Source organism: Hevea brasiliensis, chromosome 9, assembly GCF_030052815.1.
Source record: "Hevea brasiliensis isolate MT/VB/25A 57/8 chromosome 9, ASM3005281v1, whole genome shotgun sequence".
Lineage (NCBI taxonomy): Eukaryota > Viridiplantae > Streptophyta > Magnoliopsida > Malpighiales > Euphorbiaceae > Hevea > Hevea brasiliensis.
Genome location: NC_079501.1, coordinates 26,445,552 through 26,517,640, shown reverse-complemented (window position 1 = coordinate 26,517,640; position 72,089 = coordinate 26,445,552). Strand labels below are relative to the sequence as shown.

At 32.7% G+C, this 72,089-nt stretch overlaps 5 protein-coding genes, 1 non-coding gene and 1 pseudogene across 6 annotated transcripts; 3 read left to right on the top strand and 4 right to left on the bottom strand.

Moving 5' to 3' along the window:
- Nucleotides 1-1,657: 1,657 nt before the first annotated feature.
- On the top strand, nucleotides 1,658-1,764 carry LOC131183497 (small nucleolar RNA R71). Its single transcript, XR_009151550.1, has one exon. It is a non-coding gene; the product is annotated as a small nucleolar RNA R71 (small nucleolar RNA).
- A 3,433-nt stretch (nucleotides 1,765-5,197) lies between these two features.
- LOC110651032 (uncharacterized) lies at nucleotides 5,198-5,977 on the bottom strand. Its single transcript, XM_021806224.2, has 2 exons — nucleotides 5,747-5,977; nucleotides 5,198-5,641 (listed from the first exon to the last, which is right to left on the bottom strand). Exons 1-2 carry the CDS (start codon nucleotides 5,975-5,977, stop codon nucleotides 5,198-5,200), a joined length of 675 nt encoding a protein of 224 aa, XP_021661916.2.
- An 18,297-nt stretch (nucleotides 5,978-24,274) lies between these two features.
- Nucleotides 24,275-26,239, top strand: LOC110651031 (NAC domain-containing protein 7). Its single transcript, XM_021806223.2, has 3 exons — nucleotides 24,275-24,452; nucleotides 24,554-24,825; nucleotides 25,130-26,239. Exons 1-3 carry the CDS (start codon nucleotides 24,293-24,295, stop codon nucleotides 25,766-25,768), a joined length of 1,071 nt encoding a protein of 356 aa, XP_021661915.2. The 5' UTR covers nucleotides 24,275-24,292; the 3' UTR covers nucleotides 25,769-26,239.
- Nucleotides 26,240-31,243: 5,004 nt separating this feature from the next.
- LOC131182853 (uncharacterized) lies at nucleotides 31,244-33,139 on the bottom strand. Its single transcript, XM_058152198.1, has one exon. The coding sequence runs from the start codon at nucleotides 33,137-33,139 to the stop codon at nucleotides 31,244-31,246; it is 1,896 nt and encodes a 631-aa protein (XP_058008181.1).
- Nucleotides 33,140-33,724: 585 nt separating this feature from the next.
- On the bottom strand, nucleotides 33,725-38,916 carry LOC131182852 (uncharacterized). Its single transcript, XM_058152197.1, has 3 exons — nucleotides 38,421-38,916; nucleotides 34,132-34,707; nucleotides 33,725-34,035 (listed from the first exon to the last, which is right to left on the bottom strand). The coding sequence occupies exons 1-3, from the start codon at nucleotides 38,914-38,916 to the stop codon at nucleotides 33,725-33,727; spliced, it is 1,383 nt and encodes a 460-aa protein (XP_058008180.1).
- Nucleotides 38,917-57,131: 18,215 nt separating this feature from the next.
- On the top strand, nucleotides 57,132-59,423 carry LOC110654602 (uncharacterized). Its single transcript, XM_021810631.2, has 2 exons — nucleotides 57,132-57,367; nucleotides 58,096-59,423. The coding sequence occupies exon 2, from the start codon at nucleotides 58,133-58,135 to the stop codon at nucleotides 59,006-59,008; it is 876 nt and encodes a 291-aa protein (XP_021666323.2). The 5' UTR covers nucleotides 57,132-57,367; nucleotides 58,096-58,132; the 3' UTR covers nucleotides 59,009-59,423.
- On the bottom strand, nucleotides 59,081-61,620 carry LOC110654592 (thylakoid lumenal protein TL20.3, chloroplastic-like; annotated as a pseudogene).
- Nucleotides 61,621-72,089: the final 10,469 nt, after the last annotated feature.

The window sequence follows — 72,089 nt, the reverse complement described above, 5'->3', positions numbered from 1 at the left end:
TCTTTTTATCATTGCCAATGTTGAAGACTAACTGATCCTCTCTGACTCTAAGAGTAAGCTTTTAACCTTTCACATCAATTAAAGCACCAACTGTAGCCAGGAAAGGTCTCCCCAAAATGATTGGCATATGAGAATCCTCTTCCATGTCCAAAATGACAAAGTCAACAGGTATATAAAACTTCCCAACCTTCAGAGGCACATTTTCCAAAATCCCTTCCAGATACTTAATTGATCTATTAGCTAACTGAAGAGAAATGTGGGTTGGCTTAAGATTTCCCATATTAAGCTTCTCATAAATGGAGAGGGATATAAGGCTAACACTAACCCCTAGATCACATAAAGCTTTTGTAGAACATGACTCTCCAATATGGCATGGAATTGAAAAACTTCTGAGGTCTTTGAGCTTAGGAGGAAGTTTCCTCTGGAGTATGGCACTACATTCTTCTGTCAAAGCTACAATTTTGTGGTCTTCAAATCTCCTCTTGTTTGAGAGAATTTCTTTCAAGAATTTTGCATAGAGGGCATTTGTGAAAGAGCATCAATGAAAGGCACATTTATGTATAGCTTCTTTAAAACTTCTAAGAACTTCACAAATTTCTTATCAAGCTTGGCTTTTTAAAATCTTTGTGGAAAGGGAAGCTGTGGCTTATAAGGCTGTAGAGGTATATACTTCTCTTCCTTCTTTTCAACTTTCTCTTTACCTTTTTCTGCACTTTCTTTTTCACTTTCTTGTTTTTCACTCTCGTCAATTTCTTTCTCATTTTCTCTCTTCTCACTTTTTTCACTCTTCTCATTATGCACTATTTTAACACTTCTTAAAGTAATAGCTTGGCATTACTCTCTTGGATTTTCCGACTGACTTGGAAGTTTTCCAAAAGATTTAACACTTGAGGAAGATGCTTGTTGTGCAATATGATTTTCCAACATTCTATTATGTGTTTGCATCTGTTCTAGCCTTGCTTTCATCTCTCTCATCTCTTCATCATGCTTAGTTTGGTTAGCAAGAATCTGTTGTAACAAAGCTTCTGTGGTGGAACCTTACTCTTGCTATTTTGGTGGAGGATTCATGTTTCTCTGCTAAAAATTAGGCACTAAATGCCTATTTTGCTGATATGGAATTCCTTATTGCTGTTGTGGTTGAAAATTCTGATTTAGGACTTAGTTTTGCTGATTTCCCCATGAAAAGTTGGGGTGATTCCTCCAAGCTGAATTATATGTTTGAGAGTAAGGATTCTCCATCTGTTTGTTTCCATAATTATCAACATATGCAGCCTGCTCTCCATATTCTACTCCACAGTTGGTAGTTCCTTGTGCATAAGCAACTAGTTGTGAACTTCCAGATGATGATGATGATGAACTAACCAACATACTTAAATCTTCCATCTTCTTTGCCAAAACATTTGTAAGTGCATCAAATTTTGCATTAATCATGTTGAATGGATCAAATTCATACATTCCAGCGGCTTGCCTCTTTTGAGTTGGAGCAGGTCCTCTTGGACTACTCCAAAGATGAGTATTCTTTGCAATTTTCTCCAACAACTCATAAGCTTCATCTTCTTGCTTCATAATAAATTCTCCACCTGTTTTATCATCAATAATCCCTCTAATTGCAAGAGTAACATTGGTGTAAAAATTCTGGTTTATCATCCATTTTGAAATGGCATGATGTGGACATTATCTCTCTAACTCCTTCCATCTCATCCATGATTCATAGAGAGTTTCATCTTCTTTTGGTCTGAAAGCTGTCATTTGATTCCTCAATTCTTGAGTTTTTCTAGATGAAAAATATTGTGCAAAAAATGCATCAGTGAGTTGCTCCCAATTTGTAATAGAGTTGTGAGGTAAAGAATCAAGCCAATCCAATGCTCTATCTTTCAAAGAGAATGGGAATAGCTTCAATCTTGCTGCATCATCAGATATACTAAGTTGTTTTTGCATATCACAAATCATAGCAAACTTCTTAAGATATGTATGTGGATTTTTTTAAGGATGTCCCCTAAATTGAGAATTTTGAATCATTTGTAGTACTCCAAAATCCATTTTGTAGCTATTTGCATCAATTCTTAGTCTTGCCATACTCTCTCTCAAATCATCAAAATGAGGGAATGCATGATCCATCATACTTCCCCTAGGTACATTAGCATTTACAACTTCTTCACCATGAGTTGCATTTTCATTGTTTAGATCATTTCCAGCATTACTACCACTAATTCTAATTCTTTCATCAGCCATTTTTGCTTCAATTTTAGTTGCTCTCAAGGCTTCTTTCCTTTATCTGGTTTCTTTCTTATTGGCTCTACAAAACTTCTCAATTTCAGGATTAAACAATAAGGATGTGTCACTTATACTTCTAGCTCTTCTCATAAAAGATTAAGAGTACCTAAAAAGAACAAACAAACACAAAATGAAAAGATAACAAAGATAAAAACTATAAACAACTAAAATAATCAAGAATTCAATCTTAAACAAACAACTCCCCGGCAATGGTACCAAAAACTTGATGTGGCCCAATCACAAGTGCACGGGTCGTACAAGTAGTATAGAAGAGATATCATTCCCTTGAAGAATTGTATTAATGATTGAATTTTTTATATAAAAATTGATTAATTCAAGCTAATTTTGAAATTCAAGTGATAGATTGATAGAATTTGAGGTAAGAAATTTATATATGCAAAATTAACAATCTAATTATCAATATGAAGATTTAACTAAATTTGTGGTAAATTAAAATGAGCTAATTGAAATATGAAAAGAATTAAAATGACAAGCAAATAAACTCGATTAAAATTAATAATGGTAAAAGGGCGATTCCGGAGTTTGGAAATTCATATTCAAGCTATTTTGTAATTTTTAAATTGGTTATCAAATCTTATGGAAATTATGGGTTTTAAGGAGATTAATTCTTAAATCCTTTGAATACCCTTTCGAGTGAGATAAAGAGTGTCTTAATTAACTTAATCCTACTTTTGTGGAGTTAAAATTAATCAAGACCCATTATGTTCCTTAATTAATTTGTAAATCCTCTTAATCCTTAGTCTATTTCTATATCTAAGTTAATTAAGTTCAATTTCTTGATTATCTATCACAGGTTTTTCTCCTTTCGGTACTTCAACTATGGATTAAGAACAATACTTAATGGGATCTTACAGTAAGCATGTCATTAAGCACACAAGAAATTGATAAAACCTCATAAAAATCACAAAATATGGATTACCCAATTAAAATCTACAAGATATCTCAAATGTTACATCCCAACTCCAGAATCTATGAAAAACTACTCACTATCCATAATAATTACAAGAAATTCTGAGTAAATATAGAAATAAAACTTGAATCTATGCTAAGAACTAAGAAACCCAATACAAGAAAGGTAGAAAATAGGGAAAAAAAAGAAGGAAATTCCAAATCTGGTTCAGAAATGGAGAAGTGACACCTCTGCTCTGTTTTCTGACGTTTCCACTCTGCTGCTGCTCTTTCTTCCTTTCTCTCCTCCCTTTTCAAAATGAGATATCCTCCCTTTTCAAAATGAGATAAGGACATATTTATAATCTTCTGACAAGTAGCCCTAAAATGGTGTGTTTGAGGTAAAGTTCACGTGAGAGAATCTTTCAGCCAGTTCATTATGAAGAGTTGCATAAGTTGTGCAAGCTTCTTATGCAGGTTCCATGTAAAATTGGTGGTTCCAGGTACTTTCCATGATGTTGCATAAGCTATGCAGGTTAGTCATGTGGGTTTTTCAAGCTTTGGAGTCTTCTATGAAACTGCATAAGTGGACTGTATAAGTTATGCGGGCTCTTATGTAGATTTCGATAGGTTTGGGAGCTATTTTTGTAAAGCTGCATAAGTGGGGAATAGAACTGCATAAGTTATGCAGCAAGTCATGCAGGATTCCGTGAAGTTGCATAAGCAAGGAGTGAATCTGCATAAGTCATGCAGTAACTTATGCAAGTTTCAGCTAAAGTAATTGTCTCCCCCTTGAAGTTGCATAAGCAGGGCATGAACCTGCATAAGTCATGCAGATTTCGGCAGGTTTAAGAATTTGCTTCTTCTTCCTTTGCAGAACTACACATGTTGTGCATCAGGTTATACACATTTCGGCCATTTTGTATTCTTTAACTTTCAAGCTTTGTTTTTGATATCTTTGGCTATAGGAATCACTTCTTGTTGGCATAATTTCTTTTTAGTTCCTCAAAAATACCATTTTACCTACAAAACAAAGTAAAATTATAAATTAATCCAAAAATTGATAAGTATAGAAAACTATCTAAATAACTAATAAAATTAGCTAAAAGTGACTAACAAGTAAATGAAATAGCCATAAAATCTAACCTAAATGACTATGCAAATTGCATATATCACACATGTTCTTCAAGTCTCTCACTCTCTATCCCTTTTTGTTTCACATTTACACCAGATGACTTGAGCTTCAGTCTTTGCTGCTCCTGACACATTGCCACTTTGTTAATTATTTGTTGAAAATATTAATGCTACCAGATTAATAATTAATTATATAGAGATGTTCAAACCAAGAAATTAATCAATAACACCTAATTGAAAGAAAGAAGTGGATTGATCACCTTCTTGAGAGTTAATTAATTTGAGTTGTAATTTGGCTTGCATTTTAGATTAATTACATTGCATAATTATGGGTCTCAATTTTTTTTTGATCGACAAAGTTATTATTAATAAAGTTTAGAAAAAATAGTCAGCAATTACAATTCTAGCTAATCCTAGTCCATAGATCATTCCGATACAGCAACTTAGAAATTGAGATGCTAAGTAAAAAATTCTGGAGCAAAATCAGCTTGCCAAACAAACAAAAAAACATTGATTCATGAGACAAATACAAAGAAACAACAATCGACACAAATTGATAGAACAATTGCGAGAATTTCCAAACACTAACCTAACAATACAAACCTTCCATACTCCATTCTAATAAAAATAAACTTTAAAAAATGCAATAAAATTTGAATATCTATCAACCCCTTGCTTTGCAAGGGCGTCAACTACTAAATTCGCCTCATGTGAGGTGTAGACAAATACTACCCGATTCAATTGTTGCACAAAAACCAACAAAGAGTTGATAATGGATGAGAATTTCCATGAAGCTGAACTCGAATTAGATGCCCAAGAGGTTGCAGATTTAGGGTTCGACTCAATTATAAAATCACTCATTTCGCAATCGGTCGAAAAACTAAATGCTAAGCTTAAGTGCGTTAACTATAGCTAATAACTCTGCTCTATTAGACTCCATAACCCCCAAAGCACAAGAGAACACACAAAGAAAAGATCCATCAACATTTCTAACCACACCCCCCATACCACTCTCACCTGGTTTCCCCCTAGAAGACCCATCCACATTCCATTCCAAAGAGGAACCCAAGGGTGCAGACCAAAGTGCCAACGGTCTTTGCTTAGACACATTAGTCCAGCTCTTAATATACTCGGATGAAACCAACAAATCCAAACCAGAAAATGGAAAATCCACATTATTCGCTTTCATCCAAATCGACAAACGATGCAAAATTAAAGAGCATAAAGCAACTATAGAACTCTCATTACTATTGAATACTCTACCATTTCTCTTTAACCGCAAAGACCAAGTGATAGCAAAAAAAGGGTTCATCCAAAAAACCGTCTGAAAATTACCCAAATCAGTAGAAGAACACTGATAAAAAAATTTCCACATAGTTCCTGGGATATAAAAACTGCACTCCCTCCATTTAAGGAACCAACTCCAAACCTTCCAGGAAAATTCATATTGCAAGAATAGATGCGGAATTGTTTCCTCATATCGTAGATGAAACGGGCAAACATTTTGAGATTGGGGAATAATTCCAATATTGCTTAACCAATCCCTACAGCACAATCTATTTCTACAAACAAACCAGAGTAAAATCTCTGCTTTTGGCGGAGTAAAACCCATCCAAATTGAAGGTATATCATATGCATATAGGTCAGAAGTAGAAATCATAGATCTATACAAAGATGAGACAGAAAAAAAATACCATTTGCAGCCGGCTTCCACACAAATCTGTCCACCTTCTTATTACAAAACTTTATGCCATTCAAGATTATAAGTAACCTATCCAATAAGCTTTGTTCCCAACTGAAAAGATCCCTCCTCCATGACAAATGCCAAGACCACAGATCTCATTTCCCATATCAGCAATAAAAATATCCGGATTGGAAGATAACACAAGCAATCTGGGAAACTCAATCTTAAAGGGTCGATTAAGCGCCCATATGACATGCTAGAACGAGACCTTTTTTCCATCCCCAATAACAAAGCAAATGTTACCCTAGATTGTGAAATTATTAACTCTAAAATTTAATGACCTCTGAATGTCCTTCCAGACCGAAGATTTCTTGCCCTTTCTCATGATTGGAAGACCACCATCAACTTGAAACTCTTATTTATCTCTTAGAATTGAAGCCCTTGATGTGTCCCTACCGCAAGTGCACGGATCGTTCAAGTAGTATATAAAAAGATATCGTTCCCACGAGGAGTTGTGTTAATGATTGAATTTTTGATGTAAAATAAAATATGTTAAAATTGTATTTTAATCAAATTAATAAAAGAAATTTAGGAAATTGAAGCATAAGGTATGAAAATGCAAAACTAAATTCAAACAATGACTAATTTAATAATTCGCAAAATAAAGAAATTGATAATAATGAAAATTAATAAAATGAGATTAAACTAAACACTCAAAAGTAAAATTCCAAGCAATAATTGATGAAAGACGATTCTGGAGTTAAGGGTTCATATTTAAGTCATTTTGAGATTTTCCCTAGCTAGCCCAATCCATGAAATTTATGGGTTTAAAGGAGATTAATTCTAAAATCCTTTGAAAACTCTTTCGAGTGAGACAAAGAGTGCCTTAATTAACTTAATCCTACTTTCGTGGAGTTAAAATTAACCAAGACCCATTAGGTTCTTTAATCAATCTATTAAAACCCTCTTAACCCTTAGTCTATTTCTAGATCTAAGTTAATTAAGTCCAATTTCTTGATTAACTATCACTTGGTTTTCTCCTTTCGGTGCTTCAACCAAGGATTAAGAACATAACTCAATGGGGCCCTTCATTAAGCATGTGAATAAGCACACAAGAAATGGATTAAACCTCATAAATTCATTAAATTGGGACTAACCCAGTTCAAATCCACAAAAATAACTAAATATTACATCCCTTACTCCAGAATCAAAGTGAAACTACTCACTACCCATAATGTCTACAAGATATTCTGAATTTAAATGGAAATAAAGCTCTAATCTAAGCTAAGAAATAAAAAACTCAACACTAGAAATGTAGGAAAAGGTAAGAAGAGAAAGAAATCCCAAATCTAGTTGGAAATGGTGTGGAAAACTAAATGTGACTCTTCAGCTGCCCTTGCTCCTGCTCCTTTCCTTCCTTTCTTTCTTTCTTTTTTTAAAATGGGAAAATGAGACTATTTATAGCATTTTTCTGACATGGAGCCCTAAAATGGTTTGTTCTAGGAGGAATTATCTGAGGGAATCTTCTGCCAGCTCATTAATGAACTCTTTATGGGACTGCATAAGTGGACTGCATAAGTTATGCAGTCCCTTATGCGACCGATTCTGGTTCACTTATGCGAAACTGCATGACTTGGTGCATAGGCTATGCACAATTCCGTGAAGGTGCATAAGGGAGGCGAGAATGTGCATAAGCTATGCACTCTCCTTATGCACATTTCGGTTAATTCTGGAACAGTGATTTTTCTCCTTATGCAGATCTGCATAGCTTATGCGGCAAGTTATGCACAATTTGATCAATGCATATTTCAGCTTGAAAACTTGTTTTTGACATCTTTGGCTGTAGAAGTCACTCCTCAATGGCAAAATTTCTCTTCAGTCCTTCAAAAACACCATTTTTCCTACAAAACAAAGTAAAAGATACAAATTAATCCAAAATCGACAATTATGGAAAACTAACTAATTAACTAATGAAATTAGCTAAAAAATGGCTAATAATCAAATAAAAATGGTTATAAAATTAGACCTAAATGACTATGCAAAATGTATGCATCAGCCCACATCGTATAGTCTCCAAATCCATTTAAACAGGAGCGCTTAATTGTTAACCAAAATATTTGAAAACCTCTGTGCCTCGGCTGAAGCAAATCGTTCCACTTCACCAAGTGAAGCTTCTTCCCACTCACACCACTCGACCAAAAGAAACTTCTAATAATGGCCTTGATTCTCTTAGCCAACTTCTGGGGAATTTTAAAAACCGATAAAAAAAATAAATTGGCATACTTGAGAGGCAAGACTTTATAACCATTAATCTCCCTGCCATGGATAGCACCTTACCTTTCCAAAAAGCTTGCCTTTTCCCTATTTTCTGTATTACAGGATGCCAAATAACTGAATTTCTTGCATTGCTACCTAAAGAAAAACTCAGATATCTCAACATAGGACACCAACCTTGCAACCAACTGAATCAGTAGGCAAGCTCCCAATTGAAATGGAAATAAAATTGATATAATACTACCTTATTAAAAATACTAAAAAAAAAAAGGCGAATCAATTAACTTGTAATGATGTCATGTCAAATTAATACATTTACAATTATTACAGATAGTTAACTAATTGACATCTATAGAGGTATAAATTTTTCATTCACTGTTGAATATCCTACTCAATGCTTGTGAAGCTTTTATGTATATTTATATTATCAAATAAATGAGAATAATGATACTAGCTTCTCCATATTATTACTTATGTAGGAAAAGGGAGTCCAAATCAGGTTCAACATATAAACAGTTATCATTGGACTATGCTAACCATTTAGAGAAATATGATACTGGGCAAAGGATGAAATATTGGCTTTTAGACCCAAATGCACAATGTATTCGATCAGGTGATCATAGGGAAGACTAGGAAATTGTAGCAATATACAGCCACAAAGCATCCTGCTGGAGATCAAGAACGGAGATAGATGGTAAACTGTCCACACACCGATAGAAAATAGTTGTCTACTTATAATTTTTTATATATATTTTGGTTCCAAAACCAATCGTCAACTTGCATTTGCCCAAGCTTTACTCCATATACTTTTTCTAGTTGTATGCACATTCTAGCTAGGAAAGCCTTCGACCATACATATGCCCAAAAAAAAAAATTACAAAGCAAAATACATAATTGGATTATTCTTTTCAATATTAGTTAGTAAAATTAAAGTTATATTAGAGTAAATTGTAATATATAGCAGAAATAAAATGTTATTTAATTATTTTCATATAAATTGTTTTATTACAATTAATGATATACCTATTATTTAAGGATACATTTGAAAGTTTGTAAAAGTAATTTATCCAGTTTGTGACTCTGTGAGCTTTTAAAATGATTGTTATTGATAATGCGTGAAATGTTTATAGAAGCTTTTTTTAAAATATATAAGATAACGAATGGGAACTCAGTAAGGTGAGCAAAGTGAGTGCGTAACAAATTAGAGATTGCAGAAACCTTTTCCAGATTTTTATTATGGCAAAGAGCAGGGAGACAGGAGAAGGAGAAGGTGAAAGAGAAGTTTTTCTAAATTTAATTAAGCACTTTTTGGAGGGCTGCCCATCCCTATTTGAACGTGGGAAGCCAAAACAATAATGGATCTATTTCAGCAATCATTATGAGATGCTCCGCTATCGGTTGCGTTTCAGCTCACCACTTCTTCTAACTTTTTCTAATCTCAATACTAATATTCCCTTTTTTTTGCCAACAAAACACATAACAATTATGTTTTTTAGCGTCAAATGACTTCCGAAATTTCCTAATTTTGTAAATTTTCACTTTACTTTCAGAAATTTTAATCTTTTTTTCACCACCCAATTGAAAAAAAAAAAAAAAAATCCTATACCAACGTCTTCCTCTTGATGGTTGACTTGTGTGTGTGTTTATATTTATATATTAGTTGTGATATCGCATACAATAAGGTAGAGTATCATATGTATCTTCTTCTATTTTTGCCACATTCATATGAGCTAACAAAAGTGGGGCTTTGTTCATATCAACAAAGAAAAAGAAAATAAGTTGGGTGAGTGAAGCAAGAGGAAAATAAAAAAAGAAAATTTTAAGATTTTTAGTATGAAATTAATAAAAGGTAATTATTACCTCTTAATTATTAATATTAGTTAAATATTAAAAAGATTAAGTTAACTTTTTAAAATTAAAATTTCAACTTTAGATAAACTAAGCTAATAATTACCTTTTTAAAAATTATAAAACTTATTAGAATAATATTTAACTATCAATTTTTTAACTTTTTACCAAACATATCTTTAGGCTAATGGTCTTTAGAGACATTAATTCTTCGTATATTAAAACTATCTTATTTTAATTATTTTAATTGAATTGAGATGGTATGAAAATAAATCTCTCATTCAAAATTAAATTAAATTTCTACCATAGATACGATTGGTAAAGGTAAGAAATTTGACATCTACATTTAAAAATACATGTATTATAATTAATTATTGTATTATTATTATTACTGTCGAGGAGATAAAAATAGCCAAAATTTTGGTCCTGTTTTGGTTTCATTTTTCAATATTTCATTTTCAATTTGATTTATTTTAGGCATCTTGATTCTGACTCAGTTCAATTTTGATTTGAATTCTAACTCTTGAAAAATTTTATATAATTATTATCATGAAAATCATACCTAAATTACTATTTAAATTTTAAAGTTGGTTAATATACATTATATTATATAATATATTTCTAGCTATTTTTTAATTATATAATTTTTAATTATAAAAAATAAATATATAATTAAGGATTAACCTCTTATATAATATACTCATATATTTATAGTAAAAAATTTTGAAGTAATTTAATGTATTTATAAATAAAATTATTTAGAAAAAATATAAAAACGAAATGAGTCGGTTTTTAATGAAAAATTAGAATTAAATTAAAATAGTAAAATAAATTTAGCTTGATATGATTTTAATCAATTTAATGTGACGCCCCTTACCCATCTATTGTATAGCCGAGCAAGAAGTGCCACATTCGGTGCCGGAGCACCCTATCTTGTCTTGTCATGTCTATTGTAAATTTTAATGTCCTTTAAATCAGGTAATTTAAGTGTAGAAATTTTTTTTTATATCTTATTTTTGTGGAGACCCGAACAGATCCTCCTCTGTTTTATTAGCATCTGGCGGGTTCCACTATCACCTGTTAACATATTCATAGTCATCTCACATATTTCCATATCATATTCTCTTTTATTATATCATTCACAACTATTTATGAGATCTCAAAATGAAGTGTCATCTATTGCATTCATATGGAAATTCATAGATAATAAATTATAAGTTTTCATTTCAAGTCCAAAATAAAATACATCATAAACTAGTAATTACATCATGACTAGACATAATGAACCAAAATACTAGTCTACACATGGGCCCTACCAAAATATAAAAGACTGGTGAGGTGACTCTGATCGGTGGCAGATCTGGTTGGAACTCTGTCCAAATACTACTGTGGCGCCTGCTGATCTTCAGTACCTATGCGATGGAAAACCAATGCGCTAAGCATAACGCTTAGTGGTGCATAATTTATAATAACAATAATTAAACAATTGAATTAATATTTACAAATCATAAATTCTAGGTCTTTTACATTTTTTTTATTACACTTTGGAAACAATTAAAATTATTGGGATCTTTCCTGTTTACTTATTGTATATTCAGTATTAATTAATTATTATCAATGCCCAAGAAACCTATAACAAATTATAAAAGCTGGATAAACGGGAGTATACGGGTTAGAACGACCATATGTCTACCACATATACATCTGTCAGGCACGAGGCCAGCTGTCGGGCACGAGATCCGCTGTCAGGCTTGTAAAGCCAGAAATAAAGTAGGCACAATGGCCAATAAGTAGGCATATAGCCTGTAGAACAATCATACCAGACATATATTTTCAGTTCATGATTTTCTCGGTAGGCAGTACTGCTATCTATAGTCCCTAATTGGTATACCAATTTATCCAAACTAAATAAATAAGTCTAGGTATACTATGGGCAATTAAACATTTTTAATTAATTTAGCACTATTCACTGTTACTATTTTCTAGTACTGTTCATTAGTACCATTAATTTCATATTAACAGGACATTAGTCCCAATTTACATATTCATATCATTTTTAATATTTAATTTTCCTTATGAGTATTTTAATTATCATATATAGCATTTTTCCCATGAACCTTTCTTTAGGTTCATGTTGATGTGTTATTTTTATCTAGGAATTTGACTAGGTAGGATGTCTATTTAGTCACACTTTCTTCATAACAATTGCTCCTCTATGTTTAAACTTGAATTTCAGTTTTTGAATCACTGAATTTAGAGTTATAGAACTCAAGTTATGGTCAAAATACCATAACTGGTCCCTTTGCCTCTAAGCTGTCCAGAATTTATAATTCCTGGTCAATAAATTTTGACCAGTCATTTGATCATTTTATGGTCATTTTTAGACTTAGGTTCCTTCACAAGATATGTTCCTCTATGTCTTAGGGACTCCGAGGTACAATTTCATAATTTTTCAAGCTTGGTATAGTGAGTTATAGTCAGTGTATTAACCTGGACTCTCAGTCCTATAAGGGCAATAACCAACTTCAGGGCAGTATGTTTGACCATCTTTTTAGGGTCTTTACACTTAGAATTTGGGAAAGGTGTCTAAATCAATATTGTAGCCCTAAGTATCATGTTTCCAGATCATATTGGACATCTCAAATGGAATTTCCTAGTAGGAGTTATGGCCAAATGAACACACAGGTATCAAATGGCATTCTGGGTTCAACTTAACATTTTCTAGATTTTAATTCCTAACTTTGGCTAATATTTTTCCTAGGATGCAATGGTTTCTAGAGCTTGGTCAAAATATAAAAATTGTTGTGTTATGTCTTATAAAACTTTTGGCACTAGTTTCACTCAATTTGCAGCTTTGGAGACCAAGTTATGGCATTTTTGCCAAAACTGGTCAAGCATACCAAAGGAACAGTATTTTGGACAATTTCCGGGTTGGCAGTTTTAGTGACTCAACTTATGCTAACAATTTAAATTGGTTAAAGGCAAAACTGGGTTAAGTGGTCTTCATGAAAAGTGTATCCCTATGTCTAAACTTTCCATGGGTAAAATTTTGGGTCATTTGGACCAGTATAGAGAGAGTTATGACCAAATGAACACGTACTGTTCATTTGGTCATTTTCTGGGTTGGCAGTTTCAGTGACCTAACTTGTGATAACAATTTAAATTTGTTAAATGCAAAACTGGGTTAAGTGGTCTTCATGAAAAGTGTAGCCCTATGTCTAAACTTTCCATGGGTAAAATTTTAGGTCATTTGGACCAGTATAGAGAGAGTTATGACCAAATGAACATGTACTGTTCATTTGGTCATATTCTGGGTTGGCAGTTTCAGTGACCCAACTTGTACTAACAATTTGAATTCGTTAAAGGCAAAACAGGGTTAAGTGGTCTTCATGAAAAGTGTAGCCCTATGTCTAAACTTTCTATGGGTAAAATTTTAGGTCATTTGGACCAGTATAGAGAGAGTTATGACCAAATGAACACGTACTGTTCATTTGGTCATTTTCTTGGTTGGCAGTTTCAGTGATCCAACTTGTGATAACAATTTAAATTTGTTAAAGGCAAAACTGGGTTAAGTGGTCTTCATGAAAAGTATATCCCTATGTCTAAAATTTCTGTGGGTAAAATTTTAGGTCATTTGGACCAGTATAGAGAGAGTTATGACCAAATGAATACGTACTGTTCATTTGGTCATTTTCTGGGTTGGGTTGCAGGGAAATCAGAATTCGGGCAGTATTTAGCTCAAGTTTTGGATAGAATTTGGGCATAGTTTCTTCATGGAAAATGGGCTATTTTGGGTCTAGTTTCACCTCCAATTGGCCTCATACCAATTGGGGTCACACAATTTTATTTATGGCCTAAAATGTACACTGCGCTCAACAAACACAACCTGCAGAAAATTGACACTTCCAAAACTCAATCTCCTCCAACTTTCTTACTTCAATTTGCATGCAATACACTTCTATAAGCAACAATCTCATCCCAATTAGGTCAAATTTCAAGCATTTACACAAAATCTCCAAGTTACATACACAAACCCTAATTTCCAAGTTTCAAACTCAATCAATTCAATCCCTTTTCACTTCTCATACATATAATCATATCAATCATTATCTCTAAACTCATTTACATTATTTGAAATAAAGCCCAATACATTTCATGGCTGCCAAAATTTAGGGACATCATGGGTTCATGAATTTTTTGTTAATTTCTTGAAATTTTCACTTATCTCAAGTCACTTTCAAGTATTAAAAGAAGAAGGAAGGGAGAAAAGCACTAACCTCTTGTGACCCAACTTGGAAATTTTCCCAAAACTTCAACTTTTCTTCTTCCTATGGGTACCTAGAGCTTCCTTATGATGTGGGCTAAATTTTTAATGAAGGGGACCATGGGTTTTGGTGGATAAATGAAGAGAAACTCAAGCTCAAAGCTTGAGCAAAAATGGTGGAGGGGAGAGAACATCGAGACGGCAAAGAGAGAGAGAAGAGGAAATGAAGAAGACTTGTGGTTGGTGAATTTTTGTCTCTTGTGTCTTATATATATATATATATATAATTATTGTTTTTAAATTTCATAACTCTATTTCCTTTCTTTTCTTTTCTTTCATTTTCTTTTCTTTTCTTTTTTTCTTCTTTCTCTTCTCATTTTTCAAATTCAAATTCATAAAATTAATTTATGTTAATTATTCTATTTCCAAATTTTAATTTGACATTTAAGTCAAAATTCACCTCTAGGGGTGAAATGACCAAAATGCCTTTTATGGTGCTCATCGGATTATTTTTATTTTTTTTATACCAATTAATAAATTCTCTAAATTTTATTTTATTTCTCAAAATTTTTCCTATATTTTTTTTAATATTTATTTCATTAATTTATGCCTCCTCACTATAGTTTAAGTGTAGTTCCAGACATCTTGACTGTCTGAACAGACATTAGTTATCGGAACAGTAAAATGTACGGACTACCTACGGTGAGGTCGTTACATTTAATATGACTTTTTATTTTGATTTAGGACCCTTAAGAATTGTGCACACTAGAAGCACCACCTAATTATGAATAATATCATCAACAATGCCATCACAATGACTATTACCACTACTCAACGATCATCATCACGATAACTTAATTACCACCATCACTCAGCCACTACCTAGCACCATCGACTTTACCACCACCACTGTCACGACCCAAATTATAGGCTGGACCTGCACTAGGACTTGGGTCAGCATAAGGCTCCTAAAACCAATAGTAACTCTAACTATTCCAAGCTCAAACCGAAGGTCCATTATTGTCGTCCAATTTCAAGAAGACAAACAGATAGAGTTCGGCCATAAATTAGACTATCTAATTGAGAGTTAGCTCATCTGACCTGTAATCACAAGATATATCAATTTGGGGAGCTCAGCTCACCCTTACAATTATCAACATAATAATTTAATCAAATTGGAGCTCAGCTCTCTCAGCCAAGATAAATACCTATCACATATATCCACACATACATAAATAATAGATTTATGATTTCAAAATAAATAAATTATTACAATTCCAAGCTAAATAAATTACTTCTAGCACATGTGGAGTCCTAGATTTTGAATTAATACTATAAAATTCTGATATTATTGCTAAGAGACCTGCGATGAAGAAAATAGGTTAATCACAAGAGGAGATCCTTCTGTAACCTAGAAAAATAAGGTGAAGAAGAGTGAGTATTCGACTCTTCGAGTAAGATATTGATTTTAAATGCAATTTCTATAACTATATAGGGCTAATGTATCCCTAAGGATGAAATGCAACATATACCAACATATTCAACCAAATTCAAATAATATTTGCATAAAAAATAATTTGGAGCACTCACACACACATCTGTCACATCAATATATGTATCTATGTGGGAGATGATCTCCTATACAGCCCTCTTAATCTAATGCCTTCCAGAGAGATCAATTCGAGCCGAACTTTTTCTTAATAATCCAAATGTGGGGATCAGCGAGATCAACTCAAAGCCATACTCACTCCGACTTATCACAAAAAGGACCAGCCCCAAACGAGACTAGCTCAAGCCGATCTGCCCATCCTACCTATATTCAGTACCACATCTCACACATGCCGACACATGCACACAGCTCCAAATTACTCTAAGGTAACACCCATATTAATTTCATCAAATGATAATACAACACAAAGCATGCCTATATATATATATATATATATATATATATATATATATATATATATATATATATATATATAATTATAAGTAAATGCATGAGTATACTTTATATGTATAATAATATTAAAATTATAAATAAAATCAATATCTACTCACAGTATACCGGGAATCATTGTGGCGGCTGAGTGAAGGAGGATGATTGACCTTGATCACCTAAATAAATATATTATAAAGTTATCAGAATTAACTCAAAATAAGACTTTAAAGAGTCAAAAGATATACTGAAAATCCGGTAGAGTTTTTCCTGTACCTAAAGTCTACCCAACCTATAAAGTAGCTCAAATCATACTTCTAAAATCACAAGTCTTAAATTCACATCTCAACAACATCATCTGACCCTTCCTGGGCCCTCCAAACTAGTCAAAACTCACATACTCAGAAAATTCAATTATAGTCTCTAAAACTGATATTCTGCAAAAATCATTCAGATGAACTCTAAAAATTCTAAAATTTTGAGCCGCCATCCTTAATAATGTTATAAGGCTATTACAAAAAAAATTATAATTTTCTAGTCACCCATGAATATTTTATGGATTTTATTCTAAATTCAGTATTAGGCAAAAATGAACAACTCGAAATTCGGGTTTACCTATGCCAATTCTGGTGCCTGAAATGCGTTTGAAGCATTTGAAAATGGTGGCGGGGACTATAATTTTGAGAAGTGGCTTTGACAACTCACCTGTGTGACTTGAAAATGCAGATCCAGGCATCAATGAAATTCTATGAAATGAAGGTACCTACGCGAAGCTCACAATATTATGAGTTACAATATAATTTTTATAAAATTAAATATGCTCATTTAAAGCTCAAAAAAATATTGTGATGTCCGTGGGACCTATTGGATTTTTGGTGTCGATAAATTTTAAAATTTATATCTCCGCGAAGGTCTTGCCGAGTGGAGTACTATGGGGTTCCCTGTTTGAGAAGAATTTAGCTTAAAATTCAAAATGGGCTAAAACTTTTCAGACTTAAATCGGATAAACCGCTCTATGAAAATACATATTCTTGGTGTCTTTGAAAACACTCAAAGTGTAGAAAGTGATTGAGACTAGACTCGGTCTAATTGGTGACCTGATCAACTAGATTTTGGCGAGAAAGTTGAAGAGTCGTGAGCGCACATGAAGAGAGGTTTGGGCACATTTTTTCGGAGAACCAAGCAGCCGTCGGCTTTGGGGAGGCTCCCTAGTGGTGCGCTGGTGAGCTAGGGAGGAGGGGGAGGTGGTGGCCGGCAGTGTGGAGGAGAGAGGAGAGAGAAAATGGAAAGGAAGGGTGAGGTGGTCGGAGACGCAGGAGAAGGAAAAAGAAAAAGAAGAAGAGTCGATTTGATTCGGCTAGTATGATCTGGTCTAGTTCGATTTAAAGTATCCGGAATTGAATTTTTACTCTATTTTGGGACACAAAACGATATTAAAAAATTTCAAAAAAAATTACAAAAAAAAAAATTGTAGAGCAAAAAATATTTTTAGATTTGCCATGTGATCTTTAAGTAAATTTTTAAAATTCAATAAAATTTATTGCTTTAAGAAAATTAAACTCGATTTTAAAAATTCAGAAAATTTCAAATAAATTTTCATAATATTTAATACAATAAAATATTAAAATTTTCATATAAAATAATTATTTAAAAATTTTACATATTACAACCACCGTCATCACACCATCATTATTAGTATAGTTATTACACAGCCATCATCACCACTAAGCCACTATTATCGACCACAATTATTATAGTTATAATCACTTTCTTATTATTTCTATTCATAAATAAATTAACTATTAAAATAAAATTATCATTATATTATTTAAATTTATATTAATTATTTTACATTCAATTAAATATAGTCTAACTACCTCTATATAATATTATTCCTTACAAGTAATTATCATTAAAAAAATTATGGAGCATTCTTAGAGATAGCACATAAATGATTTAATTCATAATTATATATTGCGAATTAGGTTGATTAATATATAAATATTTTGTGAGCAAATAAGACTATAATACCCCTCAAAAAGTCAACTGCCACACAAGCAATTGGTAGGGACAAAATGACACTTGGATAACGTTGGAACCTTTTGCTTCACTTCTTCGCTTGTTACAAAGAAACATACAGCCAAGCACTACCACATATTTCTTTGCTACATATAATATTATTTGTCCTCAGCCCCTTAACCTTAGGCGACAAACCGGAAAAGCAACACGGTTTGTAGCTTAACTTCTCGGTATCCACTAACTCTTGAATTTGTTTCCTTTACTTTCTGCAAGATATATAAAAAATACATATCCACGTGGCATTTCAGGAAGGCATCAGCTTCTCTGAAAAAGTGCACAAGTGGGTCCCCCTATAAGATGGAAAGTGGGGCCCAAATGGTATAACGGATGGGGACCACAAACACAACCAGCCTGCAGCCCAGTTTGTGAGCTTAATGATCGTGGGCTAGCCCACGCCGGACCATTGGCCGCCACGTCCTCAATCCGAAACATCATTCCGTTTTGTGGACCCCACGATCCACCACCATAAGGCTTGCACAAGCTCCAACCCTCAAATTAAAAAATGAAAAGAAAATATTTTAGAAAGAGGAGAGTTCCGGTTCCAGTTTCAATGGCTCGGCTGAGCGGAGCTGTGTATGATATTTATTTTCCCGAATATTTAAATGGCATTTGGAGAAGTGTCGTTATCGCGATACATAGTGTCGGTAAGTGGGGTCCGAAAATAGAAAGCTTTTGGGAAACCAAATAAAAAGAAAAATATAAAATTGGTGACCAACCAAACAGAGGCCGCGTGTCATTTGCTGGTTACTACTTGGATTCCACCAAACCTTAAACTGTCACCAAACCAAACCTTAAAATCCCTTTTTTTAAATATTATTTTTTATTAATTTTAAATTTGCACTTTTTGGACCCAATTAGTTAAATTATATTTAAGCATGTTAGGACCAAATTTGCACTTGTTCGAATAAGAAATTCTCCGACTAGAACAAATGGCATTGTCGAGTCATAGATTTGGTGAACATATCAGCGATTTGTAGCAACATGTGGAAGAGAATTACTTTGAATGGCACTTGTGTTGTCCGGCCGCATGGAGAGGAGTATAAGCAGACTGGGGAAGTCCAATTTCGGGCAGTAGTCCATGAAGCCAACCAAACTCTAAGCGAGTATTAGAATAAACGAACCAACAAGAAGAATAAGCCACAATTAGAAGAACTCAAAAGATATCAACGATGCCGTGAACAATCACCAAATGTAGATGATGTGGGGACTGTATAAATTGGTTGACTTGTTTAACAGCAAAAGAAATTCTCCCTCCTCACAATCATACTTAACATTCATTTTCAGAGAAATATCAAGGAAGAGGAATCTTGACGATCGCCCGAAGCAATCGAATCCTTAGTATATTTGTGTTAATGCAAGAACACATCGAACGAAGCATAATTATCATCCAATCCAGTCCTAAGAATTAGCCTATGTATTTTAGTAGATGATTTACATGGTAAATGATGAACACTATTATTATTATTATTATTATTATTATTATTATTATTATTGAAATGGAAATCTTCTATGTAAATAAGAAAATAAATGTAAACTAATAAATTTTAACTGTCTTAAAATTGTGAAATTATAAATTTAAATAATAAAAAAAGTTAAAAAAAATTTAAGATAATATATTAGTAAACTTTTTTTTAATATAATGGACTAAATTTTAATTTAAGAATTCATAGGTTTAAAAACGATTTTAATGTATTAAACTAAAATATATTGGTTAAACTTTAACTTCTATCTTTAACTAGAAAAATTATATAATATCACAATAATTTCATGTCAATATTTAATATGTAATGGCAACAATAGTATTTAGATAAATACACAAATGTTAGAAAAACTGCAAAGAGTTATTAAATTATAGAACTCACTCATACATATATATTTATTATTAAAACCTACACATATTTATATGTGCACTCATTATTAAATTATTATTTCATATCAAATATTCTATTTAGAATTGCTCTTTCACAGTGTAATTTTTCTTTAATTAAGGTTACTGGATATTAATTTCGAATCCGAATAGAAGCACAACCAAAAAAGTGCAATGTACATTTAAAAAAAAAAAAAAAAATGGAAGGATTTCGGTGAAGTCGAGATGCAAAGGGCTACCCGTATGTCCCCTCCAACAGAGAACATGGAGATAGGTATTATTATTATTATTATTATATATAAATTGATGTATGCACCCTATGATCATGATTAGTCTGATCGTGTACACCACGCGGATTGAAGTGGACACAATTCAGAAATAAAGTCTAAGCCTGTTAAATTACAACACAAAACACATAGAGGGAAGGGTGTGGGGGGTGTTGTGCCTTAGGCTTAGCTAGGTCACCACTACCACCCAAAAATATCATCCCTTAATCGATTACATTGTATTTATCAATATGCATCAATGTCAATATATGTCCTTTTATTTCTTTTTTTCTTTTATTTATTATTCTTTTTATAAAAAAATTAAGAGAATAAAGAATTAAATCTAACACTGTGATATGCCTTATCCCTGCTAAATTAACTATTTTTCTTCTCTTTAATACACACTTTGTTCTCTGATAACTCCAATCAGCTTTCCTCACCGTCTGATCTTCGCTTCTCCTCCTCCTTTCCTCTCCCTCAACTCAATACTTGAACATTCTCTTCTAGTCTCTTTCAGTTGCTGGTGGAGGCGTCCGCCCCTCTCTCTCTCTGAAACTCTTATTTTCTCTCTAAAAGCATATAGCTTGAGCCATTATCCGCCTCCCTTTTTACGCGCAAAGCTTTTCCAGCAATCAAGCTTCCACTTAAAAGATAAAGCAGAGAGAGATAGACAGAAACAGAAGGAATACTCTGAGAAAGAGAGAGAGAGAGATAAAGATATATTATTAGGGCATGTGTGTGTTTCTACACATTCTCGTTTCCTTGCTTCTTGTTTAACCCTATCTTCTCTCTCTTTCCCATTCCCCAGCCTTTCTTTTTCTTTTCAATCTCTCTCTCTCTCTCTCTCTCTCTAATTATTTCTCTTTTCTTGCCTTTTCCATTCCTCGGGATCTGATCTCTCTCTTCTGTTCTCCCCACACAATAACAATTTCGTCCAGTGGGATTACAAACACTTGGCCTTCACTTCATTTCCCGAGAAACACTTTGTTGTTGCTTTGTTTGTTTCTGTTCACTTTCTTTCTATCTTTCTGTGTTTTTTTGTCTGGTTCAGTGCTCTTGTACAAAAGGTGAATGAGAGTGAGTGATAAAATCTCTACCCTAAATTGTCTCTTACCTTTAAGCTGATTGGCTAGTTCATTGTTCCATCAACGAGGGTGAACCAGATCTAAGCAGGAGTTTTCACTCGCCTAGCAGGGTCTACTCCAGAAGATTATCAAGGTTGGTTACTATATCATCAGTTTCTACTTCTTCTTCTTCTCCTTCTCCTCTTCTGGTGTGATTTCTTATTCTTCTTTTTCTCCTACTTCTTGGATGCAAAATCTTTTTGGATTCAAACGCTTTCATTTGATGATTTTTCTTTCTCTCTTTTTCAATGATAATCATTGATGTCTTAATTTCAAGCAAAGAAAAGATACAAAAAGATTCCCCAAATCACAAATTATTAAAGCAATGGCATAAAACATCGTATCTCACTTTTGATGAGATTTGAATTTAATCGGACTTCAGCGGCCCCCTTGTTTTGGTTTCATGGACATTTCATGCATAATATTCAATATGCAAGACTAATCTTTTATAAATTATAAGTTATTCGATTTTGATCTGTTCTGACAAGAATTTGCAATTAATGGAGGCAGTAAGTTTCTGTATTATATGATGTTTTCTTCTTCGTTTTTGATGCTTGTTGCTCAGATCCTACTTTACATAGTCATGATCATGAGTTTCATAGTGTACTCTGCTACAACTAATATTTTAGGAGAAATTACAAATCATTTGAAAATTCTTGCATTTTTAATTTGTAATTTCCTCCGCCTTGGTGGTGAATATTATTTGCTAGCTGTTGTTGATTGATATTATTGAATGAGTTATAAAAAAGATCTATATATGTCAAAAAACAATGAACATCATGTTAAGATATGTGTAAGTGCAAGGTGCTATCTTGTGCCTGATATTTTATAATAATTTTGTCATTTCATCATATAATTCCTCCTACTATATTTTTACAAAGTAAAGCTATTGAATTTTGATTCCCATATATATCCTACCTAGCATTCACTTTTCTGAGTGAAAATATATATATATATATATGCACGCACTAAAATTCATTCATGTGATATCTTAAGTAAAAGGATATTTAAGTTATATTTCTGATTGATGTGTTAAATCTAATGAAAGGTTTATTGAAATAATTTCATAGAAATTCCCTGGTCTAATACTTCTTGGATGTATTAATATGTTTCTCCTACTTGCCTTATAGTGTTGTTGTTATTATTATTATTATTATTATTATTATTATTATTATTATTATTATTATTATTATTAATTTATTTATTTTAACTCTTGATTCTTAACATATAACACCTCAGAGATGCTTGAAACTCAAATTTAAGGGTTTAAATCTCAAAGTGCTTTATTTTAGTTATAGAAAAATTCAAGTGTAAATTCTTCTTGATATATCAGAAAATGAATTGCCTTATATAATTAACATAGAGCTTTTAAAAGAAGAAGAATGTGCCCATCGCATACATTTTTTGGATGATTATAAATATTTATTGCATTTAGGTTTTTGGTTGGGTGGGGGGGGGGGGGGAGGGTGTTGTGTGGTTTGTGGGGTTCTCTTGTATTCAGGTTTTAGCAACAGTAGATCTTTGATTGTTGCAGTGATTAATAAATAGCCTATCAAGAAACTGTTCAATCTAAAAATTCAAGTTTGTAAATAAGAGTTCCAAGAATTGTTTTATATCTCTAAAAGTTCTATAAGAATTCAAAGAATAGTTTTATATCTCTAAAAATCCTCACCTTTCACGTGTAAGTGAAGACATAGATTTGATTTCGAAGCATTTATATTTTTCAATGGTTGGATTTAACAAGAGGTTTTTTTTTTTTTAAATATTCTTTGGTAAATTTTATTAGTTTTTTAATATGCTTATATTGTTTTAATTTCTCCAATATGTGAAATTATAACACGAATGCTTACTGAAAGACCATGTTCCCGTTTTCAGGAGGGAGTTCGGGACTGCATATGTAGTATTTTATCTTCAGAAGATTCATTACATGCTGTTCTTCCTTTGCATAAACTGAGACAAATCTTTTCTTTGTTTACTCTTCTATATATTAGAATAAGCAACAGAACTCGAACATACAGTTGCTGCCCCTATTGCTTATATCTACACCTTGTGCGCCATGAATGGTGTCTAAGTTCTAAGACACGACATGGTGCATGCATAATATGCAGGGTGCAGAGGCAAAGAATTTCAGCAATCCTATTTTGTGGCAATGCTAATTAATTAAACTGGAGATTCTTTATTGATGATGTGATTGTTTGCTTTTTATTATGAGGAATCACTATTTGCATCCAGTGTATTGCGCTAGATGCGTGTCCAAATTAAAAGTAATGAGCTAAATTATTATTTACTTGCTTTGAATGTTAAGAAATTGAATATCACTTTTAGTTGGCAAAGCGCCACAGAATTATGTCTGAGCAATCACTGTTATTGGCATTACTTTGCTGGTCAGCATGACGTTTCCATCAGAATAAACACTAATTATAAAAGCCGACAAGAATGCAGTAAACTTTTGAAACATAAACATAATTACATCTTGTTTAATTGGATATAAATCTTGGATAAGGTTTCTAGCTCATGGAAATGGAGACAACGCATGTTACATATTTATATATATATATCCTTAAATTTTTGCCTGGAGGTTGATCGATCCTGTGGCATTTTACTGCAGGGTTTTTAGTTCTTGGAAGAGTATGAATACCTTTTCGCATGTTCCCCCAGGCTTTAGATTCCATCCTACAGATGAGGAACTTGTCGATTACTATCTCAGAAAAAAGGTTGCTTCAAAAAGGATTGATCTCGATGTCATCAAGGATGTTGATCTTTATAAAATTGAGCCATGGGATCTTCAAGGTAGATATATTATATATATAGTTTGCTATTGATATTTGGGAAATAAAATTTAATTAAATTTCTCGCTTCGTATATTGATTAATTGTTGCTTGTTTTGATAGAATTGTGCAGAATAGGAACTGAAGAGCAGAATGACTGGTATTTCTTTAGCCATAAGGATAAGAAGTATCCTACCGGAACTCGCACTAATAGAGCAACAAAAGCTGGGTTCTGGAAAGCTACAGGAAGAGACAAGGCTATATATTCTAGACATAGCTTGATTGGCATGAGAAAAACCTTAGTGTTTTACAAAGGAAGAGCTCCAAATGGACAAAAGTCAGATTGGATCATGCATGAATATCGACTAGAAACTAATGAAAATGGAACTCCGCAGGCAAGTCTTCAATTTTTTTTTTTTTTCAGTAGAAGTTTTTTTTTTGAACAGTAAAATTAATTAGGAGTTGTTTTGGAAGAGTTAATTTTTAGAAAATTCTCGCATAAATCTATTCCATCATTTTAGAATATAAACCTTGATTAATTTCAAGAACAACATGATTCCTGCACTTCCTGCAAAAATGTTCTCAATTTTTTTTTTTTTTAAAATGCACTTAATTGAATTCCACATGTGCGCAAGCATTTACTAGATGGAGTCAAATATGGTGTGCCCAATATGAAATTATATATTGTGATTGCACCAGGAAGAAGGATGGGTTGTATGCAGGGTGTTCAAGAAGCGAATGCCAACACTGAGGAAAGTTGGAGAGTATGACTCGCCTTGTTGGTACGATGAACAGGTATCCTTCATGCCAGAATTGGATTCTCCAAGGCGAATTACTCAACCTTACACATCATACCTGCACCATTATCCTTGCAAGCAAGAGTTTGAGTTGCAATACAATATGCCTCATGACCCTTTATTCCTCCAACTTCCTCAACTGGAAAGCCCCAAAGTTCCACAGTCAGCTGCAAGCGCCAATTGCAACTCCGTACTCCCATATGGTGGTTATGATAGGAACAATGGAAGTACCCTGCAGTCCTCAACTCTTACACAAGAAGAACAAGTGCAACAAAGCCATCATCAAAATTTTAACTCAATTTACCATAACAATGGTGAGCAGGCTGTGGATCCAGTAACCGATTGGCGAGTCCTCGATAAATTTGTTGCATCTCAGCTCAGCCACGATGATGCTTCCAAGGAAGCCAACTACTCCAATGCCGCGGCCTTTCATGTGGCTGAACAGATGAACATGCTTGCCAGTGAATCCAAAAGGCCAGAAATTGTTCAGGAATATGCCTCAACGTCAACATCTAGTTGCCAAATTGATCTATGGAAGTGATCGAAAACATATATATTACATATAGTTAATTACTTGAGGATGCATACTAATTAATTATAGGTACTACAGTTTATATGAAAAGAAATCTTGAAGATCCAAGTGGCGCCTGTACATAATAAAACTAAAAATTGTATTGCTTTAGCTATTGGACTGATTGTGTCCATCGATCATAATATTATGAGTACTATGGGCTACTAAATAGAGTGCATATACCAAATGCAAATAAGTTGGTACTCTCTGTGGCTGAGCTTTGTGCGTGGGAACTGACTCAGCTGTTGAATGTATCTTGCCTTCAATTTACATACGAAGTTTTTTTTTTTAAATTATTATATTGTAACCTTTTCTATTTAGATTATATGTATGTTCAATTAAAGATAGCATCAAAGCAAGGCTTTTTTCAATTAGATTATATGTTTGTTCAATTAATCTCTTACAGGATTTGTAATTGTAATTTTAATATATGTCAAATTTATTGATATTCTCTTTTTCCAAAGACAAAATTCTTTGTTTTCATTACCCATATGTTAATTGGAAACTGCATCATCTTGTGAGTATATATAAATAAGCAGCCATGTTTACAAGAGATTATGACCAACTTATTTATAACACAGTTATTGATTAATTTGGATTTTTCTTTTTCATTCAATTGGTATAGAATTACAGAAGCCTTCGATAAATTAATTCAGATGGCAATATGAAGCCAGTTATCCTGGACAGAAAATAAAAAGCCTAACCTAACTGGCTAGTAGCTGAAAGCTTCATAGCTCTAAATTAAAATGGGAGAAAGCTAGCTAGGATATATCTCAACTTGGCCGAGGCATTAATGCTAACAGTGTGGCATTCCATGGGTGTATTTTCCACTTGCAACTTTCATCCTCAATAACAGTTATAATTAAATTGAAGTAACTTGATTCAATTTGTGACTATTTCATCGGTTCTTCACATATAAGTTTCCATATAAGCCCCCCAATCATTTTGCATTTGGTTTTAGCTTTAGTTAGCTAGCTATAGTTCCACTGACCTTTTGAACACAAAAAAATTTCAATTAGTTTCAGCTAATAACGAAGTTCAAAAGTTTTTCTATGTATAATTCCTTAAAAACATTATTCAAATGAAACCTAGCTAGGGATATAGAATAGAGTTGATTAGTAATTATGAGCTACTTTGCAAATAAGAATGCGTGTAGAACAAAGGCCTCAAAGAGTGAAGGAAACTTTCATCCGCTTAATTTTAGTTTGTTTACCTTCTTTAGCATGCACAAAACTTCAGATTCTCAAACACCTTTCCCACCTTATTCTCAAGTCTCAACACATACCTGTGCAAGAAGATGAACTAAAATGGTTGCAGTGTTGCAGCATCAGGTGGTTTTTCCTCTTACTCTTGCTTCCTTTGCTTATCAAACAAAGATGAACTAAAATGGACCCAGAAGCTCCTTCTTCAGAAATATGTGTTAACTCTTCATATATCTCTAAGATCGATAATAACCAAAGCTGCGAAGCACAAACAAACAACAGCTTTCCAAGACTAGAAATATGATAGCATGCAAGGAACAAAAATAAACAAAATTGGATAATGACCCACCTCAGCTTAATTCTAAGGTTCAACTAGCTGCGAGAACCAGACATATATAGATTTAGATGATTGAAGAAGAGGAAGAAGGAAGAAGCATAGACATTGACGTCGTCAAAGTAGAATTTGAAAAATTACCTGGGGTTTAAATATTCGGTAGGCAGGAAGCAATTAAAGTACAGGCGTCTCATAATGGGTAACAAGACTGACTAGGAAGAAAAGTATGTTTGTTTGGGTGTTATTGATCTGGAGGACACAAACTCTTACTTGGATTGAAGTCAAGCATTAAAATCCCTTTAAAGCAATGAAATTTTTTCCAGGAGACATAATGAGTGGGCGTGCTCTCATGGACTCATCAACATCACAAACAAAGAGAGGGGAAAAAAGGTAAAAATTTAACCCATATAAAAAGTGAGTGCTTCTTGCTGACCAAATTTGACATGCAGAATTTGTCCTTTCTCGTTAGGGTTTTGTGCAAGAATTTCAACATCGATTGATTCTTGTCTTTTCTTTTTCTGTCTTTCTTTCATCTATCACTTGTGATTAAAAGACATTAATCAAGAATTTGTCTTTCATCATCTGTCATTTCAATTGAGAAAAAAGAAAGAAGCTCAGTTAAGCACTTCCCCCACTAGCCGCTATATTGTCCCTGCAAAGCCCAAAATAAGCATGTCAAGCGCATTAATTCAATTTGTGCGAGTGTGAGTGAATAATTAGGGTTTACATTTAAAAACGTTGTTTGCATATTAAGTAAGATAACATCATTGACCATGTGAGGCAAACAACCCTCCATGTGAGACACTATTATTACTGTTCTTACTTCATCTTTTTTTAATCTGAATATTACTTTGCTTACTTAGTCACCCAGATCCCAGACCTCCACAGTTCCCGGAGCCAGACCTTGTCCTACATGTTCCGACATATATAGTTAATTAACTCTGATATCCATTATCTCGGGAGATTAAACAATAGATATTTTTAATTAGCTTATCAATTTTCTCTTCAATTATTATGAATTCTTAGTGTGATTTATTATCTACTTACGAATTATAATGTCATTGAATTAATTAACTAATGACTTAAGTGCGTATATCATTTATATATAGGTTTCAGGATTCTAATATCCTTAAAACATTCAAACGTAGACACTCACCGCATGTCCTTGATTTCATATTCTCTGGGATTTAGGTGGGTACTGCGTGGCATCATTAAGTGACAGTAAGCTAAAATCCCACAGATGATTTGCATCTGAAAATAGACAAAAGGGTGCCCATTCCATTTGGCCATTTCCTGCAAGAACAAGAGTTCGGGTTTGATATATTTATCAAAATTAAATCCTACCAAACCAACTATTTCAAAATGCATGCATGATCAGTTTCCAAGCTTCTAGCTTATTCACAGTTTGAAAAGAAAAAAATATATAACGAGCAATTTTCAAACGATATTGGAATTATAATTTCTAATATTATGAAGTTGCTAGATGACAAAATGAATATACGTACAGACACGATGTAGAAAATTTTTTTCCTGGGTTTGATATATAAATATAAATAATAAAATATTATTAAAAAATTTTAAATTAATATATTATAATTAGACTCAAAAACATATAATACCCTAAAAACTATTTTAAAAAAATACATTATTTTTAATGCAATCAAAGACATATCACTAAGTCATTCACTATTTTATCTTGATAAAGTTCATTATTGAAAAGTTACAACTAAATTTTAAAAGTAAATAAACTTTTAAATGGCTAAAATGTTTTTTTCTTTTTTCAATTAATACATTTAGCAAAAAATAGGTCAAGTGACCGCATTTATTCCTTTAGATCTGCCGCCGCAGACGCTGTTGTATCTCGGAAGCTCTATATATATACGTGTCAATATATATTATGATTAATTAATTTGTATTTGTTGTCTCAAAGAAAGTGACCAAGAGGGGGGTGAATTGGACACTTTAGACAATTTTTCAGCCCTTGCTCTAGACTTAATGAAAAATTGAGGCTTTGCACTTCTATGTATGTGTATAACTCTGTTCCTAGGGTGTAATTTAAGTAATCAATCAAGTTATGCACAAATACTAGTTCATACACAAAATAATTACTTGATATCAAGTGTATTTTCTCACATAAAATTCAGAGTTTGCAATATTAGCTCAATAAACAAATTCTCAACACATTCAATATATATAATCAGAAAATCAAAGTGCTGAAAATTAAAGAGTTAAGGGAAGAAGAGAATCAAACACAATGTTTATAGTGGTTCGGCTCTCTTAGCCTACATCCACTCTTCCCAAAGTCCCACTTTGAGAGTCACTCCACTATTTGATCTTTTCAACAGGCAAGATTCAAAGCCTTTACAATATCAACAAGCTTCCCAGGTGCTTGAGGACCTTTACAACGTCTTTGCTTCCCACAAAAGACCACAAGCTTCACAAGGTGCTTGAAAACCTCCCACAAGCTTCACAAGGTGCTTGAAAACCTTCCACAAGTGTGTCCTCACACTTACACAACCTTAAATAGGTTTTGATGTAGAAGAAATCACTCTCAATAACTCTCAAATACAGAATTTAATGCTAGAAGATTGAGAGAGAAGATTTGCCACTTAAGCTCAAGATTAATTGAATGAAAGCTTCAAAAATACCACAATAAATTCACTATGAATAAGAACACTTTCATTAGTTAGAATTGTAGTAAATGATGCCTTTTATAGGTGCTTTTCATTGCCAAAAACGTCACTGAGAGTGTGTCTAACTCTTTAATTTTCAAAAAACTAGCCGTTATTGCTTAGAAAGTCGTGCAGCAGAGTTGAGTCAGGTCAGGTCATAAAAATAGTTAACTAAAATTTTCACCGGTTAACTAGTTTTGTAAGATAGAGAATTTTAGACATCAAAACTAGTTAACTAATTTTCGCAACGTTAACTAATTTCGCCATCGCTGACTTAAAAATTGAAATTTTGAGTTTTTGAAGAAAGGTTGTAAAAATTTTTTGACCATTCAAAACCTTAGGAATGATATAAAAACACTTTCTAAACCCTTGAATCTAAAAACAAAATTGATTTTAGGTCTCAAATGGCATAAATTCTCTAATCTTGTACAATGGACCTAAGAGCTTAATTTCTATCATATTTCTTCATGGACTTTGATTCGTCTTGTGTTATACAAGATGATAAACTCCTTTTATATCAGCCATGTCAATAGAATAGTCCTTCCATCAGTGTCTTTGCATATCATGACCTATAAAATCACTTCAAATACTTATGCACAAAAGGTTAATGTATATTTCATTAAGTTTTGTTATCATCAAAATCAAGCTCATTTTAGCTTACAGGGCCTACAATCTCCCCCTTTTTGATGATGTCAAAACTTAATGAATCTATGAAGATCATAAAAATTCAATTGTATAACTATCTACATATGTCATGTATGCAAGAACTTGCTTTTAGACAAGCTCCCCCTATATGTATGCACATAATCATTAAGAATGTTGAGAAGCTATAAAATAGCTCCCCCTAAATCTGATATTCAAAGCATCTTGAAGGTAATAACATGTTAAGCAATTTCCAAGATTAATTCATCCAAGATCAATTCAATCATCATACATAAGATATATCAACCATAAGTCAATCATAAAGGATCATCAACACATCTTTAATAACTTTCCAAAATAAGTCCAAAATATCTACATCAGAATGTGAACCATATAACCACTGATCAAAATTAGTTAACTAAAAATGTACCCAGTTAACTAAAAACATTCTGTCAGTTAAAAAATTTCCTTATCTTCTCCAGATTTCTCCCCCTTTTTGACATCAACAAAAGGATAGGCTTTCTCCTATTTTCTTCTTTGTTTAAAAAACAAAAAGACACAACTTTGAAAGTCATAAAGCATATTTCAAAAAATCTCAAGATTTTTCTTTATTGCTAAGAATTCTGCCACTTCTCCTAAGGTGAGTGGGATCAACAAGTTTGGCTTGTGTCTTCTTCTTTGGGGGTTCTTTTTCAGTTATGGGTACTTGGATTTTTGGAGGAATAGGTAGAACTGATTTTCTGGCTTGTGTTTTGGTTCTTCTAGGTCCGTATTGCATGGGTAAAGAGATGGTTGATTCAGGTACTGGTTGAGAGGCAGTAGGAACAATGTTTGGTTGTTCAGAGGATGGGTCTTGTGACTGCTCTTCCTTCTCCTCTTCTTGTCTTGAACCATTTCTACCTTCACTTTTGCCATTGTCACTGCTGCTGTTGCTTGTAGTATGAGATGAGGAGGATTCTCTTGATGTTTCGTTGGCAGGTTCTTGTTCTGTTTCTGATGCCTCTTCTGCAGATTTTTCCTTCTCATGATTTTTCTCTACTTCTTCAACCTCAGCTAGCTTACTTTCTTCTTGTACCTTTTCAGCAGCTTCTACATGCTCCTCTGCTTCTTCTTCCACTTCAGAAATTTTTACTCCACTTGGTCCAACAGCCTTTGCATTGCTAGGACCAGCAGTACCCTGTGGGTAACTTCCAAAATCTCCAAATTTGCCAAAAGATTCACCAAACAACATTTGAGCCATCTTCTTCATGAACCACTCTTGTCTATCCAATCTATTAATCAACATATCCATCTTTGCATTGTGTTCAGCCATAATTCCCTTCTGCAACTCATGAGATTTTTCTAAAATATTCAAGGTCAGTCCACTCATTTCTTTTATTTCCTTCATCATGTCCAGATTTGCTTTACTGATTTTCACAAAATCTGACATTTTCAGCTTCATTTTCTCTTTCTTCTTAGAGCTTTCCCCTTCATCTATCTTAGAACTCTTTTCTTTCAACTTGCTTAGTGGGATGTCCGATTCTGTTTGTAATTTGATTCGATTCGATTCAATCTCAAACTCAGTCTCTTCTTTCTTACTCCTTTTTCTACCATCATCAGCCTTGAATATCTCCTTAATGGGGATAGGATTGCTAAACTTCTTTTCTTTACTCAAATCAACTCCCATAGCTTGAAATATAAGAGTCAAAGGCATAGCATATGGCAACCTTCTATGCTTACTAGACTTAGCAATCACTTTAAAAATCAAAAATGGCAAATTAAATCTGATTTTGTTAACCAAGTGCCACATAATGCATAAGTCAAGGCTATTTGCATATGAGTGACTACCACTCCTAGGATTGAGCAAATATCGAATGAAGGATTGTAGAATCCTAAAATTTTGAGGCACTAAACTGATATTGGTCATTTCATTTTCAAGTGTAGCCTCCGGAAAAATTGATAATTGAAATGCCTTCTCATCATATCCATCAAGCTTCCTAGAATCTTTGAAGGTTCCAATCTTATTTCCATCATTTGGTAGGTTTAAAACAGAGGCTAAGAAATCAACATCAATAATCTGACTTTTCTTCTTAACTCTCACACTGAAACTTTCTCCTTTAACAACTTCTTTCATACTTCCATAAAATTCTTGAATCAAATAAGGATAATAATATTCATTCAACAAAGAAAATTCCATCCAGCTTTGAAAAGTAAATAATTCTTCAAATTCATAAGGCAAGTCAGAAAATGAATCCCATTTAATGTACCTTGGCTCAAAAATATTTTGTTGCACAAAAGGTTTCGAAGCAGGGCCTTTTTCCATTTTCTTCTTTTTCGCAGAGGGCTCACCCAAAGAATACCCTTTCCTTTCTTTTTCTTGCCTGCTCGCCATCTCTGCTTTGTCACATCGTTTCTCAACTTCGCCTTCTTCTCTCTCCTTTCGAACCGCAGCTTTCATGGCATCACCCATGAATTTTCGAGGTTTGGTAGTCACTTGTTTTACCCTTGCCATCGATCCTTGAAAAATTTCAGTGAGAAGTAGTGGCTTAAGGAAGAACGGGATTTTACCGTTTAGGGATTTGAGAAAGAAAATTGGGGATTTATGGTTTTGAGAGAAATTTGAGGTTTCTAAGAGAGTGGAGAATCAACTTGCAGCAGAGAAATGAGGGAGTTTTAGATTGATTGAAGTGATATGCAGCAGTTACACAAAAAAAAAAAATTTTCAAATTTTGAAATTGTGTACAATTTTTCATGGAGAACTGGGAATCCCTTTTTGCCAAAACCCAATTTTACCCTTTGAAGCCATAAAAAGAGCATAACTATGGTCAGGGGTATATTTGTCAAAATGGATTACAAAGAGAGGGAAAATACCAGTTAGGAATAAAGTAATTTTAAATCAGGCGCGTTTTGTCACATGTACACAGAGGCAAAATTAGTTAACTAATTTTGAAACCCAGTTGGCTAAATATTATACAGGTATAAAATTAGACAACTGCAGTGAGAAAGTAGTTAACTAAAAACACATGGACGCAGAATATAGTACTAACAACATATTTACCCAATTTTTGCACCAAATTCATATCAAATGCAATAAATATCATTCAATAGCTTCACTCATGCCAAGTTCTCTTCTAATCCTACAAAAGTTTTCCTCATTTAGTGGTTTTGTAAAAATATCTGCAAGTTGTTGTTCTGTAGGAACAAACTCTAACTTAATGTCACCGTTTTGAACATGATCTCTAATAAAGTGATGTCTAATTTCTATGTGCTTTGATCTAGAGTGTTGGATTGGATTTTTAGTTAGGTTGATGGCACTAGTATTATCACACCTTATAGGAACATGATCAACCTTTATACCAAAATCTTCTAATTGTTGCTTCATCCATAGAATTTGAGCAACACAACTTCCTGCAAAGAATGTATTCGCTCACAGAGAAAGAGCTACAGAAGTTTGTTTCTTACTATGCCAAGAAACTAAGGCATGACCTAGGAATTGACAAGTACCCGAAGTACTCTTTCTATCCAATCTACTTCCAGCAAAGTCAGAATCACTATATCCAACTAGATCAAATGTGTCGCATTTAGGATACCATAAACCAATTGAGTGTGTGCCAATGAGGTATTTGAAAATCCTTTTGACAGCAATTAGATGAGATTCCTTAGGACATGATTGAAACCAAGCACACAAACACACACTAAAATGAATGTCAGGTCTAGATGCAGTTAAATATAAAAGTGAGCCAATCATGCCTCTAAATAGCTTTTGATCAACATCTTTACCTTTTTCATCCTTTTCTAACTTGATGGTGGAGCTCATAGGAGTTCCAATACTCTTCAAATCATCCTTATGTGCAAGAAAATATGTCCATGTATACCTAGTGTAATCATCTACTATGACCAAGGTATACGCTTTACCACCAAGACTAATAGGTGTAATAGGACCAAACAAATCAAGATGTAACAACTCAAGAGGTCTAAATGTTGAAATAACATTCTTTGATTTGAAAGAAACTTTGGTTTGTTTCCCAAGAGAACAAGGCTTGCAAACATGGTCTTTTTCAAAGTTAATTTTTGGCAAACCTTTAACAAGGTCATATCTTAAAAGTTTTGAAATCACATGCATACTAGCATGACCAAGTCTTCTATGCCACAACCAACTATCTTCTTCAAGAGATACAAGGCATCTTTCATTTCCATTTTCAATAATATTCAAATCAAGCAAATATACATTTTCACTTCTAGGTGCAATGAATAATGTATGATCATTATGCAAACTTCTAATCTCACAATGTGTAGAATTAAAAGTAACTTTGTAACCTTTATCACATAATTGACTTACACTAAGGAGATTGAATTTCAAACCTTCAACTAATGCGACATCCTTTATGCTTGGATTTTTCCCAATAGAGCCACTTCCAATGATGTAAGCTTTGCCTTTGTCCCCAAATCTCACATGTCCACCACTTTTCAAGGTGAGGTTTGAAAATTTTTCTTTGTCTCCAGTCATGTAGGGGTGGGGCGTGAGGCGAAATATCATCCATTAGATTTATACAAAATGCACCAGGTAATGCCCAGGAAAGATGGTGGAGTCACAATGGTCTCACTTAAGTACCACCTCCTTAGACAGCATTTCCTAGACATGCACTTCATACAATCCTAATAGAATCAAACCACTGGTAAGTACCGTCTTCCCATAACACTACCACGGTATTAAGGATTTATGCCACGAAGGCATAGATAGACAGGAGTCGCCACCCGGGTAATAACCGGGACATATTCAGTGTTTCTTCCGAGGGTCATGGATGGCAACTTACTCCTTGCAGAGTTTCCACAACCGTCATTACCATAGCCCAATGTCTAGGTTCGGGATAGTGGGTACGTAAGGGGAAGGTGTTAGGCACCCCTTACGCCTGGTCTAACCTCGTTAATTCGAGTGCCAGTCCTCTACTAATGTTTCTAGAAGTCTTGTTTATTATTCCTTTATTAAACTTTATCCTAAAAATGCAATTCTAATCCTACACACGCAAGTAATTCACAAAAGGGTTGTTGTTTACACACAATTTTCATGCACAAGTAATTCCTATCTATGGGGTTGCTAATTATTTAAATGATATTTACCAGATGACTAAAATTAATTTATTATTGAGAATTTAATTTACAAACAAATTCAATTTCAAATAACCCTATGTTTCTATTTAACCTAATTAATTAATTTTCACCAAGTTACCCTAAGGATAATTGAACTAAGTTAATTATGTACATGTATAATTTATTCTAATATCACATAAGGCCCAAACAATCACAACCTAATAAAGATTTCTAACATGCAAATTTATTTTACAATTATCAAGTATTAAATTAAATTTATTTACATGCCAATGTTAGTTTAATTTACAAACAAGATTAATTTTAATTTACAAAGTATTTGTTTAAATTAATTACATGCAAAAGTCAGTTAAATTAAAAACATTGTTAATTTTAATTTACCAAATAAAAGTTCTATTATTACTATAATTTCATGCCAATGGTTATTCAAGAAATTTAGAGCTACTTACCTGTTGGTAAATGCAGTTGCCATTGGGGCAAGCTACCCTTAAAAAAGGGTCTTCTCTTCTAGTATGGCAATGATATCCCTGGCTTACTCCCGTTTAGCTCCATATAAGCTCCACGCAAATGCCCTCTTTGGTACTTACCTTAGGGCTACTTACCAATTTTGTTTGTAATAAAAAATAAAGAAACTAAAGAAAATAAAAGAAATAAAGAAAATATTAACAACAATTTACATTGGATTCTAACTCTAGTCTCCTAAAGGGTTAAGATTCCTAATTAGTTACAACTACCTAATGGTCTAAGTCTTCTAACATGATCCAACCACTTTATAACACTTCTTGAATTAAAAGAATACAGAAAATAGATCAAATATCAATTAAAACCTAAGAAAATACAAGAACATGCATAAATATACAATTTTTAAATTCTGGCAGATTAACAGTAGCAAGAAATTCGATTTTTTAAAAATAGTTAAACATGCCTAAAAATCATAAAAAAATTACAGAAGATAGCTTACATATCATACAATAACATAAAATTTATAAATAAAAAAAAAACCCTAGCCGAATGATCTACATAAATCGTAACTCTTCTAAGTGACAGAATCGTACTACTTTTTTGTAAAATTCATAACTCATTAACCACAAAAGATATGAATGCAAAACCAATTGGAAAAGATTCATAAGATTTTGAAGTTAATTTTAGACACTAGATTTGCACAAAAATATTAAGGAACAAGGGAAATATGGGCTCCACAAGTTGGATATCCTGCAAATCAGATTTTACAGGAACCCTAACTTCAAACAGCCATAACTTACAAAATATTAAAACTTTTTTAGTGATTCTTGAGCCTAAAATTAATGGAATTTCGTGTAGAATATGAATATAATTTTTACAAATTTTTTACAGATTTAGAAAATAAAGAAAAATAATAAAAATACGAGAGACAGAAACTAAACATGTGCAGAGTTGTGTATCCCCTCAAATTAAACATGATTACATGATCTATATGAACATATAAAATAAATTGAAGACAAATAGCATAGAATTAAAATATTGTGTGGTATAGATCTTGAAAAGAAAACAATAAAAACTGACCTTCCAGAAATCTTGTATGAAAATCTTCTTGAAGAAAAAAAATAATAAGGAAGAACTCAAAGAGTCTTAAATATCTCTAAATTTCTTATAACTCTGAATTTTCTCTATCTCTCTCCTCCCATCCTCTTTCTTCTCTTCTCTAGTAGGGTATTTATAGGGTTTTGGGAGAGAGGTGTGATAGGGTTTGGAGTCTTAGGATGATAAAGTTTAGATGACTTAAACAACTACAATTGCAGAATTCGAATAAGACTGGGATATGGGTGAGGTGTTTCAACCAATAGGAAGACAGGAAAAAATGGAAGGCACCAATAGGGAATGAGGAAGAGGTGTGGTAGGATTTGGAGTCTTAGGGTGATAAAGTTTAGATGACTTAAACAACTGCGATTGCAGAATTCGAATAAGACTGGGATATGGGTGAGGTGTTTCAACCAATAGGAAGACAGGAAAAAATGGAAGGCACCAATAGGGAGTGAGGAAGAGAGTGGGGTCAAGGAGGAAAGAGATATTTTGTTATTTTAATTTTTAGAAAATAATTAAATGGATCCCATTTAAAATTCCTAACTAGGCTTTCTTAGGCCCATAGAGCCCAATTAAACTTAATTAGATCCATTTAAGAACTACCCATATTAAATTTAAACAAAATAAAATTTTATTTAAATTTAATTAATTTAATTTCCCCAAGATTTTATTATTATTTTTATTTTTTTCAAGATCATGCCACGGAATTAATAATTCAGCTCCATGCCTCCAATTACATCTTAAAGTCATATAATTTTTCATCATCGGGTTTCCCACGGCCTCAATGCACATACTCATCACAAAATAAGGGTCTACAGTGTCTTGAACAAGCACTATCAACATACCATTGTTCACACTCTTGCTTGCTTCTAAGACATACCTGAAATTTATTGACTATTTCTTAGGTACCCAAGCAAGTTTGGGTCCTTGAGAGTTAGAGACATTAGGAATTGTTCCTTTAGGCACCCATATCCTTTTTACTTTTGAGGAACCTTTCCTTATGGGACAATGACTAACCATATGACCATTTTGGTTGCAGTAAAAGCAAATGACATTTGATAATGAATGAGATGAAGCTTTTACAAAGAAATTTTTGTATTTTCCATAGTGCATGAATCCATCATAACCAAGACCAGATTTTTGATTTGATAATCTTTGAGAACCAAGTATCGTATCAAGAATTTGTGTGCCATTTGTGAATTTAGCTAAATCATTGGTCAAAGATTCCACCTTAGTTTCTAAAATCCTGTTTTTCTCAATGAGTTTTTCACAAGCAATTTTTGAATCTTCTAACTCCTTATTCAGCTCATCATACAAGAGCATTTGATTTTTATAAAATTTATTTTCTTGTACAACAATGCTCATAGAATCATTTTCAGCTCTTAAGGAAGCAATTTCTTTATTTAAAGCAGAACATTTTTTCTTATAAACTTTGTATTCTTCATATAATTTGGCAAATGCTTCTTCATAATCTTCAATACTAAGAGAGTCAGAATTATTTACCTCAGTGTTGATTTCTCTTTGTTGGGAACTTTCTGGTTTATCCTCTCCTAGAGCCATGAGACAAATGTGTGCAACCTCCTTGTCACTAGAGTTATCACTTGAGGAATCATCACTATCCATTCAACCAAAGAACCAAGGCTTTCTTGCTCTTGTCCTTTGAATTCTTCTTTTTCAGTTTAGGACAATTTGGCTTGATGTGACCAGGTTTGTTGCATTCAAAGCATTTAATCTCACTTTGATCTTTGCTTGTTTCACCTTTGGGAGAATATTTCTTCAGGAATTTCTTATATTTTGAACCTCCCTTTTTGAATGCTTTCTTGAATCTTCTTGTAATCATGGCAAGATCATCTTCATCACTTGAACAATTGAGTGTCACTTGAGGCAGCCTTTAAAAGCTTTAGTTTTCCTTAATTCATCCTCTTGGCTTGACTTTAAGGCAATTCCTCTCTTTTTCTTTTCATCATCTACATTGCTCTTGCTCTTGTCATAAAGCATTTCATGAGCAATAAGAGACCCAATCAGCTCATCATAAGTGAATTTGGAGAAATCTTTGGTGTCAAAGATCACCGTAACTTTTGTTTCCCATGATTTAGGTAGTGACCTCAAGACTTTCTTGACTAACTCTTCTTCAGTGAATTCTTTTTCAAGAGCTTTGAGAACATTCACCAGATCAGTAAATCTTGTGCTCATTTCTGAAATGGTTTCTCCAGGTTTCATCTCAAATAGTTCATATTCCCGAACAAGCCTATTTGCTTTTGATTCCTTCACTTGATTAGTCCCTTCATATGTGACTTCAAGTTTATCCCACACTTCTTTTGCAGATGCACAACCTGAAATACGATTATACTCAGTTGCATCAAGTGCACAATGAAGAATGTTTAAAGCTTTAGCATTTGAAGAAACTTTCTTCCAATCAAGTTCATTATATTCATCTTCTAGTTTTTCTCTATAACCATCAGCATGCAATTCTAATGGAATTTCAGGACCTTTAACAATTCTTTGCCATGCCTCAATATCAACAGATTGAATAAAATTTCTCATCCTCACTTTCCAAAAAGAATAATTAGAACCATTAAACAAAGGTGGTCTAGTGATAGAGTGTCCTTCAGCTAAAGGTGCAGGGATACCAGCTGTGTTAGATGTGCTAGCCATTGTAGGATCTCTCTAAGGTGTTTAAACCTCAAGCAAGAGAGACAAGCTCTGATACCAATTTGTTGTCCCAAAGAAAGTGACCAAGAGGGGGGTGAATTGGACACTTTAGACAATTTTTCAGCCCTTGCTCTAGACTTAATGAAAAATTGAGGCTTTGCACTTCTATGTATGTGTATAACTCTGTTCCTAGGGTGTAATTTAAGTAATCAATCAAGTTATGCACAAATACTAGTTCATACACAAAATAATTACTTGATATCAAGTGTATTTTCTCACATAAAATTCAGAGTTTGCAATATTAGCTCAATAAACAAATTCTCAACACATTCAATATATATAATCAGAAAATCAAAGTGCTGAAAATTAAAGAGTTAAGGGAAGAAGAGAATCAAACACAATGTTTATAGTGGTTCGGCTCTCTTAGCCTACATCCACTCTTCCCAAAGTCCCACTTTGAGAGTCACTCCACTATTTGATCTTTTCAACAGGCAAGATTCAAAGCCTTTACAATATCAACAAGCTTCCCAGGTGCTTGAGGACCTTTACAACGTCTTTGCTTCCCACAAAAGACCACAAGCTTCACAAGGTGCTTGAAAACCTCCCACAAGCTTCACAAGGTGCTTGAAAACCTTCCACAAGTGTGTCCTCACACTTACACAACCTTAAATAGGTTTTGATGTAGAAGAAATCACTCTCAATAACTCTCAAATACAGAATTTAATGCTAGAAGATTGAGAGAGAAGATTTGCCACTCAAGCTCAAGAGTAATTGAATGAAAGCTTTAAAAACCACAATAAATTCACTATGAATAAGAACACTTTCATTAGTTAGAATTGTAGTAAATGATGCCTTTTATAGGTGCTTTTCATTGCCAAAAACGTCTGCTGGAGAGTGTGTCTAACGGCTCTTTAATTTTCAAAAAACTAGCCATTATTGCTTAGAAAGTCGTGCAGCAGAGTTGAGTCAGGTCAGGTCATAAAAATAGTTAACTAAAATTTTCACCGGTTAACTAGTTTTGTAAGATAGAGAATTTTAGACATCAAAACTAGTTAACTAATTTTTGCAACGGGTTAACTAATTTCGCTACTGCCAGACTTAAAAATTGAAATTTTGAGTTTTTGAAGAAAGGTTGTAAAAATTTTTTTGACCATTCAAAAACCTTAGGAATGATATAAAAACACTTTCTAAACCCTTGAATCTAAAAACAAAATTGATTTTAGGTCTCAAATGGCATAAATTCTCTAATCTTGTACAATGGACCTAAGAGCTTAATTTCTATCATATTTCTTCATGGACTTTGATTCGTCTTGTGTTATACAAGATGATAAACTCCTTTTATATCAGCCATGTCAATAGAATAGTCCTTCCATCAGTGTCTTTGCATATCATGACCTATAAAATCACTTCAAATACTTATGCACAAAAGGTTAATGTATATTTCATTAAGTTTTGTTATCATCAAAATCAAGCTCATTTTAGCTTACAGGGCCTACAGTATTAGTACAAATTTTGTTATGTTCTGAGCCCCTACCTTTTGATCTCATTTTTTAGGTTTTCTCTTCTCTAAGTTAGCCTTCTTTCTTGCCATTTGAGGTGGTTTTTCTCTGCCCCTCTAGACAAAGGATGGTCCCCTCCTCACCTCCTCCTCCAGGTTAGTGGGTAGGTCACCTTCTGTAACGCCCTCACCGTAGGTAGTCCGTACATTTCACTGTTCCGACGACTAATGTCTGTTCGGACAGTCAAGATGTCTGGAACTACACTTAAACTATAGTGAGGAGGCATAAATTAATGCAATAAATATTAAAAAAATATAGAAAAAATTTTGAAAAAATAAAATAAAATTTAGAAAATTTATTAATTGGTATAAAATAATAAAAATAACCCGATGAGCACCATGAATGGCATTTTGGTCATTTCACCTCTAGAGGTGAATTTTGACCTAAATGTCAAATTAAAATTAGAAAATAAAATAATTAATATAAATTAAATTTATGAATTTTAATTTGGAAAATGAGAAGAGAAAAGAAAAGAAAAGAAAAGAAAGGAAAAAAAAAGGTTATGGAAATTTTAAAATTTAAAGTACACAATAGAATATATATATATATATATATATATATATATATACCCATTAGAAGACAAAAGCCACCGACTTCATCTTCTTCTCCACTCTTTCTCTCTCCCTTCCTCTACATGGCTAGCACCCTTGTCCCCCATTTCCCCAAGCTTTCAAGCTTGATTTCCCAAGCTTTCACATACCAAAACGCATAGCACCCTTCACAAAAAATACTCCCCACACCCTAAGAAAGCTATAGACACTCATTGGAAGCAAGAAAATTGAAGTTAGGGAAGCTCAAGTAAGGTTAGTGTACTAATCCCTCTTCTTCTCTTTATTAAACATGAAAAGTATGTTTAGCCAAGCATAAATGTCATGAAAACAAAAAGAAAATCTTGAGGAAAGAACCCTTGAATTTTTGGCAGCCATGGAACTTGAAGTTTGTTGCTTTTAAGTAATGAAAAATGGTTCCATGAGAATGTGTGATGAGTTGAAATGTTTGGGAGTTTGATTGTGTAGTGTTTGTGTAAATTTGAAACTTTGGAAACTAGGGTTTGTGTAAATGATTGAGAACCTTGTGTAAATGCATGAATTTGACCTAATTGAGTTGAGATTAATGCTTATAGAAGTGCCACATATGCTTATTTGGAGTTTGGAAGAAGGAGGAGATTGAAATTGGGAGCGTGAATTTTCTGTAGGTTGTATTATTGTTGAATCCAGTAGCTTTTTATTGCCATATCTCCCTTTGTGTTGCCCCAATTGGTATGAGGCCAATTGGAGGTGTTTTGGGGCATCCAAACCTTCATTTTTCAGGGAGGAACCTTGCCTAAATTTTGTCAAAATCATGATCAATTCTCTGCCCAAACCCGGATGATCAAACACTAAAACCCAGAAAATGACCAAATGAACAGTACGTGTTCATTTGGTCATAACTCTCTCTATACTGATCCAAATGACCTAAAATTTACATCAATGGAAAGCTTAGACATAGGGCTACACTTTTCATGAATACCACTTGACCCAATTTTGCCTTTAACTAAGTCAAATTGTTAGCATAAGTTGGGTCACTAAAACTGCCAACTCAGAAATTGTCAAAAATACTATTCCTTTGGTATGCTTGATCAGTTTTGAAAAAAATGTCATAACTTGGTCTCCAAAGCTGTAAATTGAGTAAAACTAGTGCCAAAAGTTTTATAAGACATAACACAATAATTTTTATGTTTTGACCAAGCTCTAGAAACCATTGCATCCTAGGGAAAATATTAGCCAAAATTAGGAATTAAAATCTGAAAAATGTTAAGTTGAACCCAGAATGCCATTTGATACCTATGTGTTCATTTGGCCATAACTTCCACTAGGAAATTCCATTTGAGATGTGCCAATATGATATGGAAACATGATACTTAGGGCTACAATATTGATTTAGACACCTTTGTCGAATTCTAAGTATAAAGACCCTAAAAATAGGAACAAACATACTGCCCTGAAAATTGACTATTGCCTTTATAGGATTAAGAGTCCAGATTAATACATTGACTATAACTCACTATACCAAGCTTGAAAAATTATGAAATTGTACCTGAGAGTCCCTAAGAATAGAGGAACATATCTTGTGAAGGAACTTAAGTCTAAAAATGACCATAAAATGATCAAATGACTAGTCAAAATTTATTGACCAAGAATTATAAATTCTGGACAACTTAGAGGTAAAGGGACCAGTTATGGCATTTTGACCATAACTTGAGTTCTATAACTCCAAATTCAGTGATTCAAAAACTGAGATTCAAGTTTAAACATAGAGGAGCATTTGTTATGAAGTAAGTGTGACCAAATAGACATCCTAACCTAGTCAAATTCCTAGATAAAGATAACACATCAAAATGAACTTAAAGAAAGGTTCGTGGGAAGAATGCTATACATGGTGATTAAAATACTCATAAGACTAATTAAATATTAAAAATGATATGAATATGTAAATTGGGACTAATGTCCCATTAATATGAAATTAATGGTACTACTGAACAGTACCAGAAAATAGTAATAGTGAATAGTGCTAAAATAATTAAAAATATTTAATTGCCCATAGTATACCTAGACTTATTTATTTAGTTTGGATAAATTAGTATATCAATTAGGGACTACAGATAGCAGTACTGCCTACCGAGAAAATCATGAACTGATAATATATGTATGGTATGATTGTTCTACAGGCTATATGTGTAACGCTCTCACCGTAGGTAGTCCGTACATTTTACTGTTCCGACAACTAATGTCTGTTCGAACAGTTAAAATGTCTGAAACTACACCTAAACTATAGTGAGGAGGCATAAATTGAAGGAATAAATGTTAAGAAAATATTGAAAAAAATTTAGAGGAAATAAAGAAAAATTTAGAGAATTTATTTATTTGGTACAAAAATAATAAAAATAACCTGATATGCCCCATGAAGGGCATTTTGATCATTTTACCCCAAGAGGTGAATTTTGACCTAAATGTCAAATTAAAATTTAGAGAATGAAATAATTAACATAAATTAAAATTACAAGTTTATGAATTTGAATTAGGAAAAAAAAGAAGAGAAAAGAAAAAAGAAAAGAAAAGAAAAGAAAAGAAGCTAAGCTTATGACATAAAAAAATAAAGTACAATAAAAATACATATATGTATGACACAAGAGACAAAATCTACCTACCACAAGTCATCTTCCTCACCTCTCTTCTCTCTCTCCCTCTCTTTGAACTGTCCACTATGGGAGCTCTCTCCCTCCATTTTTGTTCTCCTTAAAGCTTGATTTTCCAAGCTTTCTCCTCCTCAAAACCCATAGTCCCCTTCATTAAAAAGTTAGCCCACTCCATACGGAAGCCATTGATAGTGAAAAGAAAAAGAAAAGTTGAAGTTTAACAAGTTACCTAAGAGGTTAGTGCCTAATCTTCCTTTCTTCCTTTATTAATCCTTGAGTTAAGGTTAAAATGAAGTGAAATTTGTAAGAAACTAAAAGAAATAGGCGAGTTTATGAGGGGAGTGAATTTTTGGTACCCATGGTGAGTGATGGTTTTTAATGACTATGATGTATATCAAGTGATTTAATGATGTTGGTTGATGCATTTATAAGTATTAGAAGTTGATTTATATTGAGATTTTATGAGGTTGAAATTGTGAGTTAGAGTTTGACCTAACTTTGGTATTTTTGTAGTATACCATGCAATTGGGATTATTGAGATGTGTTGATGATATTTAGAAGTGCCTTGAATGTCAAATTGAAGTAAGGAAGTTGGAGGAGAAATGAATTATTGGAAGTGCTATTTTCTGCAGGTTGTGTTTGTTGAGGGCAGTATACATTTTAGGCCATAAATGAAATTTTGTGACCCCAATTGGTATGAGGCCAATTGGAGGTGAAACTAGACCCAAAATAGCCCATATTCTATGAAGAAACTATGCCTAAATTCTGTCCAAAACTTGACCTAAATACTACCTAAATCCGGATTACCCTGCAACCCAACCCAGAAAATGACCGAATGAACAGTACGTGTTCATTTGGTCATAACTCTCTCTATACTGGTCCAAATGACCTAAAATTTCACCAATTGAAAGTTTAGACATAGGGATACACTTTTCATTAAGACCACTTAACTCAATTTTTTCTTTAACCAATTCAAATTGTTAGCATAAGTTGGGTCACTGAAACTGCCAACCCAGAAAATGACCAAATGAATAGTACGTGTTCATTTGGTCATAACTCTCTCTATACTGGTCCAAATGACTTAAAATTTCACCAATGGAAAGTTTAGACAAAGGGCTACACTTTTCATGAAGACCACTTAACCCAGTTTTTCCTTTAACCAATTCAAATTGTTAGCATAAATTGGGTCACTGAAACTGCCAACCCAGAAAATGACCAAATGAACAGTACGTGTTCATTTGGTCATAACTCTCTCTATACTAGTCCAAATGACTTAAAATTTCACCAATGGAAAGTTTAGACATAGGGATACACTTTTCTTGAAGACCACTTAACCCAGTTTTGTCTTTAACCAAATCAAATTGTTAGCACAATTTTAGTCACTAAAACTGTCAATCCAGAAATTGTCCCAAACTACTATTTCTTGGTATTTTGACCATAACTTGAGTTCTATAACCCCAAATTTAGTGATTCAAAAACTAAAATTCAAGTTTAAACATAGAAGAGCAATTGTTATGAAGGAAGTGTGACTAAATAGATATCCTAACCTAGTCAAATTCCTAGATAAAGATAACACACCAACATGAACCTAAAGAAAGGTTCATGGGAAAAATGCTATATAGGATAATTAAAATACTCATAAGGAAAATTTGATATTAAAAATGATATGAATATGTAAATTAGGACTAATGTCCTATTAATATGAAATTAATGATACCAATGAACAGTACTAGAAAATAGTAGCAGTGAATAGTACTAAATTAATTAAAAATATTTAATTGCCCATAGTATACCTAGACTTATTTATTTAGTTGGATAAATTGGTATACCAATTAGGGACTACAGATAACAGTACTGCCTACCGAGAAAATCATGAACTGACAATATATATCTGGTATGATTATTCTACAGGCTATATGCCTACTTAATGGCCATTGTGCCTACTTTATTTCTGGCTTTACAAGCCTGACAGCGAGTCTCGTGCTCGACAGCTGGCCTCGTGCCTGACAAACGTATACTGGATAGACATATGGCTGTCTAACCAGTATACACCCGTGCATCCAGCTTTTATAATTTGTTATAGGTTTCTTGGGCACTGAAAAATAATTAATTAAGACTTAAAATACAATAAGTAATCATAAAAGATCCCGATAATGTTAATTATTTCCAAAGAGAAATAAAAATGTAAAAGACCCAGAAATTATGAGTTGCATATATTGTTTCAAATTATTAAATTATTGTTATTATAAATTATGCACCACTAAGCGTTATGCTTAGCGCGTTGGTTTTCCATCGCGTAGGTACTGGAGATCAGTCCCAGCAGCCGCAGCAGCAACACCAGTAGTGCACTGATAGAGCTCTGATCAGATCTGCCATTGTCTAGAGTCACCTCACTGGTCTTTTGTATTTTGGTAGGGCCCATGTATAAACTAGTATTTTGATTCATTATGTTTATTCATGATGTAATTACTAGTTTATGATGTATTTCATTTTGGACTTGAAATGAAAACTTATAATTTATTATCTATGAATTTCCATATGAATGCAATAGATGACACTTCATTTTGAGATCTCATAAATAGTTGTGAATGATATGATAAAAGAGAATATGATATGGAAATATGTGAGATGACTATGAATATGTTAACAGGTGATAGTGGAACCCGCTAGATGCTAATACAACAGAGGAGGATCTGCCCGGGTCTCCACAAAAATAAGATATAAAAAAAAAATTCTACACATAAATTACCTGATTTAAATAGCATTAAAATTTACAATAGACATGACAAGATAAGATAGGGTGCTCCGGCACCGAATGTGGCACTTCTTGCTCGGCTATACAATAGACGGGTAAGGGGCGTCACAATATGCCTACTTACTGGTCATTGTGCCTACTTTATTTCTAGCTTTACAAGCCTGACAGCGGGTCTCGTGTCTCGATACCGGCCTCGTGCTCGACAGTGCATATCTGGGATGACATATGGCTGCCTAACCAGTATACACCCGTGCATCCAGCTCTTATAATCTGTTATAGGTTTCTTGGCACTGATAAAAATTAATTAAGACTTAAAATATAATAAGAAATCATAAAAGATCCCAATAATATTAATTGTTTCTAAAGAGCAATAAAAATGTAAAAAGACCCAGAAATTATGATTTATAGATATTAATTCAATTGTTTAATTATTGTTATTATAAATTATGCACTACTAAGCGTTATACTTAGCCGTTAGTTTTTCATCGTGTAGGTACTGAAGATCAGCAGCCGTCACAGTAGTGCTCGGATAGAGTTCTGACCAGATCTGCCACCGACCAAAGTTACCTCACTAGTCTTTTGTATTTTGATAGGGCCTATGTATAGACTAGTATTTTGGTTTATTATGTCTAGTCATGATATATTTTATTTTGGACTTAAAATTAAACTTAAGATTGAAATGAAAACTTGTAATTTATTATCTATGAATTTTCATATGAATGCAATAGATGATACTTCATTTTGAGATCTCATAAATAGTTGTGAATGATATCATAAAAGAGAATATGATAGGGAAATATTTGAAATGAATATGAACATGTTAACAGGTGATTAGTAGAAACCCATCAGATACTAATAAAACAGGGGAGGCTCTGTCCGAGTCTCCACAGAAATAAAATATAAAAAAAAAATTTCTACACATAGAATACATATTTTAAATGACATCAAAAGTTTACAATAGATATGATAAAACAAGATAGGGTACTCCGGCACCGAATGTAGCACTTTTTGCTCGGCTATACAGTAGACGGGTAAGGGGAGTCACACTTTCTCCTCCAGTTTAGTGGGTTTCCTTCCCTATTGTGAGGTAGCGATGCATGTCGAATGCACCAATTAAATAAAATATTATACTAGACTAATTAACTTATAGCAAGAGCAAGTAGAGGTTGATCTCATAGATAAAGGTGTGATTTATTCAGTTATAACCAAATAACCAAATCGAACTGAACTGATGAAATCGGTTATTTCGGTAAGAGTAAATTCAGTTCGGTTACCTTCAATTTGGCAATCAAACTAACCAAATGGCTCAGTAGAGAGATATGTATCCATCATAGAAATTAACTATAAATCATTGACACTAATGCAGTAATTCATTCACTTAATTAAATTGGTTGTAGAAATCAAAAAAGCATTAATTTTCATATTTCTCCTTACTTATTAGATTAATCAAAATAAGCATCTAATTAACTCCTAACCAATAGAACAATCTTAGTCAAGTGTAAGATTTAGCTCAATGGTAGCTTTACCATACTAGAGAAACATCACTAATTCTTGATAACAATTACACAACAAGAAAAATCATTTAACCTGGATTATGAATCTCTAAGCAATATGATGAATTCACACAATATCACTTTTACTATTGATATAAAGTTAATCAAGCAATTATGGACTTAATCAACTATACTAAAATTAGACATATATGAATAATTAAGTAGTAGGTCTCCTAAATAATTAAACATGCCATCTTTTCATGAATTGCAAGGGAAACATAAATATTCAAGTGAAGAAAATACTAATTTAATTGACAACTCAAAATAGTCTCAGGATAATTATTCCATAGTTTCAACAATCCTCTCTACTGAACAAGGAAACTACTCACTCATGGTCATAAAAGAAAATACAATCAAAATAATAAAAATGAAAAAGAACATGATGCCCTTTATGAATGGAATTCAAACAATTTGAATCTGATGTTGATGATGATACCACACACTCCAAATGGATGTAGAAGCACTCCACAAGCCAAAGAAAAAGAAGAAATCATACCAGCAGCAAGATCAAGTAATCGATACTTTGAATGCATAAAAAAAAAAAATTTTGCCATTATGAGTAGAAGGGAATTGATAAGCTCTAGATTTGTATTTTAAACCCTTTTATAGAGAATATTAGGTTAACTAACACTTTAGATTTGATCTGGAAGTTTTAGTTGCATTTTGACTTAATTCTCTCTCAAGAATCCTAGTTAAAGTAGGAAAACAAATTAAAAATAACTTTCCTTATATAAATTTTCTACTTGCACGACTTAGGGGACCCACACACATCTATTTTATTTATTTAGGGCCTTAAATAAAATAATTAAACCTACCAATTAAGGCCATAACTCCTAGTCCCATATAAGCCCAGAATGAGATTTTAAAACTACATGATGCCCGAGTGATGTACTCGATTTTTTATTCCAAGTGGGTGAGTCCAATCCATGTTGTGCCTAAGAAGACTATCATCACAGTTTTGAATAATGAAGATAAAGAACTTGTCCCAACTAGGGTTCAAAATGGATGGAGAGTGTGCATTAACTATCACAAGCTCAATGCTACTACTAGGAAGAATCACTTTCCATTGCCATTCATGGACCAAATGCTTAAAAAGTTAGCTACTCATGCTTCTAATTGCTTTCTTAATGGTTATTCTGGTTATAATCAAATTGTCATAGCACATAAAGACCAAGAGAAAACAACTTTTACTTATCTTTTTGGTACTTTTGTTTATTGTCATATGCCTTTTGGTCTTTGTAATGCTCTATATATCTTTTAAAGGTGTATGATTAGTATTTTTTATGATTTTGTTGAGTGCATCATTGAAGTATTTATGGATGATTTTACTGTTTTATGGTGACTCATGTGATGCATGCTTGCATAACCTTACACTTGTGCTTAAGAGATGTGTTGACATTAACCTTGTTTTGAAATTTGAAAAGAGTCATTTTATGGTGCATCAATGTATTGTGTTAGGGCATGTTATTTCATCTAGAGGTATAGAAGTCGGTAAAGCTAAGATTGACACCATTGCATCTTTACCTTACCCCACCAATGTGGGGGAAGTACGTTCTTTTCTTGGTCATGCAAGTTTTTATCAAAGATTTATTAAGGACTTTTCCAAGGTTGCTTTACCCTTATGCAACTTGCTAGCAAAAGATGTGGAATTTAGCTTTGATGAGGTGTGCAAGGTTGCATTCAACACATTGAAGGAGCTCTTAACTTCAGCTCCTGTGATCCAACCACCAAATTGGGACTTGCCCTTTAAAATTATGTGTGATGCTAGCAATTATATCGTGGGGATTATTTTGGGGCAAAGAGTGGGCAATGCACCTTAAGTGATATATTATGCTTCGAGGACCTTAAATGATGCCCAATGCAATGACTCCACAATGAAAAAAGAACGTAGATCTTGGTCACACATAACTCAACATAAAGAGCTCACACACACTCAACATGTGACCCTCAATGTAGTCTAGCTCAATTGTACTCATTTTTCATATAACACCTTAAAATATGCTAATTAAGGTTCATCTAAGCCCATAAGGTCATATTCAAACTCTAAATAGTGAATCACAAATAAGTTTCATTAAGGCTGTCCAAAGAAGCTCAATATGAGTTGATGTCCAAATTTATTCCTTTTTTTACCATTAGACTCCAAACACTATGAATAAGACACCTCTAAGCCAATTTTTTTATTGGCTAACTCCTCATCAAAATTGCACCTTTATATGCCTTAAATTGCTAGATGTGTGCTTTGCTTCTTTCTATGTTCAATTCACCTCTTTATGCTTTATAAGCTTTTCCATGCTCTTGTGAATATCTAATAACATCAAAACAAGCATTAACAAGCTAATTAAATAAGAAACAAACTCAAAAGACTAAGTATATAATGATAAAAATATGACATTTTAAGCAATTATCAAGTAAGGTCGTAAAGAGTTTTTATTTAGTAAGGGGGTGACGGTGGTAAATGATTGAGGGATTTATAGGCTACTAGTAGTTGTTATGTTTGGTTCTATTTGTCTCTACTCTTTTTTTTTTTTTTTAATGCAGGTTTATGTGGTTATACAACAAAAGTTCTTTGGGGATTTTATGCTGAGAACTTGGAATCGATGGGTTCAAGTCCTTTAGTGGGTGTTGTACCTCCTAGGGTCATTACTGATGCCATTCTTCAAGCATCCAAATTCTTAAAGAAGCTTTGCATTACTGCCTGTTAGTTCCCCCTGGGTTTAGATCCGGCTCACACTAGGGCTCTGTGTGTTCTTTCGCGACAGTAAGTCCTTGTGGTTGCTCTTGGTTTTTGGTTCTTGAGCATTTATGTTAGGAAATCTCTAGTTGTAGGCTTGGCTGTGGTTTCTATTTCCTCTGCTCTTCCTTTGAATCAATTTTGTTGCTTTTGAAATGGTCTTGCTTTAAAAGTGGTGCTACCATGGCTCCGGTATTGTTCATGCAAGTTTGCCCAAGGATTAGGATTGTTTGTATCTAGGCTCTGACCTTTTGGTTCTTTGGGTTAAGCAGCCTTTGTATGGGCTTTCATTTTCCAAGCTTGGTCTTCTAGCATGGGCTCTATGTGGGTTTAGTGATTACTTTGTTATATGTAATTTAGGATCTAATTGGATTTAGGGATAGCAATGGTCATGGTACCCGTGAAAATCACTCTACCCGAACCTGAATCCAATTAATATTCTCAAAGTCCGAACCTATCCCAAACCCGATTAAAATTTATTCTCAACTATTTAAACTTGTTCTAAATTCGATTATTATTACCTGAAAAATATTAGAACCCGTTGAATTCTACATATTTTAATTAATAAACTACATGAAAATATTATTTTTATTAATAATTTATATTTTAAAATTTTAATAATTTCATAAAATATTTAAATTTCATTTTATTTAAAATAAAATATATAAAATTTATAAATATAATTATAAAAAACATATATTTTATATTAAATTAAATATTTATATAAATGGATTTGGTAATGGATACCCAATATGTAAAACTCGAACCCGTCACGAATATAATTTTTTAAATGCAAACAAATTCTAAACCCGATTATATGTGTTATCTAAACTCGTCTTATTAGGGTTAGGGCAAGTCGAGTACTTACAAAAATTTAATTCATTGCCATCCCTAATTCGATTCCAATATTTATACCGGACCTCAAGCCTTTCCTGAAATGAATATTTATCTTTGATAAAAAGAAGAATTATAATAGTACATAATTACAATATAGATATCATAAATTAATAGCTAGTAGTAAAGAGCGGTTATGTCTCTTGAAAAGGACAAGAGGAAAGAGAGTTGAAAGGGTGTATGGGCACATTCCCTGATTGGAATGCCCAAGGGCCAACCGTCAAGGAGACAAGCAATTCTTAGCTTGTTTATTGACGTTTCAATCTTTTAATTTCCATTTTTAAAGTTTTCTTGGTCGTTTTCTGGCCCACTTGAGAAAAAGAAAAGTAAAGAGGAAGCAACTTGTTAGATTTCTTTAATGGTTGATCGATGCTTAGCTTGGGAGTTTAGACAGGCTTATCCATCAGTGTACCTTTGTACCATAACGAAATCATATTAGACAGAGCCTTTTCCACCATAATTAATAGTTCCTATTTTCTTTTAGTTAATTGACCTTACCTTGCAAGACTACTTCACATCTTTAATGCATTTTCAAGTGTAAAATCTAATCGTGTCTAAAAAAAACTCAAATCACCAAATTTATTTAACCTTCTCATGATAATTATGTTGGAATTATATATAAATTTCATATTGAGAAAGTATAAATGTAAAAGGGTAAATATAAGTAATTAAATTATAACATTGAATTAATTAGTAATTTTAATGTGTAAAACAATCTAATCACTTATTTAAATTCGAATTAAAATGAATTAAATTATAATTTACCTAACACTATCTTCAAATTTAACAAATTATACCATAAATAGTTCTTGACTCAAGTTAATCCACATTTAATGAATTTCCAACAACATGAAAAGTCTTTAATACCCTTATTTTTTGGAGGCAACTAGTCAAATTTTTTTTACCCCAATTGACTTTTATTACTTTTTGATCTATGAGAAAAGAACAATAAATTCATTTTCATTTCCAATAAATCTCTTCAATGAGTTGTTTTGCACATAAAAAAAAAATTTATGGTATGCTATAACTACATATTATATACACATATGACATGTTACTTTTTTTTTTTTTTTGACTAAATGCCAATATTTAGTTTTTAATTATATAAAAATGTGAAAATTTACTTAATTTAAAATTTCAAAATTTGAATTTTTTAATATGTTCCCCTTTGTAAATATATCATTTTTTATCAATAAAGTTAGTATTCCTCCTATTGCATTTAATAACTCTGTCCTAATGAAATTAAATTAATTTATACAAGTTGTGCGACTGTAATTTAAAAGAAAAAAGAAGAAAAAGAAGAATTAACAGTTCAATTTATTGCCCTAATTGTTTCAATTAAGCACATTTACAACAAGTACATGGTCATCAAAAAATTAACAAGTTGAGCTGTACAATTTTGGGTCATTTTTAAAATCATGAACATGAGGCGTGGAAATAAAGTTGCAAGCCCTGTCTTCATGCCTATACCCATGTGAGTATATCTAAATGCATTTATTTTATAATCATATACAAAATATAAAATATATAAATAGATAACTTTAAGTATTATATATATATATAAAATATGATAATTAATATATAAATATTATAAATATAGAATTAAAATAAAAGATTAATTAGTTAATTAGAATCTTAGTATGTAATTTCTCAAATAAATAAGAGATTGTATGAATAAATCAAATTATAAAATAAAATTACTTCTAATATAATATTTAAAGATTATAAACTTAATTATTGAATACTCAAATCATTATAAGAATTTAAATTGTGATATTTGAACACATATTTAAAGTCTAAATAAGTCATGTTAAATTAAGTTTGACTTATATTTATACTTTTATTAATACTTCTGAATAAAGACTAATTAATATAGTATTTATGATACTCATACCGTAAAAATTAAAGCATATATGATAAACTTTCAAATTAAGACTTTTATGATATTAATTGTACTCATATTACCAAAATTAGACATATATGATAAACTTCCAAATTAAGATTCTAGTACTATTACTATCATAATTATGACATTTATGATTAACTTTCATATTAGAACTATTATAATTAGGGCATATAGACTTCTGAATTAGGACATATATAGTACTTATGGTACTCATACTATCAGAATCAAGAAATATATGCTACATTTTTAAATTAGGGGATGTATAATACTTATGATGCTCATCGTATTAGAGTTAAAGTATATATGCTAGCTAAATTTTCGAACTAGGCCATGTACAGTACTTGTGAGTATTATCAAAATTAGGGGATTATTAGGGTTATAAATGAATCAAAGCATATTTTAATTGTTAAAAAGAATCACTATCATATTTTACATTAATATCAATAATTTTTTGATAAAATAAAAATTTTTTTCATTCATACTCATTGTTTTTACAAAAACAATTGAAAAATATAGTATCAGACTACTAAAATTATAATCATGTACTCTATATTGAAATAATAAATATTTATTATTATTAATTTTATAAAATTAATATTTTATATATTTTCTTATAATGTAACAAGTTATTTTAAATTTATCAACTCAACTAATGTAACTAAATGAAACATAATATACTAGAATTATTAAACAACACATATTGAATATCTCAACAATAAAATAATTATAATCATGTGTATTACCTATTAAAATAATAAATATAAATTATATATTGTTAATTTTATAAATATTGTTAATTTTACAAGAATATTAATATTTATTTGATAATAATTTTTATGCATCATGTCAAAATATTTTTCATAAAAATAAATAAGCAATATAGTGTATATAATAAAAACATATTTATCAAATAAGTATTGATAAAATTTTAAAGCCAAAAAAAAAATTAAAATTTTAATTTTATAATATATATATATATATTAAGACCTTTAATCATAATAGATAACTAATTTAATATCACAAAAGTTTTATTTAAATTATATTATAAGATAAAAATATAAAATGAAAGTATATGGCAAAAAAAAAAAAGTAGCGTAGGCTCTTAGGTTCAAATCACATGTATTTTTGTTAATTTTTATTTTAGTAAAATAAAATGTTTTAAAAATTAAAATGAATGTAAAATTTTTTTAGTAATTTGTATTTTGTATTGAAACTTTTAGTGTTTTTAAAAGTAATATAAATGTATGAGAAATAATTTGAACATCAAATTTCAATTGTACATATTTTTTTAAGAAAATTTGTAGAAAGACAATAATGTTAAAAAAAATTTTTTTTAAGTATGAAGTCAAAAAATTATCTCAACTTGATCGATGTAGCATCACTCAAATTATATTTATGACTAAAAAAATTAAAAAGATGAATATATTAGGGCCTTAAAATTATGACGTTAATATGCAGTGGTAATGAGGCCTGTTTCTTCTCGGATGGTGTGGCGTGTGCGTCGGCAACACAGTCTCTCCTTCTTCGTGCTGTGTTGTGGATGTTGGGTGGGACTTCCTCCCTTGTTGGCATCAAGATGACTCTTTATGGGTCGTTGCTTTGCCGTAAGTTTGAGATTGGGAGCACTTTTCTCTTGAGATTTCAAAAGAAAGAAGATAAAAGAGGGATTTGCTTGTTATTTGGGATTAGCTGGCTCTTGGTGGTTGGTTGTTTGGGATTTAATTGACTCTTGGTATTTGGGTGAGGGAAGGAAAGGAACAGGACTCCTTTTAGTATCGGAGTGAAACTCCCAACACGTCACTACTTGTGGAAGCCCTCCCTAATGTTTCCTCTGATATATAGGTACCCGTTCAACTCTCTTTTGCATACCATCCTTCATCACAACTTAAATTAAATTGTGTAATCTATCTTAGAATTAACAGATTTATGTTCTTTAAAAGCAAGGCTGGATCTTCAAGCTGGACACAAGAGCAAAATGCACCAAATAAGGTATAAGCGGTAGCTTCCCATCTGGGGTATAGGGTATGGGGACAGGGTGCTAAAATCTGCGAAATGGCAAATGGTTATAAATTTAGCAAGCTAGCTAGATTGTCTTGCCTATGCTCCCATTTGCCATGGTCTTGACCATGCTGCCCCCAATATATCTAGAGGTATAATCAGGAATAATTATATATAGGACAGCACAAAATGCTCAATAATTTTGAGAAGCAAGGACGGCATGCAGGCCTAATAATAATTGCATAGCCGTGTGCATACGTCCCCACCAACTTTTGTCAATTCTGTTTTAATTAATTATTTATTAATTCTATAATATTTAATTATAAAAAATAAATATAATTAAAATTTATAAAATAATTTATAAAAAATAAAATATAATATTAAATTATATTTAATTTATAATTATATATATATATATATATATATAATCATATTAAAAATATATAATACATATAAAAAATTTATTAAAAAATATATATATAAATTTAATTTTTAATTTAATTTTAATTTATATAGTTTCAATTTGATTTTAACGTGATTTGGATTCCATTTTCAATAAATAATCAGAAACAAACTAAAATATAAAAAAAAAAAACTTTGGCTCCGTTCCATTCGGCCCTACCTATAAGTATCAGAATTCTGCTCAGAGAGAGAGAGAGAGAGAGAGAGAGAGAGAGAAGAATACTGGTGGTTTCCCTTCTTCTCGATCGATAGTTGGTTGCTGAGAAACTACATTGGTTTACAGAATCTTTGAACAGAAACATTGAATCCCACAAAAACATATGTCAGATCAGTTTGCCGTTTTGCGTGTAAACTTGGATTAGTTTTTCTGTTCGTCAATATTTTTCATGGTATGCCTATTTGTTACAACCTTTTACGCGAAAGAAAATTCTCTCCTTTGATTTCTCTTCGACATTAATTTTAACCACTGATGATTTGGCTGTTATTTGATTTATTTTTCTTGTATACTTTTTCTATGCCACAAAAAAGAGGTTAAGAGAGATTGGAAAATCCAATTTTTGGTAGACTACAATGAAGCTTTATAGAATATAACTAAATGAGTTTTTCTGTTTCCCTTTTCTTTTCTTAACTATATGAGTTTTTCTTTTTCCCTTTTCTTTTCTTTCTTGTTCTTTAGCTTAATTGGTAAAGTTAGATTGATTTGACTGCAGATAGGAATTGTATATCTGTTTGAGCAGTAGTAACAATTGCCAGAGGAATGATCTTTTAATTCTTGTAGAAGTACTTGGGTTGTAAGTCATTGAACAGAATTATTGATGTTGTAAAGGAAATCATATTCACCTGTCAGTGAGAGATACCAAAATTTCTGAATCACAGTTTATTGTTGCAATTTGTTGATTGATAAAATAAAAGTTTGGTTTTTGAAGCGGCCCTTCCTGTCTTATTGCTTCAAAATTGTTCGATATGTTGGTTTGTTTAGGTTAAAGGATCTGTTGTGCTGTGTGGCGAACCATAAAGTTTTTGTTCAGACTAGAAAAATAAAGATCGGGAAAATATACAGTGCTTTTTGCTTAATGGTTTTTAGATTTGGTAATTCTTAGTAATTTGGGTGATGCAGATATGTATCAGGCGTGTTGAAGTTGTAGAGAATCAACATGCTTTCAGAAAATAGATATGATTCTTCCAAAATAACTTTCAAAAGTAAGGCACTGGATGTTGAATGTGCTTCTTCTGATGTTTTAATCAAGCACAGAAGCAGGACAATATTGGCTGTTAGGGATTTTCCTATAGGTTGCGGTCCCTCCAAAAGATTTTGCTCTGAAGTGTTAAAAAACTCTGTTCACTTTGATGTGCCAGGCACAACAGATGATTCAAAGTCTAAAGAGAAGTTAATTGAATCATTTGATGAGAGGCAAGAGCTTGGATTGGTGACAGAAGTTGAATTGCTACACAAATTTTTGCAAGATTCTTTGGATAATGCAAGATTGGTCAACCCATTACAAATTTCAGTTTCTGAAGCTACTAAATTGCCAAACAAAGCTGTGCCTCGGAGAAGGATTTCAGCTATTCGATCATTCCCTCAGGGCTGTGGAAGAATGACTCAACAAGTTGATAAAGAAGTTGCCCCAGAATCTGTTGCTTTAGAAACCAATGGATTAGGTCACTATACACCAGAAGTTGGCATATTGTTAAGAAAGAAAGGAGAGGCAACTAGGAAGGATGGTCATCAAAAGAATCTTGCAAGCTCTGGTAAAATTAATATGTTTCAATCATATTCAAAATGCTTGGAGATTTACCAGGGGAAACTGCATGAGAATGATATGGACAAATGCCTTGATGGAAAATTATCAGGCCATAGCAGCATTCATCCATCACAGGAAATAGCCTCTACTCATTTGGAGGTTCCTGGAAACCGGGTGATAGTGCAGGCATTGATGGCTGCACCAAGTTGTCCGTGCAGAAATGGGAAATGGAGATCCAGATCAAAACTAACAAATGGTGTGGCCAAAAGCAAAGATAAGAAGCATTAATTTAGCACGAGGTTTTGACAGTTGCTACAATAATAAACCACTATTTTTCTGTGGAAATTTGTGGCCCGAACATCACAGAGTTAACTCTACTAAATGATAGACTCTTATGAGTTTGCCTGTAAAATTTGCCTTCTATGCAACTGCTTTCTCCAGGAATGCACCATCGAATGTTGAACTGCTAAAATTAGATTCTCTCATATCAGCAGCTGTGAAATTGGCTCTTCTGTATCAGCCATTGAGATTTATAAGCACAAAAATGCATTAGCTCATTTAGTCATTTATAAACTTCAGTCAAGTAGAATTAACATTTTTGGCACAATCCAAAATCATTCCTTTTTTTTGTACTCTCTTTCTCTCTCTTTACAGTACTCAATTGAAAAATATATTGATGCAAATTTACTTTTCATTGCTGGCAGTAGCATTGTTGTTCAAATAGTAGTGTAGTGGTTACTGATAAATTCCAAATTGTGAGCTAGTTTTTGGTACCAAGTTACGGTGCTAATTCATCTTCTTTCACTTATTGTTTTCAAATTATATGTGCTCAGATGGTAGGCAAGAACTAGCTGTTCTCCCTCCTACTATGTAGGGTATGCCCCCCAATTTTTACAGACATTGAATCAGACACTAACTGGAGTTAGCCTAGTTGGTACATCCAAGATAATCCGAGGAAAAAAAAAAAAAAAAAGAATTAGAGACGAGACATTACCTGAAATATTCATTCACATGCACTGCTTTCCTGGATAGGGAATGCAATTTAATGATTTAGAACACCAGAATGCTTGCAAAATGCAGAAGCCTTCTAAACAACACAAACCTGATATCTGCAGAACCGAACTGAGCTGCTAATCCTATAACAAATTCACCAATCTCAGCTTCATACTTGTTAAGATCAGCAACAGCAGGCAAGCTAGAGCAAAAGGTAACAACTGTAGCTACCAATGCAGTTGAAACTAGTGTTCTGCACCTTTTGGATTTAGAACTATCGACCTTGTACCTAGTTGTGAAGCAATCTTCCTTTTAAGGAAAACTCAGTTAGCTTTAATTTGAAAGTTGAAACTAAGATGGTATGACTAATTTTGACAATATCAGTGTATATTTATTTATCATGGTCTTCTCTTTGTCCGTGTTGTATGGAGACTCTGAGGATGGAATAGTGATGATGAGGAACAGTTCTCAGCAGCCACCACTGACTTCATAACTGGCCAAGTTCACGACCGTAGGCCTCTCATATATGCCCTATTGGGCTCGAACTAGTCGGCTACGTGGCTGGGCTGGCCGGCATCTTCTAAATGGACATGGTAGGTGCTAATATGGATCTTCAGTCCTTGGTTTTCAATTAATTAAGCATCTTTCATCTACACTAGACAGCAGTTTAGCCCAATCCTTTCATTTGGTATCGCTAATTGACATGCCTTGCCTTATCATACTGCTATATATTGTCCATTTATACTAAATACATTGATTAAAGATAATAATTATTATTTTTTTTATTAAACTTTATTAGTAAACTAATCAGTACAAAAATTATCCAAACATCCTAATACACAAATATATTTTAATTGTAAAATTTTGAAAAAGCTTAATGGAATAATCATTTTAAATTGTTTTGTTTACAATGATATTTGGAGTTTATTTGGCAACATAGATATGCATTTGTGGAAAAAAAATTTTGAAAAATAATATTACCCTTGTTCTAGAAGGGAGATTATTGGATATTTTTGTTATAATTAATGCATTGTCACTCAGATAATTAAACATATTCAATTCAATTCATAAACAACAAAGTATTGTTAGAGCAGTTTCTTCCACTTCTTAACTTATTTTTATGCACAAATAATCCAATGGAACAGTACTTCACTCAAATGGCATAGATTTCTTAGGTCCTACATATTTAATTACCGCTGGCTGCTTAAAGTAATTGCCTTTATTAATCAACTCCCAAGAATGCCATGTATCATCGTCCTATATAAATTTTAATAAATTACTTGAGACAATAATGCCCATTAATAGCATTTTATCTTCAGATATGCGAATGAATAAGAGGTCAAAAGTAAAAACAAAAATGTCCAAGCAGGGTGACTTTGTGTGTCTTTGTGTGGTTGAAAAAGAAGAACAAAAAATCTGTTATATATATGGGTATGGACATGCAATGCAAGTCTTGGCAAGGGCATGTGGGGTTACCTAAGATAAAGGGGGGAGTTAGCTAGCTATCAATTCATCTATCCCTTCCCTCTCTTCTCTTCTCCCCCTTAAAACTCTCGTGCGTAAATGAATACGCGTAAATGAATACCAGAGAGAGAGAGAGAGAGAGAGAGAGAGAGAGAGAGAGAGAGAGAGAGAGGAAGGATTGAGAGGCAAAAACCACAGACACAGGTCAGTTGGGGGAGGCCAAAGAAATATCAGACACCATACCACATTCAAGATCAACTTTATCAGATTCTGCCTAACCCCTCCACAATAACGCAGAGAGAAGAGATTGATCCTGATGATATCCCCACAAACAGCAACAAATAGCTCCTATGGCAGGCTTTTTACAGTGATAGCTTTTCCTCATTCGTACATCCCAGCATCAATGCTTGCATGCATGCTATTGTGGCAGCATATGCACACATACACACGAATAAAACAGCAATAATGCAGTTCAGAATAATATATATATATATATATATAATTTCTCCCCTTTCCCTCCTCCTTCTCTCTCTATATATAAAAGCCTCTTGTTTTCACTAAACAGTAAACACATTACTCTCTTTTTATTGCCTGGACTGCTACCCTAGCTAGTCTTAAAAATCCTGTTGAAAACACTGCAGTGGTCCTCAATTTTTTTTTTCTTTATTTTGTCTAAGATAGGCCGCCGAACCTATCCTTTCTGTACATCCCCACAGATATAAATCTTAATTTGTAACACCCGATACTCATAGGAAATATTTAGTCTGCATCAATTGACAAAGTAAATATTAATTCGAAACAGCCCACACTCAATTGACATCCATGGTATATATAACAATTATAATACCTAGGTATGATTGCCCAAATAATTTTCAGCTCAAAAATTAAATTCAAATTATTTCTTATAATTGAACTTGAAATATATAAATTCATCAAATATTTTTTTGTCCTCATTCGACTGGGGACGTTGCATGGGAGATAACTCAAATGCTGATATCGATATCAAAAGATTTGTCATCTTGATAGTCAAATCAATAATTTGTAGTTTCTGATTAAAGCGTTGACAATAATGATATAAGTAATATAATATTGGTTTAATCTGAAATTTGAAAAAATAAATAAATAAATAAAACACTTTCTTGTCTATTTCTGTATTCGTTCTTGACCAAATAATATTTGCAGAAGTGGGATTATGGGTTAAACCTTTTATGCTAAGTACGCTAGCAGCTAGGTACTCGAGCCTTGTGCTCTATCAGAAGAAAGCACCAATGGTCAGCGAGGCAGGAGGCTCTTGCGTCAGGTTTGGATCTGCCCTTATCCTATAGACTGGACTGGTGATGTCCAAAGATTTATGTCGGGTAATTAAGCGCTAGGTTGGGTTTTAATCTGTCATCACTGTGCTCCATTCATTCAAAATATGTGGTTAAACCCAGCAATTCTTATTTTTTTCTCATGAAGAATTTATCTCTACAAGTCACTACCCTTCTAACTGTTCGTTTATGTGGTCTTACCCATCATCATATCATAGAATAATCTTGTCAATTGTAAATTATTGAGATCCCTGTGGAAAATATTGTATTTAATTAATTAAACTCCACTCCGCCAGCCATATGGAATAGATTGCCTATTGAATATGGATGATATATAACGGCTCAACCACATTAATATTTGTGTTCATCAGTTTTATATCTTGGTCAACATGACCCATCATATATATCAGAAACATTATTTCATATTGTCAGAAATGACATTTGCAAAACGTAAAGAGACAAATTGGACAAAACCTTCGTGTGGAATGAAGGGAGATTGCGCATTATGTCATTTAACTCCAAAGAGAAAAGCCCCAAACTAGAATTTTAGTACTCAATTGGGTCTCAAATTTCAAAATAATTACTGACCATTTTATGATTTTTTTTATTTATTCGTCGTACTTGTCTAAATTTGTTAGTAATAGTACTAGTAAGGGAAAATTACAAAAAAGTATTATGTATTTCACTCATTTTTACTTCAGGATTTATAGTTTATTTTGTGACAAAGTGGTACTTTAAAGCTTGCACCGTTAGAAAAAAATGATTTTTCGTCTTCTTTTCGTTAAAAAAGACTGATATGGAACAGAAAGTTACTAACGTGGAACAAAATCTACCGTAGAACAAAATCTACCGTAGAACAAAAAAGTAGCATGTGGTTTCGCTCCTTTTTACTTCATGATCTATGATTTATTTTATAACAAAGTGGTACATTGAGACTTGCATCATTAGCAAATTAATTGAATTATTTAACTCCCGGAAACAAATCCTTCACTTTTGAAATACCATGGAAAAGTTTAAGTATATTCTCTTTGAAAAGCTCAATTTTAAGTTTCTAGTATTTTATGATGCCAAATCTCTAAGCTAGAAGAATTTGATAAGGCATTTAAAAGTGCTAGGGAGTTCAAAGGGCAACTTTCACCATGAACTCCTCAAGGCAGTGCTAATGGGAGTTGTGCCCAAATTAAAGAAAGGTATCGACCACCTCACAAAAGGGAGAAACAAGTGGTTAGCCAGCTAAGAGCATCAGTTGAATCTAGCTGCTCCAACGATAAAACTGTACTCTTATCCAAAGTCTTAGCAATACTAATCCAATAACTTAACCAGAAGTTTGTGCTACATTAGTTATTCTTAATAGTGATTCTAAAAGTGAATGTGCAAACTCTATGTTCAAAAATCTATCAATAGTGATTCCAAAAGTCAGGGTCTTCATGCAAAACTCCACATTAGCATACCTCACTTTTGAAATTACAACGCCTGAAGTGCATAAAATCTATTTCTTGTATGAAATATCTTAGAAATGTGTGAATTATTTTTTTTTATTATTATTAAAAATACTTAAAAAATACTATTTTAATGTCATATCAGCTTCAATTGACAGCATCAAACAAAATATTGTGTTTGCTAATTGAATATTACCATAGGGTACCACTTTATCACAATATAAACCTCAGACCTTCAAATAAAAATAAGTGAAATCACAAAGTACTTTTTTATAGTTTTTATTTTTTTTTGTTAATTCTACATCAGCATATTTTTCTTCTACGTCAGCAAATTTCTCTTTCATGTCAGCACTTTTCTATTCCACGTCAATGTCTTTTAATAGAGAGAAGATGAAAATTTATCCTTTGCTAATGGTGTAAACCTCACGTACCATTTTATTACAAAGAGAACATAGACCCTAAAATAATAATGGGTAAAACCACATAATACTTTTTTATAATTTTCCCTTACTAATAAATACTTGATGGTTACTTGTTTTCATTTAGCTAATTAAATTATTGTCAAGAGCAAGTCTACATAATTTCAAGGCAAAAATGTAATATCATCACACGTAAGTACAAAATAAGAACAAAAAAAATATAAAATTAAGAATCGGTACTTAATCTTGTCAATAGCTAGGTTGTTCATATGAATGATTATATGCCCTGTTATGAATGATTAAGGGAAAGATTCTCATTAATAGGGAAATGATCGATCAAGTATGTGGATGGAACTCACGTATTTGTGTCTTGAGTCATATTTAAAAAAAGTTTTTCCTTCATTAATATTCTTCAACACAATAAGTAGATAAAGAGGATCCAAAGAGGACATTTTTTGTACAATAGATCATCTATCATATGTAACTTCTATCGTAGAACTCTCTCTCTCTCTCTCTCATATGCATTGCAAATGCGAGGGAACTTAATTGCTTTAGAAATGAGCTCTTTTCTTTTTTTCTTTTTTTCTAGTTTTATATGGATGTGGCTCAAATGATTTGTTGTGATATTTTGTGTGACGCCCCTTACCCATCTACTGTATAGCCGAGCAAAAAGTGCCACATTCGGTGCCGGAGCACCCTATCTTGTTTTATCATATCTATTGTAAACTTTTGATGTCATTTAAAACATGTATTCTATGTGTAGAATTTTTTTTTTGTTTTTTATATCTTATTTCTGTGGAGACCCGGATAGAGCCTCCCCTGTTTTATTAGCATCTGGCGGGTTCCACTAATCACCTGTTAACATGTCCATATTCATTTCACACATTTCTATATCATATTCTTTTGTATCATATCATTTACAATTATTTATGAGATCTAAAAATGAAGTATCATCTATTGCATTCATATAGAAATTCATAGATAATAAATTACAAGTTTTCATTTCAATCTCAAAGTTTAATTACAAGTCCAAAATGAAATACATCATGACTAGACATAATGAACCAAAATACTAGTCTATACATGGGCCCTACCAAAATACAAAAGATCGGTGAGGTGACTCTGTGTGATGCCCCTTACCCGTCTATTGTATAGCCGAGCAAGAAGTGCCACATTCGGTGCCGGAGCACCCTATCTTGTCTTGTCATGTCTATTGTAAATTTTAATGTCATTTAAATCAGGTAATTTAAGTGTAGAAATTTTTTTTTTATATCTTATTTTTGTGGAGACCCGAACAGATCCTCCTCTGTTTTATTAGCATCTGGCGGGTTCTACTATCACCTGTTAACATATTCATGGTAATCTCACATATTTCCATATCATATTCTCTTTTATCATATCATTCACAACTATTTATGAGATCTCAAAATGAAGTGTCATCTATTGCATTCATATTGAAATTCATAGATAATAAATTATAAGTTTTCATTTCAAGTCCAAAATAAAATACATCATAAACTAGTAATTACATCATGACTAGACATAATGAACCAAAATACTAGTCTACACATGGGCCTTACCAAAATACAAAAGACTGGTGAGGTGACTTTGATCGGTGGCAGATCTGGTCGGAACTCTATCCAAATATTACTGTGGTGACTGCTGATCTTCAGTACCTACGCGATAGAAAATCAACGCGCTAAGCATAACGCTTAGTGGTGCATAATTTATAATAACAATAATTAAACAATTGAATTAATATTTACAAATCATAAATTCTGGGTCTTTTATATTTTTTTTTTATTACACTTTGGAAACAATTAAAATTATAGGGATCTTTCCTGTTTGCTTATTATATATTCAGTATTAATTAATTATTATCAATGCCCAAGAAACCTATAACAAATTATAAAAGCTGGATACACGGGAGTATACGGGTTAGACAGCCATATGTCTACCCTGTATACATCTGTCAGGCACGAGGCCAACTGTCGGGCACGAGACCCGCTGTCAGGCTTGTAAAGTCAGAAATAAAGTAAGCACAATGGCCAGTAAGTAGGCATATAGCCTGTAGAACAATCATACCAGACATATATTGTCAGTTCATGATTTTCTCGGTAGGCAGTACTGCTATCTATAGTCCCTAATTGGTATACTAATTTATCCAAATTAAATAAATAAGTCTAAGTATACTATGGACAATTAAACATTTTTAATTAATTTAGCACTATTCACTGTTACTATTTTCTAGTACTGTTCATTAGTACTATTAATTTCATATTAATAGGACATTAGTCCCAATTTACATATTCATATCATTTTTAATATTTAATTTTCCTTATGAGTATTTTAATTATCATATATAGCATTTTTCCCATGAACCTTTTTTTAGGTTCATGTTGATGTGTTATCTTTATCTAGGAATTTGACTAGGTTAGGATGTCCATTTAGTCACACTTTCTTCATAACAATTGCTCCTCTATATTTAAACTTGAATTTCAGTTTTTTGAATCACTGAATTTGGAGATATAGAACTCAAGTAATGGTCAAAATACCATAACTGGTCCCTTTGCCTCTAAGCTGTCCAGAATTTACAATTCCTGGTCAATAAACTTTAACCAGTCATTTGATCATTTTATGGTCATTTTTAGACTTAGGTTCCTTCACAAGATATGTTCCTCTATGTCTTAGGGACTCCGAGGTACAATTTCATAATTTTTCAAGCTTGGTATAGTGAGTTATAATCAGTGTATTAACCTGGACTCTCAGTCCTATAAGGGCAATAACCAACTTCAGGGCAGTATGTTTGACCCTCTTTTTAGGGTCTTTACACTTAGAATTTGGCAAAGGTGTCTAAATCAATATTATAGCCCTAAGTATCATGTTTCCAGATCATATTGGACTTCTCAAATGGAATTTCCTAGTGGGAGTTATGGCCAAATGAACACACAGGTATCGAATGGCATTCTGGGTTTAACTTAACATTTTCTATATTTTAATTCCTAATTTTGGCTAATATTTTCCCTAGGATGCAATGGTTTCTAGAGCTTGGTCAAAACATAAAAATTGTTGTGCTATGTCTTATAAAACTTTTGGCACTAGTTTCACTCAATTTGCAGCTTTGGAGACCAAGTTATAGCATTTTTGCCAAAACTGGTCAAGCATACCAAAGGAACAGTATTTTGGACAATTTCCGGGTTAGCAGTTTTAGTGACTCAACGTGTGCTAATAATTTGAATTGGTTAAAGGCAAAACTAGGTTAAGTGATCTTCATGAAAAGTGTAGCCCTATGTCTAAAATTTTCATTGGTGAAATTTTAGGTCATTTAAACCAGTATAGAGAGAGTTATGACCAAATGAACACATACTGTTCATTTGGTCATTTTCTGGGTTGGCAGTTTCAATAACCCAAATTTTGCTAACAATCTAAATTTGTTAAAGATAAAACTGGGTTAAGTGGTCTTCATGAAAAGTGTAGCCCTATGTCTAAACTTTCCATGGGTAAAATTTTAGGTCATTTGGACCAGTATAGAGAGAGTTATGACCAAATGAACACGTACTGTTCATTTGGTCATTTTCTGGGTTGGCAGTTTCAGTGACCCAACTTGTGCTAACAATTTGAATTTGTTAAAGGCAAAACTGGGTTAAGTGATCTTCATGAAAAGTGTAGCCCTATGTCTAAAATTTCCATGGGTAAAATTTTAGGTTATTTGGACTAGTATAGAGAGAGTTATGACCAAATGAACACGTACTGTTCATTTGGTCATTTTCTGGGTTGGGTGCAGGGAAATCCGAATTTGGGCAGTATTTAGGTCAAGTTTTGGACAGAATTTAGGCATGGTTTCTTTATGAAAAATGGGCTATTTTGGGTCTAGTTTCACCTCCAATTGGCCTCATACCAATTGGGATCACACAATTTTATTTATGGCCTAAAATGTACACTGCCCTCAACAAACACAACCTGCAGAAAATTGACACTTCCAAAACTCAATTTCCTCCAACTTCCTTACTTCAATTTGCATGCATTACACTTCTATAAGCAACAATCTCATCCCAATTAGGTCAAATTTCAAGCATTTACACAAAATCTCCAAGTCATATACACAAACCCTAATTTCCAAGTTTCAAACTCAATCAATTCAATCCCTTTTCACTTCTCATACATATAATCATATCAATCATCATCTCTAAACTCATTTACATTATTTGAACACAATAAAGCCCAACACATTTCATGGCTGCCAAAATTTGGGGACATCATGGGTTCATGAATTTCTTGTTAATTTCTTGAAATTTCCACTTATCTCAAGTCACTTTCAAGTATTGAAGAAGAAGGAAGGGAGAAAAGCACTAACCTCTTGTGACCCAACTTGGAAATTTTCCCAAAACTTCAACTTTCCTTCTTCCTATGGGTACCTAGAACTTCCTTATGATGTGGGCTAAATTTTTAATGAAGGGGACTATGGGTTTTGGTGAGTGAAAGCTTGGGAAATCAAGCTTTAAGCTTGATAACAATGGTGGGGAGGGAGAGACCAAGGGAGACGGCAAGGAGAGAGAGGGAAGAGGAAGAAGAAGATGGTTGGTGGGGTTTTTTCTCTTGTGGTTATTTATATATATACATTTATGTGTACTTTATTATTTTTAAATTTCATAAATCTATTTTCTTTCTTTTCTTTTCTTTCCTTTTCTTTTCTTTTCTTTTCTTCTTCTTTCTCTTCTCATTTTTCAAATTCAAATTCATAAAATTAATTTATGTTAATTATTCTATTTCCAAATTTTAATTTGACATTTAAGTCAAAATTCACCTCTAGAGGTGAAATGACCAAAATGCCTTTCATGGTGCTCATTGGATTATTTTTTTTTATACCAATTAATAAATTCTCTAAATTTTATTTTATTTCTCAAAATTTTTCCTATATTTTTTTAATATTTATTTCATTAATTTATGCCTCCTCACTATAGTTTAAGTGTAGTTCCAAACATCCTGACTGTCCGAACAGACATTAGTCATCGGAACAAGAATGTACCTGACTACCTACGGTGAGGGTGTTACACTGACAAATGCAGATCCGGTGAAACTTTGTCCGAACACTCACCGTATACCGCCGTGATGGCTACTGATCTCTAGTACCTACGCGATGAAAAACCAACGCGCTAAGCATAACGCTTAGTGGTGCATAATTTATAATAACAATAATTTAACAATTGAAATAATAATTGCAATTTGTAATTTCTGGGTCTTTTACGTTTTTTTGTATTACACTTTGGAAACAATTAACATTATCGGGATCTTTTATGATTACTTATTGTATTTTAAGTCTCAATTAATTTTTATCACTGCCCAAGAAACCTATAACAAATTAAAAAAGCTAGATGCACAGGTGTATACTAGTTAAACAGCCATATGTCTATCCAAAGATATGTCCTGCACGAAAGCACGGTATCGCACGAGACTCATTGTCAGCTTGTAAAGCCAGAAATAAAGTAGACACAATGGCCAGTAAGTAGGCATATAGCCTGTATAACAATCATATCAGACATATATTGTCAGTTCATGATTTTCTCGGTAGGCAGTACTGTTATCTATAGTCCCTAATTGGTATACCAATTTATCCAAACTAAATAAATAAGTCTAGGTATACTATGGGCAATTAAACATTTTTTATTATTTTAGCACTATTTACTGTTACTATTTTCTAGTACTGTTCATTGGTACCATTAATTTCATATTAATAGGACATTAGTCCCAATTTACATATTCATATCATTTTTAATATTTAATTATCCTCATGAGTATTTTAATTATCATATATAGCATTTTTTTCCCATGAACCTTTCTTTAGGTTCATTTTTATGTGTTATATTTATCTAGGAATTTGACTAAGTTAGGATATCTATTTGGTCACACTTCCTTCATAACAAATGCTCCTCTATGTTTAAACTTAAATTTCAGTTTTTAAATAACTGAATTTGGGGTTATAGAGCTCAAGTTATGGTCAAAATACCATAACTGGTCCCTTTGCCTCTAAGCTATCCAGAATTTACAATTTATGGTCAATAAACTTTGACCAGTCATTTGATCATTTTATGGTCATTTTTAGACTTAAGTTCCTTCACAAGATATGTTCCTCTATGTCTTAGGGACTCCCAAGTATAATTTCATTATTTTTTAAGCTTGGTATAGTGAGTTATAGTCAATGTATTAACCTGAACTCTCAGTCCTTTAAGGGCAATAACCAACTTCAGGGCAGTATGTTTGACCCTCTTTTTAGGGTCTTTACACTTAGAATTTGACAAAGGTGTCTAAATCAATATTGTAGCCCTAAGTATCATGTTTCCAGATCATATTGGCACATCTCAAATGGAATTTCCTAGTGGGAGTTATGGCCAAATGAACACACGGATATCAAATGGCATTTTGAGTTCAACTTAACATTTTCCAGATTTCAATTCCTAATTTTGGCTAATATTTTCCCTAGGATGCAATGGTTTCTAGAGCTTGGTCAAAATATAAAAATTGTTGTGCTATGTCTTATAAAACTTTTGGCACTAGTTTCACTCAATTTGCAGCTTTGGAGACCAAGTTATGGCATTTTTGCCAAAACTGGTCAAGCATACCAAAGGAACAGCATTTTAGACAATTTCTGGGTTGGCAGTTTTAGTGACTCAACTTGTACTAACAATTTGATTTGGTTAAAAGCAAAAATGGGTCAATTAGTATTCATGAAAAGTGTAGCCCTATGTCTAAGCTTTCCATTGATGAAATTTTAGGTCATCTGGACCAGTATAGAGAGAGTTATGACCAAATGAACACGTACTATTCATTTGGTCATTTTCTGGGTTGCCAGTTTTAGTGACTGAACTTGTGCTAACAATTTGATTTGGTTAAAGGCAAAATTAGGTCAAGTAGTCTTCATAAAAAGTGTAGCCCTATGTGTAAGCTTTCCATTGATGAAATTTTAGGTCATTTGGACCAATATAGAGAGAGTTATGACTAAATGAACACGTATTGTTTATTTGGTCATTTTCTGGGTTGGCAGTTTTAGTGACTGAACTTGTGCTAACAATTTAATTTGGTTAAAGGCAAAACTAGGTCAAGTGGTCTACATGAAAAGTGTAGCCCTATGTCTAAGCTTTCCGTTGATGAAATTTTAAGTCATTTAGACCAGTATAGAGAGAGTTATGACCAAATGAACACGTACTGTTCATTTGGTCATTTTCTGGGTTGGCAGTTTTAGTGACTGCATTTGTGCTAACAATTTGATTTGGTTAAAGGCAAAACTTGTGACGCCCCTTACCCGTCTACTGTATAGCCGAGCAAGAAGTGCCACATTCAGTGTCGGAGCACCCTATCTTGTTTTATCATATCTATTGTAAACTTTTGATGTCATTTAAATCAAGTAATTTATGTGTAGAATTTTTTTTTTTTTATATATCTTATTTCTGTGGAGACCCGGACAGATCCTCCTCTGTTTTATTAGCATCTGGCGGGTTCTACTATCACCTGTTAACATATTCATAGTCATCTCACATATTTTCATATCATATTCTCTTTTATCATATCATTCACAACTATTTATGAGATCTCAAAATGAAGTATCATCTATTGCATTCATATGGAAATTCATAGATAATAAATTATAAGTTTTCATTTCAAGTCCAAAATGAAATACTTCATAAACTAGTAATTCCATCATGACTAAACATAATGAACCAAAATACTAGTCTATACATAGGCCCTACCA

What these genes read in the sequence shown, in the direction of transcription:
- LOC110651032 (XM_021806224.2), bottom strand. Translation starts at nt 5,977, where the DNA reads ATGATTTCTACTTCTGACCTATATGCATATGATATACCTTCAATTTGG. An exon ending in AATATGAATTTTCCTGGAAG is followed by an intron (nt 5,642 to 5,746) that starts GTTTGGAGTTGG and finishes GGTAATTTTCAG; the next exon opens with ACGGTTTTTTGGATGAACCC.
- LOC110651031 (XM_021806223.2), top strand. Translation starts at nt 24,293, where the DNA reads ATGAATACCTTTTCGCATGTTCCCCCAGGCTTTAGATTCCATCCTACA. An exon ending in TGAGCCATGGGATCTTCAAG is followed by an intron (nt 24,453 to 24,553) that starts GTAGATATATTA and finishes TTGTTTTGATAG; the next exon opens with AATTGTGCAGAATAGGAACT. An exon ending in ATGAAAATGGAACTCCGCAG is followed by an intron (nt 24,826 to 25,129) that starts GCAAGTCTTCAA and finishes TGATTGCACCAG; the next exon opens with GAAGAAGGATGGGTTGTATG.
- LOC131182853 (XM_058152198.1), bottom strand. Translation starts at nt 33,139, where the DNA reads ATGGCAAGGGTAAAACAAGTGACTACCAAACCTCGAAAATTCATGGGT.
- LOC131182852 (XM_058152197.1), bottom strand. Translation starts at nt 38,916, where the DNA reads ATGGATAGTGATGATTCCTCAAGTGATAACTCTAGTGACAAGGAGGTT. An exon ending in AAATCAAAAATCTGGTCTTG is followed by an intron (nt 34,708 to 38,420) that starts GTTATGATGGAT and finishes ACCTTGTTAAAG; the next exon opens with GTTTGCCAAAAATTAACTTT. An exon ending in GGATAGAAAGAGTACTTCGG is followed by an intron (nt 34,036 to 34,131) that starts GTACTTGTCAAT and finishes CATTCTTTGCAG; the next exon opens with GAAGTTGTGTTGCTCAAATT.
- LOC110654602 (XM_021810631.2), top strand. Translation starts at nt 58,133, where the DNA reads ATGCTTTCAGAAAATAGATATGATTCTTCCAAAATAACTTTCAAAAGT.